The sequence below is a fragment of the Ambystoma mexicanum genome, chromosome 3p (genome assembly GCF_040938575.1).
Source record: "Ambystoma mexicanum isolate Mex_15411 chromosome 3p, UKY_AmexF1_1, whole genome shotgun sequence".
Lineage (NCBI taxonomy): Eukaryota > Metazoa > Chordata > Amphibia > Caudata > Ambystomatidae > Ambystoma > Ambystoma mexicanum.
In genome coordinates this window covers 617908397-617980485 of record NC_090925.1, presented here as the reverse complement: position 1 = coordinate 617980485, position 72089 = coordinate 617908397, and positions in this window count along the sequence as shown.

Here is a 72089-nt window from a genome sequence, read left to right as displayed (position 1 = left end):
AGCGAGAAGATGAGGAAAATAGAAGGACAAAGGAACGTAGAGATGAACAGATGAGGGAACTTGATAAGACTAGAAAGGAAGCGAAGAAGCAAAGAGAAATGGATGAGGAAGCGGAACGTAAACGCAGGCAAAGGGCGCGAGATTTAGAATATTTGCAACGGAAAGTGAAAAAACACAATCCTGTTGTAGACTGGGAAGACACAGAAGAGTTCTTCCCTGCAAGCGATGCGGTACGAGGTACAAGCGGGACAATTATTGATGATGACTTCGACACCAGAAGCATCGGGGAAGCGATTGATAAAATATATGATGAGATGGGACTAGAACGAATCTCCCATGAGGGAAGGGGAGATGAGCGCTTAGAGAGCACTCAGCTATATGACACTGAGGATGTCACCCAAAGTAGTGGGAGTAGGGGACGTTCCCTAGATAGACTAGAAGTTGAACAGAATGAAGTTGATGCAAGAAGCTGTGTAAACTGGGAGTATTCAGAGTCAGACTCCGATGGAGAAGCGGAGGAAGTGGCGTATGACGAAGGGAGGCGATGCGAAAAGCAGCACCTCGGGAACCGAGAGATACGATGGTCAGATGCAAGCGGGTCCATAGATAGGACACCGAAGTCTGCTGGACAGTCCAGCCGACATGAAGAGACACCCCACGGTCGGAGGGGGGCGTCGGTACCTGCCTATACAGATAGGCTAAGGGCATTGCCAGGAAGAAGGCAAGGCGGGAACGCCGCTGAGGAAAGAGACCGAGGAGGGATAGAGAAGGAAAAGAAGGATTGCGCATTCCAATTCCCACTGTTAGAAAAGGGGGTAGCAAGACCGCAGTATATTCCATGGCCACACATGGACCGAGAGAATCTTAAAAATAAGCTTCCAATGCTGACCTCGGGAGCCGGAAAGTGGATACATGAGCTAGAGAAAATGACGGGGGCGTCACTCTAGCCATAGGGGACATTAGGAGTCTTCTAATTGCTATACTTGGTGAAAGAGCAGACGACGTGTGGAAAAGGGCAGGATACCCCAGGGTAACCATAACTAACACCTCCCATGATGGAGCGCCATTTAACAACTGTAGGGCAGCAGTGTGGAAAGCGCTGCGTACGCTATATCCAGACACATCTGATATGGGAGCTATAATGACTCGAAAAATGAAGGAGTCAGAGGATCCTTTGCTTTATATCCAGAATTTTCAAGACGCGTGGGAGCTGGAAACGCATGAGTCTTGGACAAAATCTATCCCGCTATTCTACCATATATTGTGCCTAGGGTTGCCTGAACCAGTGCAGAAACAGCTCACAAAGATTGGTAGGAGTAGAAGCTAAACGATAGGCCGAAATCCAGTTGACAATTTCCCATTACTGTAGATTGTTGCAAGAAAAGAATCGGAAGAAAGAGGCAACACGTAAGGGAGAGGAGGCGAAACTAGTGCAAAGGTAGCTCTCAAAGTATGCTCTCGAGGGAGCCATGCTAAAAAGCCCAGCCGAATCAAGTGCACAACGTGCAACTAACCCGCCACAGACCAATCAGGGTAATGCGGAATATTACCTGAGAGGAAGGGGATTTGGAGGAAGAGGATGGCAGAACAATCAGGGAGGCTTTTTCAAAATGTTCAAGGTGGTATCCAGAGCGCACCAATGGGCAGTCCAACTATGCCAGATGGACAGATGGCCCGACCACCGCCAGTGTGCTGGCTATGTGGAGTGACAGGACATGTGGCGCGCATGTGCAGAAGCCAAGGCATGTGGCAGAACAACCAAGGGATGGGGACAGGCATGGTGAATCAACCTGCTACCCCACAACAGGGCAATGCACAAAACTATACCGTGCAGCAGCAGGCAGCTGGCTTGCAGCAAGGTGCACAGCAAGTGGTCCAACCACTGAACATGGGGAATGTACCACAAGGGCAACCCCAGCAGACCCCGCCGCAAGTGTCTCAGGGCATTAATTCAGGTGGGGGAAACCGACAGGTATACAATGGACCAAACCTGCATATGAAATAGGACGGCTCACAGGGAACTCTGATGTGTTCTATCCTATCAGTGACACCAGACCCTAACAGGGAACCTAGGGTACATGACACCATAGGGGGAAAGAATATTCCTTCTTAGTTGACATGGGTGCAATGCGCTCGTGCATACGAGAAGGCAAGATCTCCTTGTTCGGTGAGGCAATAGATACCCAGAGTTTTACTGGAGCTCATAGCAGAGTTCCCTTTACTGATGCACTCCCAGTCTCTGTGGGAGAGTGCGACATGAATGTACCTTTGTTGTATTCTCATCAGTCCTCAGTAAATATCATGGGTCGGGACTTGATGACAAAGTTGAATATGACCATCTCATTCACTGAGGATGGCATAGTGTGCTCCACCCCAGGAATGCATTATTAAAATGTGTACGAAATGATTAGAGCATACTCCGGACGTGCAGCCCTGAGAGCCATACCACTAGAACCAGAAGTGTTCTCATATGGCGTACGAGTGCTTATGGCGGGGTTGCCAGGCCTTGCAGACAAAACTATGAGAACTCTGGATGAGTTTCTATTCAGGCCAAGAATACCCATGCACGAAGAGGAGGGACAAATGTTTCCCTTAATGATACACTCTGCCGCAGTGCAAGGCAAAGTGGTATTGGTTGAGGTATATGATGATGAGGGCAGACCATGGTGTGCGATTGTCGCCATCGAAGAAGGGTATCGAGTGACTGACGTCACCGATGACGATCTGTTCGCAGAACACCCCGACCTAGAAGAGACGCGGTGGAAGTGAGTCTAATATTTTGGGTCAAAATGATCAGGTGGGAGGTACCGCAGAGGATGATGTTAGCTTTAGTACATCCAGAATACTTTGATAACGACATGGCCCTGGTGCCGGCCAAAGTATGGACTACAGCACCCTATGATGTAGGTCTCCTGAAGGGGGCCGGCGAAGAAAAAATTAAAATGAAACCAGGAGCAATTCTGCCACGGGCATGACAGTATCCCATGTCCAGAGAAGCGGATGAAGGGATTGCAAAGACAATCTCTGCCATGATGAGCAGGGCATCCTTGTGATGTCAGAATCGCCGTGCAACACAGTGATTTATCCTGTCAAGAAATCAAAGGGAGGGTCTTGGCGTTTAATCCAGGATTTACGAGCATTGAACGACATAGTCGAAGACGAATTCCCTCTAGTCCCTAATCCATCCACAATGTTGTGCAACATACCCACTGAGTCAAAATATTTCACGGTGATCGATTTGAAAAATGCATTTTTCTCGATTCCATTGCAACGTGACTCACAAGACCTGACGTCATTTACTTTCAGACAAATGCGCCTGAAAAGTATGAGGCTGCCACAGGGGTATTGCGAGTCTCCATCCATTTTCAAAAGAGTCCTGCAAATGGACCTAAGCAATATTGCAGTGGACAGTGTTGTTTTGCAGTATGTAGATGACATTCTAATCTGCAGCATCACTGAAGAGCAATGCCGACAGGACTCTGTCCAGCTATTGACTATACTGGCTGAGAAAGGATACAAAGTAGACAAGGACAAGCTGCAGTACTGCCAACAAGAGGTATTGTACATAGGGCAACTATTCTCACATGAGGGGAAAAAGGTAACCCCCGAAAGGGCCGAGGCTATCATGCACACGGCCATGCCGCGCAAAATAAAGCAAATGGAAAGCTTCTTAGGCTTGTGCAATTATGTCAGAGCATGGGTCTTTGACTACAGCTCATATACCAAGCCCTTGTTACAGGCCCTTAAAAAGGCAACAAGAGAAGAAATTGAATGGAATGAAGAAATGGAGAAGGGGTTTACAGAACTCAAGGGGGCAATTTGTAAGGCCCCAGTCCTCAGGATTCCTAATTATGCTGAGGAATTCTATCTGTTCTCTCATACCGATCCAATGGCAGTTTTATGACAGCAGTGCTCGCGCAGAAAACCTCATTGGGATATAAACCCCTAGCATATTACAGCGGGAGTCTGGACCCGGTCATGAAGGGCCACTTCCCATGCCAACAAAACCTAGCTGCTGCTGCGTTCACCATTGAGAAGGCGTCATCCATTGTGATGGGATGCTCCATGACATTATATGTTGAGCACTTGCTATTTGCCATACTAGAAAAGCCAAAGGGCACACTGACTTCGCAAAGGACATCAGCCTACGAGGTGATTATCTCTAATCCATCGATCAAAATAGTGCGATGCAAAACTGTGAACCCTGCTATGTTTATAGCCGAACAAGTCACAGAGGGAGAACCTGTGCATGACTGTGCAAATTATGAGGAATTCTATGACGAGATCCCCCGGGTAAAGGAAAGTGCCCTGGTAGGTCGAGAGATCGTCTTTATTGACGGGTCTTCTAGAATCGACCAAGAAGATGGGCAAAGGTATACAGGCGTGGCCGTGATCAAACACATGGCGAATGGAGAGTTCTGAGTACTTATCAGTGCGCGAATACCATCTCACTATTCGGCACATGTTGCAGAACTAGTGGCACTGATACTCGCCGTTGAGAACCATGCAGACCAGGAAGTGACAGTGTACAGTGACTCCGCCTATGTGACATCAACAGTACACACAGGATTAGCGTGCTGGAAGAGGAGGGGCTACCTCCGAGCAGACGGCACGCCAGTGCAACACGCAGCCTTATTGGACAGGCTGATAAAAGCACTACAGCTCCCAGTGGGCATAGCGGTCGTAAAATGCGCGGCTCATACCAAAGGGACAGATTTTGTGTCACGTGGAAATCATGAAGCGGACACGAAAGCCAAACATATGGCATCCAAAACTGAAACAATCATGGACTTGGAGGTGGCACGTACCCATGAACGAATGATGATAGCACGAGCCACTCCAGAAGCCTATAGCAATATGTGGCAGTCTCAATTGATGGAGCTCCAGGGGGAGGCACCTCAGGAAGAGAAAAATGTATGGAAGCGTCAAGGGTGTTCTTTAAATCACTCTGACGGATTGTGGCGGCAAGACAGCACTGGTAAACCAGTAATGCCTGTTACCCTTCTAAAAGTAGCGCTAGAACAGCTTCACTACCCCATTCATATGTCAAAAGAAAATCTTGCAGCAACGCTCGCGGAAGACTGGTTTATACCGAATTTAGCCGAGCATGTTGCATTCTTTATGGTAAACTGCATTGTCTGCCAGCAATTCACTTCTGGGCACACATTAAAAGTAGTGAGAGGAATCATCCCCAGACCAAATGGACCTTTCCAGCACCTACATATTGATTATGTTGATATGATTCAGGTGTGTAATGGGTACAGGTATCTACTTGTGGTGGTGTGTCCCTTCTCCAGATGGGTAGAAGCAGGCCCCTGTACACACCCTGATGCTGCCTCTGCTGCTAAATTCCTGGTGAGGGAGGTTTTCCCTAGATGGGGGTGTGCAAGGTAATGAGATCTGATAATGGGGCACATTTTGTAAATGCAGTATTTGAGCAGATTAGCTTGTTACTTGGTATAAAGCACAAATTCTCATCAGCATATCATCCAGAGAGAAACAGGATATGTGAACGGATCAACGGCTTGCTTAAGGAAAGGATAGCCAAGTTGAAGCTCACATTAAGAAAGGGATGGATGCACTGCCTACCGCTGGCATTGTATGCTCGTCGGAACCAGCCAGGCTCCGACCATCATTTAACGCCTCACGAAATAGTCACTGGGAGAAGGATGAGGACCCCTCTTACCCCCGGAGACAGAGCTAGATCTGATGCCCAGCCAACTAGGGAGGTTCTGGGAGAGGAGATGAAGGCCTATCTGCATTGTCTCACATACAGTTCCACTGCCGACGCAGCTCATAGCCTATGCGCACCTCTTGTCTTCCCTGGAGATCACGTCCTCGTGAAGAATTTCACAAGAAAAAGGTGGGACGAGCTGAGGTTTAATGGCCCGTTCATCGTAGAGGACTGCACCACGTCAGCTGTCAAGCTCAAAGTCAGAAGAGCCTGGATCTTCACGAATGATATAAAACTCTTCATAGGAGAGAGCACTCCTACTACATCTACTGCCGAGGAATCCACAGACAACGGGAAAGGACCGCAGCACGTGTAGACAAGATCTATGGCAAGGAAGAAGGATGCATGAGCAGACAAGTTACAAGAACGAAAAAAAAATAAAAGTGAGACTTTCAAAACAAGACAGTTCTTCAAACCAAGTGAAAGGTGACAAAAGGACAATTAAATGAACATTAAATGTAGCCAACAAAAGAATTTTTGTGAAAATCTTGTCCACGCTGAACCTTTACTCTAGGCATAAAAAAGACAATAAGAAGCACGCAAACACCCTGTGCAGCCAAAGGTGCAGGGTAAAAGAAGAAAATCGCATACTCATATCAACAGAAGCGCTAATCTTATGAACATTGAACGCCACACAAAGCATTTAAAGCCTAAGACTCTGATAAGAAGTAAAAGTAAGATCAAGACTTTGTTCATGGACATATGGTTCATCCCAGCAGAAGTCTCAAGTGGGATGTACTCACATATTTTCAGCTGGTAGTACTGTCCTATCCTTCACTTATAGGCAGAGAAGCCAGCGTTACTGAATTCATTCAAGACCCTGTAAACAAGAAAATAATCAGACAACTACTGACTGTCATAACAGACACTTTCATTACACTACCCGAACACAGCGGAAAAGACACAGATGCTTCCAACACAAGTAATCATTGACGAGATCACATATACTTTGTTCTTCTGCATCATCAAAGAATGTCCAGGACTTATCGGGAGAACTACAGATACATTGAGATTTATTAGAGATCCAAAAAACAATTACTTTCTCAACCAAGTGTGGTACAAGCTGAACCACGTGGTTGCAACTCACGCAGCAGGAAAGTGCAAAACTTGTTTGCATCAAAAGAAGGGACTGTGATTAGATCCCAGCAAACGCGGCAAATGTCCCTATGACCTGAGGATACACGGCTGGCACACAACGTTTTATTTCGATTAGTCACAGACTATCCGGAAATGGTGGAGAGACATGCAGATGTTGACGTCATCACCTTTCTTAGGAATCCGGCCAACACCCCACACATGGGCGCACTCCTCCAAGGCATCATGCTTCAGGTGGAGCTGTCCAATTTCCAGTGAGAATTCCTGAGGAGATTTCAGTGAGACTAGTCGACGAGGGACAGATCAAAAAAAAAAACAACTGATCACACTGCAAGAAAAGGCCTGTGACTTTAGAGCCAAAGAACCAGAACAAATGTCATTAACACCTGAAGACAGTCATTATGCTTTTCGTGTTTTCTTTCATCTCATTGAAAACTTTTCAGAACTAGTGGGCAGACCTCGCAATATTGATGTGCCTGCCTTTCTTAATGATCCAGCAAAGAATGCCCAACTGAACAGGCTCCTAAGAGCTATTGCATCACAACTCAGAAGCAACTATGGACATCCACATCTAAGAAGACCCTTAGAAGGGGGTGTTCCAAAATAACCTTTTTCATCATCCCCAACCGGGGACAAGGCAAGAAAACAAAAGAAACAGTTCTTCATGCTTCCAACATAGGACAGATCGAAATGAGCAGAAACAAGGATAACTACATCCGTTCTTATTTTTCTAGTTTTGTGTTTTCTATTTGTTCATCATTATTGCGCAGGAGAATAAATGTGTGAGAGAGAGACTGTTCATCAACTCGACCCCGAACGACCAAGCGAACTTCACTGCCGTGTTTACCTTTTTTAACCTTTTTCTTATTTTTTCCTACCTTTTCATATGTTCACTTTTATTTTTATTTTTTCAATATTTTATTTTGCATGATTTGTAGCGAATCCACCTTTTCATGGTGTTACTGCAAACATTGTCCTGCATATCCTCAGGGCGATGACGAGTTGAAAGAGTGCCCTGGGAATGCGGTTCCCACAACAAATGCAGGATGAATGTGATGTGCTGAAAACGGTAGTCTAACCTTTTCCCATAGTCTAGCAAAGGAACTGTACTCCATACTCAGAGACTATCATCATCACTCGCAAGAGGGGGGACATTGAACAGCACATGTCACTTTAGTATTTGCTGAACTTTGAACAACGAGATCAGAACAAAGAAATAAATAAATAGTGGACTATGGACTTGATTGAAATAGGGGCCCAAAACAGTAACTTGGTCGTGCCACCAGCAGAAGGGCACCCCCGGTTTCCCGGAAGGAGATGCTGTAAACTGTCCTTCAAGGCCATTATATGTATATGTATAATGATTATTGTAGTATTTTTGTCTCTAACTATCAGAACTGCATTTGTTATTGGTGCACGAAGCGTACCAATGTCTGTGCATCCACCAGGTAATGAACATCTGGGGCCAACAAGAGCACCCAGACCTTATATTGTCATCTCTGTTCCAAGAAAAACTGATGATAAAGCAAACGATTTACGGTTGAATGTAATTAGCAGTAACACGCATACACTTGAAGTAATGAATGGTGAGAAAGACTGGAGACAGGGTCAGCAAGGAATGAATGATAGCATAGCACTGTCCACGACACACACCCATACACTGAATGCACACGAACAAGGGCAAGTGTCAATGGCTACGAAACCGAAGGCCAAACCAATAACCTGTGGAACAGGCAGCTCCAGAAAGCAGGGAGCAAAATGAGAAACCAAATCGAAGTGAAATAGCAAAATCACTCAATAGAACAGAAATAGAAAGCAACAAAAGAACTCACTGAGAAAACACATGCGGTATTTGAGTATGTGTTTCCACTCATAATTAGAGCAAAGAAGCTACAGGAGGAGATGAGCAAGACAACCACCACAACTGTGATAGCGAACACGCCAGCTCCAACGCCAGAAGTAACTACCGAGCCTACGACACAGCCACGTGCTGGAAGGATGATAAATCACATGAGGTGGGAGGAGGTCTACATAAGAATGCAGGAGGGAAGGAAAAAGAAGCGCGAAACCTCCCCCTATTACTGCAGAGCAGGAAATTAAACATGCCCCTCCAAGGATAATGCCCGAGAGTCTGCCTGAACGAAAGAGCAGTACAGACGCATTCAGAGACATAGTGATAGCCAACCACAGAAAAATGTTAAGGATCAAGAGAAGTCCATATGAAACCGATAACGAGTTAAACGATTACTTGGACAGCACGGCCCATCTTGGAAACAACACATGGTACCAGCACATGAAGGAAGTGGGACGAAGAAAATCAGAAGGAGAATGTTTCGTCTGTGCACTCCTGCCGTACAGCATGGGCAAGTCCAAAATCTTTGTGGCTGTAGAAATAGATGTCCCCATAGCACACTGCATGTCACATGTGGCAATGTGTAACACCAGAGGAAAATTCATGGGGAGAGATGCCTCGTTGATATGGGCCAACGAAAAGGACTACCCTGATGAAGACAGATATGTCCAGGACATCAAAACAAGAAACAGGGCGCACACCAAGAATCATGTGATTAGATATGAAAACCCTGACGTCAAGGGATCAGGAATAAGGTGGGAAATAAATTCAAGGCTGAACGTCCAAGGGAAAACGGCAGAAGAAGCTCAAATATGGAAGAACTGAGGACAAATGCAGATCTGGGGATCAGTAGTCTCCCCAGACGGATGGGAAGAAGAGTAGTAATCTGCCGAGCTTGGATGGTCCTTGGAGCCTGCAAAGAAGCAATAGAGAACTCACAGAGACTATGCAGACCATTGTGGCCAAAATTGGTAAAGCTGTTGACATGGGTCGAAGACAGAGGAGGACCCTTGCATATAGTACCACTTGAAAACCTGAAACTATGCTTTAGAAGCAATGGCACAAGGAAAATGGGGGAGAATCAGAACTGTGAACGAATATATGAAGCCCCAGGGATGATGCAAGGAACCCCAGTCTTAATGGACCATTACTGGGCATGTGGATCCAAGGCATACATAAGGCTACCAAGGAACTGGGGAGGCATATGCACACTGGTGAACGTTCAGGTTCCAGCACTAGTAATTCCAAAACATTAACTGAATTTGGACAGTTTCCCGAAAGCGGATGCTCATCTGAGGAAAAGGAGGTCTGTGGGAATAATGTCAAGGATGAAGAGAGAGAATTACTTCTCCGCCAAATCAGAAGATGCATTTTACGCCATTCCCTACGAACACAGGCTGTTCAGCCTAACTGCTTCAGTATTTACAACAATACTCTTGCCGCATATCCAAGTTGGTGCAAACACAAAGTGGTTGCAGAGACCGAGATGGGAGTTACTGCAGACCATCAACACCACAATAAAAGGATTCAATGCAATCAAAGAAGAGCTGAGAGCAGTCAGACTGATGACCCTCCAGAACAGATATGTGCTTGACATGATCACCGCAATGGAAGGGGGTGTTTGCGCAAAAATTGGAGAATCTTGTTGCACATTTTCACCATCACACGACGAAGAAAATGGAACCCTCACAGAGGCCATAGACATGTTAACAACCCTGAAAAACCAGATGTCCGATGAGACAGATGAAGCGGACGATGACAGCTGGTTTGGGAACCTATTCTCATGGGTCCCGCAATGGATGGCAGATATATTGAAGTTCCTGGGAGCTTTGCTAGCAATGGTGCTGTTAGGAGTCTGTGTTATTAAGATAATCACCACACAGTGCCAGAAAACAGCAAAGAAGGCCATTGGGATGGAAATTATGGTTGATGTCGAGCCAGGCTGGAAGCCCAGAGACCTGACAGATGAGGAAATAAAGGACTTTGTGAAGACCAGAGAATTTGCACCAGAAGGAACAAAATTCACTTATCCCAAGAAACGAAGAAGGTACGAGGGTAAATGGATATACTGCAGTCCAAATGGACAATGCCAGTTGATGAACTGGAACAAAGATGAGCATGTGAGAACAGCAGGAAGCTTGAAAGGGGTGATAAAGATATGGACACCAAAATTGCATACTTTCACGCCTTCTTGTGTAAACCCAGGAGACGATGAGCAAGAAGCTGAGGAATCAAAGAAACTGAATATAAAGGAGGAAGCAGGAGTGGTCGATGAACCGACCGGAGGTGCAAGTGTAGAGGAGGTCCCAGATATGACCCCCAGCCCTGCCCCCTATTGCGAGTTGCCAGTAAGGTACTCGCCGTGGTACGTGACGTATGAGGAGCAAATGAACCAACAGAGAGCCGCACTGGGACTCTGCCCCTTGTACGTAAGGAGATCAATACCGGTTGAAGCAGCCATAACGCGACAACCCTGGGCAGCACAATACCCTATCAGATAGCCATCCCAGCCAAGGATACGGAATGAGGAATACCTGCACACAGTCCACGAGGAGACCCCTAAAGCCTTAATGGAAGGCCAATGAAAATAAACCAAGGGCCCGAGCAGCCCCGAGAACAAACAGACTTGGCTACTGAAAGCACAAATGCCAGTACTAGTAACTGCAAGGATAATGATAATGGATGCAGGGGAGAGACACTGTTAAAACGTAGGAGAATGGTGCCATAAAACAAGATGGAAGCAACCGCCCTGCTGAATATGTGTAAATAAGCTTGAAATGCAAGAGGCTAAGAAATCGATACTGCTTGCAATGCCTAGTAGAAGAGAGAGCGGCAAGCGCCAACCATATATCTACCTCAATGCTGCACAATGTACATGTGCGACTCCATTTTGTGAAAGCAGAAATGTACCCAGGCGGCCAAAGGCCTGACAGGCCGAGTTTAGAAACCCAGCAAAGACCAGAGAAGGAGCGGAATCAAAACTCAACAAAGAGAGGCTTATGCCGGGGAGATCGAGGTCAACCAGAGAAGGGGAGGTGAGCATGAGCTCACGAGACTCCAACTACAGAGAATACCAGCCCGCCCGTGAAGGTCAAGATAAGAGAGGCCCATGCAGGTGGCCGAGCGCACACAGAATTAAATATACAAAAGGTTGGAAACTGAAGCAGATTCACGGTGAACCAACACGTGACCAGACAGGCGCAAAGATGTACCACCGCCTGATGTCATCCAGAACCAGGGGTGCCATAACATTTCCTGATAAGAGACTACAGATCCGAGGCCATACTCAGCCAACTAACTGACACACAGCCCAAAACACTGATTGATGGAAGGGAGGAAGGGTGAATCTTGGGACACTAGGCACCTGGGTGTCTACTCTAAAGCTGCTAATTAAAATGGAGATTTATGTTTAGGGGTGTAACTTGCCCAATCACAAGGGACCATGTAATCTAGGGTCCTATAGACACTGTAACCAATGAGACGTCGTACTTGTAGTGACGTCAATCACGTGTGGTGTAGAGGGAAGGGCGTAGAGGCCCACCCGATAAGAGTTATCCAATCCACTTGCATTATTTCCATATACAGATATAGCACCTACACTTAAGTTACCTTTCCCAACCAATTGTATTGCATGATGATTTTTTGTAGAATTAGACGTCAATGATGACGGATTTTGCCCATAAAAGAGGCTGTTTGACTAATGTTCGAGGAAGTCGGGGTGAGGCAGATGTTCGTGATGCTGCTGATTTCCATCTGCTGATGTATGTATCATTAAACAGACTTCCCTTTGCCAAATTACTGAGTCCTGATTATTGAACCTTGCCGGAGTATGTGAATCCTGCACTCTGTCCTCGCATGGTGCAGCTATCTTGTATTACTAGTTTTCGAGGGTGAGTACTGACCAATGGGCCCGTCAGTAATTTCCTCTCCTCGTCAACACAAGGTCCAGTCCCAGACTCCAAATGGCATTTCATTTGGGAATTCCATTCCACGAGCCTGCAGGAAATCTACTAGCTCAAGGAATACTGTTTTAAATAAACATATTTTGTGCAGCCGGAATGAAACACTTACGTTCCTGGAAATATTCACAATTGATGATGGTGATGAGAAAGCTCCAGAATACATTTCATCGTCTGTCAAAAGTTTGTATATACGATTTGTTCTCTACAACTGAAATGTTGAGCTGCAACGTAAAACACAGTTTTTTCTTTGCTTAAAAACATACATGGATTAGCAGGAATATGTGTATGGTCAGTATGGGCCTGGAACTAAGAGGGGCCATCAATGCACTGACTCCAAATACAAAGTGTAGATTTGATATCGGGCAACCTCGCAACTCAGTCCCTGACATAAAGTCGAACCAGGGGCTTGAAGCGCTGATGCTTGGCAAAGAGCGTGGAGGAATACCGGCAGGCTAACCGCTAAGCAATGCCTGGAGGCATGGCGAGGCATAATAAGAGACTTTTAACGATGTGCCCATAATCAAATAACAGCTTTTTATCCTTTTGTTAGATGTGACTTGGATAAAAAGCTGTTATTTGATATATATATTGAAAAGGGAAGTGAGTATAACGCAGACCTTCTATGATATTAGCAGATTTGACCTAAAAATATTACACCTAAAATATTTGATCGATTTTTTTGGACCTTTTTATCAGTCATATTTAATTAAATATATATATATATGGGGGTGGGTAAGGGTATAAATTAAGTTGAGGGGAATTGGGGGGTGTTGTGGGGGTCTCCGCCCTGCATTTTAGACCGAAAAAAGGTCACATAAATTTGATCAAATGTGATTAGGTCAAATGTTTCAGGTCAAATAGACCCAAACCTTTTCTATACTAAAACCAGTGATATAGTAAATGGCGGTAACCTCAATGAAAGCTTTTTTAGTAAAGGCCGAACCATCTTACCATAGCCAGGAGTCTAGTTTAGGGTTGGTGGCTTTTTGGTCATCAGCCTGGCAAAGGGATGGCTTTCTTCAGAGGCGGTCCTTGGAGTAGCCAAAGTTCCAGCACCGGGTGCTGATCAATAAATCTCAGGATCCTTACAAGGTTTTCGCAGTCTCGGAAGGCTCAAGAGTACCCGCCAAACTCTTAGATGCCAAAACATTGCAGCCGTTTTGCTGCATTTTTTACAGCATTTTTACAGACCGGAGAAGAGGGACGAGGTTAGGGTATTTTTTTTTTTATTCCTAAGAGTAGTCGGGGTTAAGGTTTTGGTAGAGAGTAAGAGGGGTCCGGCCACCATAAAAATTAAGGGAAGAAGCCACGTTGAGTTTGCCGCCCATGAGTTGTAGCCGACTCGGCGCACGCTTCCGACAGTTGGGGATAGTGTGAGAGATACAAGTAGGCTGGGCACTCTGGCTTTTTTAGTGTCATCTTCCAAAGACGATGGTGCTTGTCCTTGTTAAGAGTTCCTAGCAGTAACAACAAAGGCAGACAGAGCTCACTACAAGCCTTGTAGCAAAAGCAACGGCTTTGCACTTCTGGGCAAGAATTGGGGTCTCACAGGCAGAGTTGGGTGAAGTTCTTTCTTCAAAAAGGGAGGAAGACAAAAGGCTTCTCACGTCTGACAAGCAGGTCCCTTCTGTAACCTTGTCAGAATGGCAGTGGCTGATTCTCCAACGAGAAGACTGCAATTCTAGTGCATCAGCTGCCACACGGGCAGCTAGGGTGGGCTTCTTTACATCAGTTGCAAGTTATTGGAGCTGTTCTCAATCCAAATTAGATATTGACACCTAGTATAGCCCATGTCCTCAGTGTCCACAGAAGCATTGCGAGCACCAGTGCCACGGTACTCTGGAGTAATGTAAAGTTCTCAGCCTGAATCAGGGGGTTATATTGCAAAGCTAAACAACATCATCCTGCTCTAAGCCAATCAAGTGAGGCGCATTCATTGAAAGGTTTACACGGTTGTAGGTTTTATGGTAAATAAAAAGGACAGAGGATGCTTTCCTTAGTTTCTGTAGACCATCTAGTCTGATGGGATTTGTGTGGAAACCTGGACACTTTGGAACAGGGAAATTTGAAGAGGCCTTTGCTATCAGGGGTGTGGCATCTTCCAGTAAACTCCACCCTCTACATTTCCTCTTTTGCATACATACATTGCCTGTCTGCAGCAGTAATCCTGTGTGAGGATTGCTGAGTGTCATGAGGTCAGAGTTTGTATCCTAGTCACTCTTGTGGTCAGCATTCCCAAAGGAGCAAGGTATCAACTTTTGAATTGAATTGAATTGAGTCTTCACGTTAGGATTTGGGCAATTTTATTTATAATAGTTCCTTAAAAAACAAAAAGGTTTTGGAAAGTCAATGTTGCTTCATCTTCAGGACAGCCTTTTATGACAAAACAACAAAAGTGTTTCCAAAACCTTTTTGTTTTTTAAGGAACTATTATAAATAGAATTGTCCAAATCCTAACGTGAAGACACAATATCCAAGGGAAGATTTGGGTATTTGACCACCCTTATGGTCCAGTACGTGGATACCCTTGAATTAAATTGAGCCATTGTTTAGGGATTTACAGGCTCAAATAAACTAAATTATTAATAACCAACTATACTTTTATTTATTACGTGGCACACTGGTCTGTAACTGACTGGCCACTGTCTTCAGGGAAATTGACACCCAAGAGAAATAAAATGATGAACTTTATCTTAGTGAGTCAAAAAGCGGCACAGATGTTGCACACCATTTTTCCAGTGCAGCTGGCCTTCACCAGCACATGTTGAAAATCAAGAAATAAGTGAGCACCAGCTGCAGACTACAACCTTTATTCATTTTTTCAAAGGTTTTGTGTGGATTTTCCAAATCTTGAATTGTGTACTGTAAGGAAGGCATGGTATCAAACAGTGAAGACAGACACAGGTGATCACAGTTCAAGGGTGTTTATTGAACTTCAAAGGGTTGGATGAATGCCTATCTAACCCTAAATCTAAGCATAGGAGCAAGCTACAACCATCAAAGTAAAAATAACGCAGTCCTAGTGCAGTCTTGTCAAAATAAAAAGGGCCTATACTAATAAACCTATTGCCAAACCTTACTTCTAAATACAAGTGCTTTGTTAAAATTATATATGCAAAAGAAAGAGTGTTCAGAAAATAATAGGTCAGAATGACTGAGTAAATGTGTTCCCTTGCCCACATTTTCTGCACAGGACAAGGTGGCACACTTGAGCTTCAAACAAACTCTGGCTTCTGTGGCTCGGAAATGTAGTTCAGGACATAAGTCAGGGCTTTCTGCAACAAAGTCTTTTCCCCCAAAAAAGTCTCTTGTTCGCAGGATGCCTGAACACATATAAAACAAAGTTCCTTCACTTCTTCAGGTTTTTTCCAAGTTCACAAGTTTAAGGGTTCACGGTTTTCGATGGGTCTCCCTCAGCCGTGCTCGAACCCCGAGTCTCCCTCAGCCGGGCTTGGACCCTCTCAAACAAAAGTTCCCAATAAGTCTCCCTCAACCGGGCTTGGACCTGTCCTTCACAATTGGTCTCCCTCGATCAGGCTCAGACCACGGATCTCCCTCGTTCGGGCTCAGACTGCTTAAACACAATGTTCAAAATTGGTCTCCCTCGTTCGGGCTCAACCCTTTATTCACACGTTTACAGATCTCCATCAGCCCGGCTCGGACCTCTTGTTCACAATTCCTTCTTCCTTAGATTATCAAAGACTTTCGACTGTGCAAGTTGTTTGCTTAACCTCTGCATGACCACTTTGAAGTATTTCACATTCATTCCTTTGACACTTCCATGCACCGTGTTTCTTTTGTTTTCGGAAACTCACTGGTTCGCCTTCATTCAGGGCATCACTAGCAGCTTGCTGCCTGCCTACTCCCGGTTTCCTGGACATACGTCTCCCTTCCCATGCCACAACCTCTCTCCAGCACTGAGTTGGAGTCTCGGCTCCACCTTCACTTTCGGTCTCTCAAGGCTTATTTCTGCACTCTGGCTTTCTGGGTCCTCTCTGTGCCCTCGACTTCTTCCCAAAAGCTCTTTGGGTTCTCAGACCCCTCTTTAATGTTCACACACACAGGTCTCCCTCAGCTGTGCTCGGACCCTTCTCAGTTTTCAAAAAGAAATGGTTTTGGACTTCTAGTCCCAGAATGGATTTCCTTGTATTTTCCCCCCACTTCACCAGCTACCCGAAAACAGCATTCTCATGGTTTGGGAACAACAGGAGCACAAGGGGGTGTTTGGCGGAGGTCAGGGTCCTCCCACCTGCCCCTCAAAGGCCTGGGCTCTCCAGTTTCGCCCAGGGGAGGAACTCTGATGTGGGTGCCACCAGGCAACCCCAGCTGCCCCTGATTTGGCTCCCTGGAAGCACAGCTCCCATTCCACATTGCAGCCTCCCTTGCACTCATAGGTCCAGTGTCTGGACAGTTCTTCCTCCCCCAAGCCTTCTAGGTTCTCTCCAGCTTGATTGGTCTCACTATGGCTTCTATGCACCCTCCAGCATCCCCAACTCGCTCAGAGTGTGTTCCTGTGATCTGCTTCTCAAACTAGTCGGGAGGTTTAATCAGTTTCAGGTGTGGGTGGTTGAAAAGGGAGGCCTGACTCTCCCTGTCCTCGTTAATGGGACAAGATGGATACTGCCCATAGAGATCCATGGTACACTGGTTCCTATGGGCAAAATTCATAGCTCTGTTACTCTTCTTCTTTGCCCCAGTGGTTTTCGAAATTGGGGAGGAGGAGACAGGGTAAGATTCACAATATCCCGATAGGGTTGGGAAAGAATAGGATGTTTGGTAAATAGGGAAAGGGGAATACTGCGTCTCACCCATGGGTATCACACTCCCAATTCCCAAGTTCCCTCCACCCAGTTGATCTTCCCACACTGGTCGACCCCCAGGGTCTGGATCCAAAGGCGATGGTCGTGCTGTGGCCACCTGAGCAGAGGATCCAGTTGAAAAAGAAGTGAGAATATCCTTGGGTTCTCACAGTACATACTTGTACAACTGGCATGATTCTTCTTTCGTGTAAACACTTATCTTGGTTTTCAGTGGACACCATCAGAGATGGACTCTCAATGCTTTATTATCTGTCCACATTATTTGATCATAATACAATAACCCTGTAAATTTGTCAATTTGTCAGCATGGGTTTAACTTTCCTACTGTGCTAGCTATGCTGTAGTAATCAACATCAGTAGGCATAATCATTTTTCAGGCTTAGGCTCTTTATTCTGTTTCTGTATGGCACATTAACTAATCTTAAACAGCATACTTGCCATCAACCTCGCTTTCCCTCTTCTTTTGACCATGGCACCATGCTTTAAGAGAAGACACCTTTACCTTCCTGAACAAATATATGGGCCACTCAGGCATCAGTTACCTATATATGTACGCTGCCGGGGTGTCAGTATTTACTCTTATTATATCTACTCCATTCCTATCCCTTGTCTTATCATGAACATTCAACTTTGACACGTCCAACTCTTGAACTCGATCATCTCTGAAGCTAGCTTGGCAGCCTAGTATTATTGTCCTGGATTTCACCTCTGTTAGTAAAACAAGTGAACCACTGGTATGTAGGCCTACACAGCCATCAGGTTTGAGTATATGCAAGTTTTCGAGCCCCTCAGGCACCCAACACTACACCCTTCATTACTTGTATGATAACCCGTGGCATGTCACAACACCTGTTTCCCCTGGTCACTCAATAGAACTTAGTCAATTTTTTTAGAGCAGCGTGTATTCATGCTAACAAAAAACACTCAACGTGACAATGCCCAATGTCTTGCTTACGCTCATCTTACTGCGTCTCCACTTGATCCTATCCCCTAGTCCCTTATTCTGCGTTTTCCCACACTTAATCCTCTTCATTACCTCTGTCCTTAATACTTTTGTGGCTACCGCTGATTTTCCTTCTGTTTTTAAGTATGCTGTTATCTTACATATCCTGATAATGTCTAGTCTTGATAAGACAGCTCCTGCTATCGCCCTGTATCACTCTTGCCCTATCTTTCTAAAATCTATATTCAGCGCTCTATCTATCTTGATCACAACTCTCTTCTTTCTCCACTTCAGTCTACTTTTTGTCCTCTACACTATACAGTGACAGCACTTCTCTCAGTCACAGATTCTATGCTCTCAGCCAGTCATGCTAAACATTCCTCTATTCTCATTCTTGATTTATTTGCGGCTTTCGACACTGTTGATCACTCTTTACTTCTATCTACTGTGTCGTCTCTGGGATTCTTTGTTTCAGTTCACCAATGGCTTCTCTTCCATCTCTCTGACCACTCCTTTTCCGTGTCCTCGGCTGGCAAACTGGTTGACACTGTCTAACTGCTTCACATTCTTCCCCAAGTCTCTGTACTCTGTCCTTTTCCATCTATACCTCCCCACTTGGTTCCATTGTTAAGTCGTTTGGCCTTCCTTGCCACTTCTATTTCTATGCTGACAACTCTCAAATAATATTTCCTTCTCTACTTTTTCTGATTCATTTAATTCTACTATTTTCGCATGTCTTGTGGCTATCCCATCCTGGATGCAGTCGTAGTCTTCACTTAAATGCATCCAAGACTGAAATATGTTTCTTCCCTGCTTCATCTATTTCTGCAATTTCTCTTCCTTCTATTTTCTTGCCTCCCTCCACTATTCTCCTCAATCAATCCACATGGAATCTAAGAGTAATCTTTGACTCATCTCTTTCTTTTCAAGACAATATTTCTCGCTCCTGTCTGTATCCTCTCTAGAATATTCAGAAAGATTGTCCTTTTCTTTCTTTCCTGGCATCAAAATTTCTCATCTACTCTCTCGTTCCATGACGACTTGACTATTGCGATGCCTTATTAATTGGTCTTCCCCACGATCGTCTTTCTCCCTTAAGATCGATCTTCAATTCTGCTGTGCGCACCCCTTTTTGTCTCTCTTCACATACGTCAATCTCTTCGTAGCTCCATTCTATCTCCTGGCTTACCTTTGATTCATGTCTACTTTTTCATTTCTTCTGCATGGTTTTTAAATGTCTTCATGGCCTGGCCCCTCCACACGTAACCTCTCTTTTCTCCAGATATGCCCTACACGTTCCTTACGTTCTGAAAGACTTCCCCCATGTGCCTCTTTCCGCTGTCAATCATTTTCATTATTAGCATTCAAATACTGGAATTATCTACCTCTCTATTCGGTCCTTAACATTGCTTTCTCTTCAGATCATTGATCATTATAATTTTTTACCCTAATTTGTACTGTTGTATTGTTAGTCACAGGTTTTGGCGTAAAGAACTGTACAACTTAATAAATCAAACTACAATCCTTGAGAGTCTACCCGCCCACTGTATATATAGCGACCGGTCTTTTGACATCTTTCACCTGTTCCTTTTCATTCTCATCCCTCCAGCAGACAAGGGGGTGGTCTTTCTGGGCTGGTGCAAAATGCACCACACACAGATAAGACCAGGTGCATTGAAACTACTGCTATGGTGAATCCGTGCATTGCAAGTGCACTGCTCCGTGTGGAAAAACGAACACATACATGCCAACCCTCCCTATTTAGGCGGGAGACTCCCGACTTTTTGTGAAAAAATATTGCTATTTTTCACGTTCTCCTGCCTAAAATACTTCTATTCCCAATGCATCCATATGGGAAAATGTGCAACTCACGATTTCTCTGATGAAATCTCTCGCCCAAGTGAGTTGGAATGTTGGCATGTATGCGAACATCAAGAAAATACAAATATGAATTTAAAAAATGCATGCATATGAAAAGTGATATTTTCTTCAGAGATGAAAGCAGCCTTGAAAAAATGCCCCAGCCGTCCCTAGCAACAAGCAAACCATCAAAGGAAAAAAAGTTCTGAAAAAAAGATCTACTTCGTAGAGCACCTGAATTATTTCAATGAAGATGAAAGCCTGGGGCGCTTTCTTCAGTTGAGGTCGTCAGGCGCACTTACAGGACCACATTCTGAACTGGATTCCACATTTACATTTAATTATCAGCTGCAGTGAGTCCGTGAAAAAGCTGCAAAGCAGGGTACGGGTGGAGGAGTGACTGTATCAGGGCACGTTTAGCGTGCGCGCTCTTTGCTTCTGTCCCTCTGGAGCATTCCACGTGACGCCTGGCAGGTTCCCAGCATTCCCGAGTCACAGTTATCCAGTCCTTCCTGGTGGGCGGCTATCTCTTGGGCAGGTGCCATGGCGCCAACCCGCGTTGCCAATATCTGGTGGAACGCAAGCTTTCTGGTTCTGCCTGCTAACATTCCTGTCCCCTTTCTACCTCTCGAGACGCGGCTTTGACTGAGTGCCCGCAGTTTTACAGTAGCCGGTGGGCTTGGACAATGGCTTTTCATTCATTAAGCATGTAAACGAGCAATCTGCAACCCCCACGAGTGGCAATGTCACTCTGGAGGAGTTAGGTCCTGCAAAGGTCAGGGCTGGCACAACAAGACAACATTGTGTGAGCATTAATCTTTCTATCTTTGTTGTATCATACAACAACATAATTACACATGCAAAGGACTGCATGCATTATTTGTGTGTGTACAATAGAGACCAGCCGAGATCCACTAACACATCTCAAGTTGTTCCATTTCATTCTGACACTTGCAGCCTCACATTTCTAATGACGAGGCAAACTACAAGTACCATAATGCAAAGAAACAAGCGACTCCAAACAATGCCATCGTTAGATCTCTTTGGTTATCATATTGCTGCAAGCACTATCATTTTAATGGCACTCTGCACCATGACCTGAAAATACTACAGGCAGCCCAAGCTGTCCAATGTTGTGGGTGGGCTGCTCGCCCCGACCAGACTTTCTTTTTTTCTTTGCATTTTAGTATCCATGGATCTGCATTTATAATGACATAAACTATGGATGCAAAAATGCAGGTAAACAAAAGCAGGATGTACCACTCAAGAATTACATGGTATGAGGGAAAACCTCCATACACAGAATATGCGCAATAATATAAAGTGGTCTTATCTAGCGCCATTCTGCCAATAAGTTGGCCTTTCTGGACATAGCTCTGTAAGAAACGGGGACAGGGTGTGTTAGTCGGTTAGTGTAACAGCAGATTGTGGAAACCTGTGGTGATGATAGATGGAGGCCGGAAGTACCCATCACCTGTGAGTCGATATGAAAATCTCTGTGGTTTTCACAGACCAGGGCAGTTTAGCCTTATAGACAGCCTCGGTTTGTGTAGTGCAGAATCCACAGAATGGCTGTTGCTAAAGGATGGATAGGGCCTGAGTCTAAGTGCACTCGACGTGGTTGGTTGCCCGAAGAGGTGTGGGAAGTGTAAGGTTGCAAGATTTTAGTAGTGAGGAGTTAGTTGACGGATGAGAGGGGAGCTTGAGAAGAGGGGGTGGGGACTTAAGAGTGTTTATCGCTTCCTGGCTCTTGGTTGTAGATTTCAGAGATTCAGATGCAGCGTCAAAAAGCAGAGGATACATAAGACAAATTGATTTCCCACGGATGGTAGTAAGAAGAGTTGCACAATTGCTTGTTGCAAAATAGCCCAAGTTTCTGGGGCACAGTTTTTAGTCGGTTGCTATTATCATTCATATCGCTCGTTTGAAAAGCCAAGTGTAGTGGCCTTGAATGAAACTCTGCGCAGGAGGAGTTCTAAAAGGGCTTTAATCTGTTAAGTAACACAGATGCAACTGGACCAATAAATGAACGTGTCCGTATATATACATTAAAGACTTGCGGGGGAACGCTGTGGAGAGGCACTGTCACTGGGGATGGCAGCGGTGAGCCTGAGTCAATGTAGCTCTCAACAGGAGAGCCGTGGCGAGCTTCCACTCTCCCTCGCGGTACCGCTGCACTCTCCCGCTTCATGCGCCCTGCGTGCTTGTAGTGAAGCGAGATCTCGCAAGGCTACGGCTCTACACCAAGTCTTGAGTTATTTCCTGAAAGTCAGGTTGTTCACTTCCAGGCATAGGTGTTTGGCTTAGGAGTTTCACTGTTTTGTGGCCAGAACAGTAGTAGCAAAGTGTCTTGACAAGTGTCCAGCCTCTGCTAGAGCTATGCATTTGAGGATTTGTAGGCCGAACGTACTGGAAAAGCAAAACTACAAGTCCCAGAATTCAAACTGCTGTAGGCTGAAAAAACAGGTCTGGATGGTGGTGTCAGGGATGTCATAGGGCCTCATTACGACCCTGGCGCTAATGGGTTAACGGCGCAGTAAAAGGCTGCGGCGCCGTTAACCCATTAGCGCCTGATTACCAGGTCCCTTTGCGGGACCCGACCTTAACGGCTGGTCTAGACCAGCTGTTAAAGTAGGGACCCGCTAATGGACCTTGGTGCTAAGTACGGTACCGCAATTTGCAGTACCGTACTTAGCGCCTTCCCCATTCCCATAGAGCCCTATGGGGCGAAAATGGGAATGGGGAAGGTCCATGGTTCAATGGGGAATTACCGCCCCGCCAACCTTGGAATGGGGTGGTAATTCCCCATTGAACCAATAGTGGACCCGTTACAACACCGGCACCAACCATGGTGCTAATAGCGCCATGGTTTAGCGCCGGTGTTTGTAATGAGGGCCATAGACACACTCTGTGTGACCTCCTCCACAGGTTCCAGCCCCAGGCCACCATCACACAGAACATCTGCTGCTGGTAGTCCTGTATTTATAATGGCAAAATATAACTTCAGTCTTGCATACGGAAGGAAAATAATGTCAGCCAAAAAGCTAAGGCTGGCAGAATGTCACTCTGTCTTAGGAAACCACAGGAGGAACTAGAGTTCAAGAGGGAGCAGTGTTTCATGACAAAAGTGGCCAGATTTTTGTCAACACTAAAAGCTTTTATTGCGTTCAAAATGTTTTCATTCAACAGTCACTTCATATGCAAACTTCTACTGTTCGACAAATGAATGCAAGAGGATCTTTGCTCCACGTTGCTGGTTAAGAAATCGCATCATAGTTACACCCTCATGGATAAGGGCTAAGAGACGCCCCAGCAGTGGTCTATCACCCAGTCGGCCAAGGGCTGCCTTCTGTTGTTCTCCCATGAGCAACGATAACTGTCTCCTGTATATGGCAGTCTGTGGAAAGTAAGGCAAAGTGACCCAATGTGTTTGTATTAGAAAGAAGGCCCCAAGTCTTCAGTGTCTCTGAATTTCATTGGCAGGTGTTATTATTAGTTGGCTTAATGTTAATCATTTTATTGACTTACGGGTATGAAACACCCTGTCACTCCTATTTGAGGATAGATCACGAGTTTGACTGTATTCTCAGAAAACAGTAATACCGTACCCGGCTGAGGTAATTTAAGAATCTGTTGCATTCCAATTGGACTCCATAGAGATCAGTTAATACTGCATGTTGTAATTACCACGTGCGGCCATTTTTCTGTGTCACAGTAGTTACCTCCACACAAAAGCTGGCGGAAATGAAGAGCTTGTAAAACATCTGGGGCCTCATTAGGACCCTGGCGGTAGCCGCCGGTAATTAATTGTTACCGGGTCCATGGAATGGGCAATTACCGGGTCATGCCGGGTCATGCCGACCTTGGCGGACCCGGTAATTGCCCCTTCCATGGACCCGGTAAAAATGAATCCCCATTCCCATGGGGATGATGCTAACAACGGGGCTGTTAACAACGGGCCCGTTGTTAGCATGCTTGTCCCCTCGCGGGACCCGCAAAGGACGTCTGGTAAAACCAGACATCCAGAGCGTGTCCCGCTAGGGGACCTCGGAATAGGGCGGTACGGGGTTAACGGCAACGGCACCTTTACCAGCGCCATTAACCCCTTACCGCCCACCTCGTAATAATCAAGCTCTAAGATTCAAACCTGTGAACTAGAACTCACACCCATTGCCACCCCACACCAAAAATCAACTGGCTTAGTTATTTTATTTGCCTTGCATGCTAAGGTACACGCAGTTGCATGCATTTGAGCACACCAGATGAACTAGTCTCAAAATAATACGCAAAAGTATTTTATTTCACCAGGTTTTTTCGACTGCCCAAATTACAGTGTATGGTATATATGTTATGTTATGTTAAAAGCATCATGGTGTGAGGAAACACAAATGGCCTGATTCACATAAGTGTTTTATAATGGCGCAATCCCATAGTAAAACAATGTGAATCAGGCCCAAAGTATCAAGGCCACCAGAGGGCTTTAAAAAAGCCAGGTTTTAGTAGCTGACGAAAACTCAGATGTTTCTCAACCCGTCTAAGGGGAGTAGGCAGCCCATTCCAAAGTTTAGCCACAGAGAGAAGGAGAAAGCACGCCCCCCAATTCTCAGATGACGAAACACAGGAATAGCCACAAGGAGAGCATCACCTGATCGAAGAGAGCGTCCTGGAACATAGGGCTTGAATTTGTCCTGCAAGTAATCTGCCACTTGGTGATAATAGGCTTTGTGCACCATGCACAAGGATTTAAACTCAATCCTTTTTGCCACTGGGAGCCAGAGCAGGGTACGGAGTATCAGACTAATATGGGCCCTGTAAGGAGTGGAAGTGACCACCCTAGCAGCCAAGTTCTGAAAACGTTGCAGCTGAAAGATCACACCCAATGGCTGGGCCAGGAACAGGGCATTACAGTAGTCAATACGACTAATGAACACTGCAGCAATGACCCAGGGCAAAGATGGATGGGAAGATAGGGTAATATCCTACGGTGTACCCGCAGTAGGAAGTGTCCTGACTTACATACAGCGTTAACCTGAGCATTCATGGATAGTGTCGAAGTGAGATGGACCCCCAAGTTCTTGGCTACCGTTACATGAGTGGGTAAGACCCCAAAAATAGGGAGCCAAAAAGAAGAAGACCAGAGAGAAGAGTCAGGAGGAGAACCCACCAGGATCTCTGTCTTGTCCCCATTTAATTTCAACCAATTGCTGCCCATCCAGCCCCTCACGGCTAACAGGCACTCATACGCCCCTCACGGCTAACAGGCACTCATACAGCCGGGAAAACATCCTAGCCCGGTCAAGATCTAACCGTACCAGGATCTGGGTGTCATCGGCATAGGAGTAGCACCGGAAGCCATGGGAGCAGATGAGATGAATCAATGGCTGAATATAGTTGTTAAATATAATTGGGGACAAGGCAGAGCCCTGGGGGACACCACAAGAAAGTGAACAAACAGAGGAAGGAAGGACGATAGACAAAGGGCTTGGCCCCTATCAGATAGAAAAGATGAAAACCATGCTAGGGCGTGCCCAGAGAGGCCTGCTGATGCCATGCAGGACACAAGGATGGAGTGGTCGACAGTGTCGAAGGCCGCCGATAGATATAACAGTATTAGCACACCCACTCCAGCCTGGTCAACCATCATGGTGAGATCGTGAACCACCGAAACCAGGACACACTCTGTCCCATGACCCGGGCGGAAGCCCGACTGAAAGGGGTCGAAAAATGAAGACTCCAAGAAAGAAAAAAGCAAAGGTGAAGGCAAAGGTGACACCAAAGATTCCAATAATTTCATCAGAAAAGGGAGGAGAGAAAAAGGCTTGTAGGTGTCCATTGGCGGTTTCTTAAAGAAGCAGAATAACAACTGCTTGCTTAAGATTGGTGGCAATAACGCCCAATTGGAGAGAGAAATGTACTGCTGCCGTACCCTCAGAGGTGATCATAGGCAGAATTTATTTTAGGACTTTTAACGGCACGCAGTCCGACGAGGCAGCTGACTTCAATGAAGTTGCTGCACAAGACACATCTTCTGCAGAAAATTCAGGGAAGTGAGACCAGAGAGTCGGCCGCCATAGTGCACGGCCAACTCGAGGCACTGAAGGCAATAAAATTGCGGATGTCTGTAATCTTAGTAGCAAAAAGTCACTCAACGAGTTACACAACTGTTGGCTGGTAGTCACCATCGATGAAAAACGAGTAGATGATGATAATTACTTAACGTTTGAAAATAAGTCTGTAGATTGGCAAAGTCTCGACTCCACTTTGAAGGTAAAAAAGACTTGTTTGGAAGCCTAGATGAATAGATGATACTTTCCTGCGAGTTGGCGATAGGCCAGCTTATCTTCAGAATTATAAGCAGATAGCAGTAGAGGGCACTGATTTGAACACATGCACAGCTGTTTCCCGTCCTTGCATTTGGTTTTGTAGTGTGGAGGGCGGCATAGATGTATTTTTGGTTTACCTGTGGTATTCGCCAGGGGTCTAACCTCTCGCCCTGGCTTTTCAACCAATACATGGCAACTCTCACCCACTGCATTGCCATTTTCTGCTCAAATTTCCAGTGCTACGCTGACGACACTCAACTCATTTTCAGGCTGCCCTCAGCCACCTCCTCTCCCTCTTTCATCTCTGATTGCCTAACTGCCATTCAAGATTGGTGTGCCACCAATGATCTTTGTCTGAATGCCAGCAAGATGGAGATCCTCCTCATTGGCACACCTTTACCATCCTTTCCCCTCACTCTCTGGCCGGCCTCCCTTGGCCCTCCTCCTAGCCCCAACAGCGAGGCTAAGAACCTCTGGGTTATCTTTGACTCCACATTTTCCTTTTCCGCCCACATCTCTGATGTCTCTAAAAAGTCAAACTTCCTACTGCACCTCCGCAGAGGTACTCTTCCTTTCCTCTCCTTCCCCCAGAAACTCATAGTCTCCCAAGCTCTGATTCTCTCTAGGTTAGACTATTGTAATAGCCTCTTTCTAAATCTACCTGCCTCTACTCTCCGCCCTCTGCAACTAATCCAGAACAAGACTGCGAGACTTGTCCTTGGCCTGAAGCCCTGGGACCGTATCCCTCCAGATCTGAAATCTCTCCATTGGCACCCAGTGGTTGCAAGGATTAAATTCAAAACCCTCTGCATTGTCCACAAGGCTGACTGGGGCCTGGGTCCAAAATACCTTCAGCTATACCTCCGCAAATACCTCCCCTCTCAAGCTCTTCGCTCCTCAACCTCTAACTTCCTCACGGTCAGTCATTTTTCAAAGAAACGAGATGGGGGTAGATCTCTGTCTTCTGCTGGGGCCTCCCTCTGGAACAGCCTCCCTGCCACTCTAAAACTTGAGGAGAACCATCTCCGGTTCCGGAAGCACCTCAAGACCTTCCTCTTTGCTTCTGCCTTCGCTCCCCCTATCCCCTGCTGATCTTTTCTCTTTTGGCACCATGCACCTGGCCATCCTTTGGGCCCAGGTACCTGCTCACCCTGCCACCCTCCAGCACTACCTCTGAGCCACCCCTTGCATGGGGGTTTGTATCTGTACCCATACAGTACCCCCCTTTTTTTCTTCCTGCACTTATCAGACCTACTCTGTCTGCAGCCTTAAAGCCAGCACTTGCCAATTGCTGCCTTTACTACCACTGTTTGTTGCCTTTATTATTTATTTATTATTATTTATCTGTTTCTCCTTTGCTCCGCACTCTCCACTTCTCCCCCTTCCATGCACTCCTCCCCCTCCCCCTCTCCCATGCACTTGCTTGTTCTCAGTGTCACTGGGCCTAGTAAGATCGTTGTTTTGTTCTCCCCTGTTCCCATCCCTTGCCTTGTAGCGCTCTGAAACACTTGTGTACGAGCGCGATAGAAATAAAATATCAATATCAATATCAATACCATGAAATGATCAAATTGAAACATTCGAAAGGAGAAATGACCGAATAATTAGTTTTTTCTAATAATGCGGGGGAGCCCCCGGCACCCGCTCCTCGCCCCCCTACCTTAACTAATACCCTTACCACACCCCACACCTATATTTTATTTAAAACGATCACACTTTCAAAAAAAAGAGGTAAAAAAATATGATCATTTCTTCTTCGGTCATTTATACGGATACCGTATTTGTAGTAGCCTTACTTTCCTGGATCTGCTAAACATGTTTTGCAGCTTTCTTTTAAGGCATATCTTACTTAATGTGATAACATGGTTCTCTAGAGATTTTTTATAAATTGTCAAATTGATTTACTACATAGTTTAGGGCTTTCAGGTAACTTTATTGAACAGAACTAGTTCAACTATACACAACACATAAGTATGTTGGTCTAAAACAAAAGAAGGGAGCAGATGAGAGATGATCTACTACCTACAATGGAAACTGTACAACCAATAACACTGGAATCAAAGCTCTTTAAGACTCATCCAGCAGCGCCCTGTAAGCATTATAGGACCCTAAAGCGGCCCTGTATGGGCTGTAGGCTCTACCAGGGCTGCTCCACCACAGCTTCACAGGCCCAAGACTTTACCCTTTTTTCAGGGGTGTCCTGGTAGTGCTACAGACACCACGGGTGTGGACGACCCCCAAAAGTACACTTCACTGCTACAGGATCTCATCACAAGACTGCCTGCCGCTGATGTGGGGTTCAAGTAGTTTGAGCTCCCTCCAGAAGTGCACAGTCATATTCTAGCAGTGTGATTCCCCCAGGGACCCAGTTAGTTCGGTGAACTATAGCAGGGCGGGATTCCTCCAATGCCGCCCTGTCAGTGGTACATTACCGGAACAGTATCTGGCTAGTCAGTGGATGTCAGCAGGAGTTATCTGTTCCAGCAGCACTCCAGGACAACAGCAGTGTAGCCTTTCCTGAGAATTACACTGTGCATGAATTTAGGACTAGATGTGTACCATCTTCCACAAGTACTTTTTGAGCAGTGCTACCACTAACACACATCACCGCAACACCTTCGCAGTCCTTGCATATATTGGTCCCTTTCCACCCCCTAGCATTTCAAAAGTGTCTGCTCCATAAGGGTGCAGAAGCAGATGGGCTTCTAGGGAAAACGGGTGATATCTACCAGGCCAAAGGAACAGGGATGTTGGGGAAATGTCCCCAAATTCCATAGAGTCCAGTCCATCTTTAGATTCCTGAATACTTTGCCCTTCATCCACTCCGACTCAAATGGCTGCAGTGGATGCATTTTTTTAATTGTATTTTATTGTTGATTTGTATTGCGCCAAAATACAAAAGACTTCACTTCAGGGTGTTAAGTCAAGTGTCCACATCCTGGTACTACGCTAAAGAAAGCATGATTTCTCTATCACCCTATCGTCCAGGCTCACAGTGGCTAAGAGCATCTCTTAAAGGTTTTAAAGAGCTCATGCACAAGGGAACCTATATGCTTTGCTGGGCCACTGGTCCAAATTAGGCAATATCCTATTTATTGAGGGATACAAGATACTATTGATAGGATCAAGATCCTTTTCTGCAGGCTGCTTATGATATGAAGCGGGCTTGTATAGTGCACTTCTTCCATTTCTGGGGGCTCTGCAGTGCATGGATCTTCGTGAAAATAGTGTTGGTGGGGTTGTTAGTGGAATAATCGATGCTTGCAGGTCGTTTTTCGGTCAGTGGGCAGAGGGAAATGTCTCTGAAATTTGGTGGAAAAAAACACAATTTTCAGACATTTAACTCTCGGCAACCCACTGAAACACGCCGCCAACAACACATGTCCTACCATCCTGCATTCGCACAGGTGTCCCGACAAAAACAGTACCTCACATGTGTGGGTGCACCTACCTGGGCGCAAAGGGAAAAGGCTAACCCACTGTTAACCCAAAGCCTTTCGGTAGAGCAAATTTTGCTCATGTGGACAACATACAGATTTGGACATAGGGTGTCGAAGCCACCAAGGAAAACAGGGAACCCCATGCATTTCATAAAGAGGACACCCGTGGGAATCCACAGAGGTCTGACTTGCGCGAATCGCCCCAGAATGTATTACCCACAATCCCCGGCAAAGTCTGAAATTTGGTGAAAAAACTACAATTTTCAGACATTTCCCTCTTGCCACCCACCGAAACACACCACCAACACCACACGTCCTACCTTCCCGCGTTCCCACAGGTGTCCCGATGTAAATGGTACCTCACATGTGTGGGTGCACCTACCTGGGCGCAAAGGGAAAAGGCTAAACAACTGGTAACCACCAAAGGGTTTGGAGAGACAACCTACAGATTTGGGCCTAGGGTGTCGAAGCCACGAAGGAAAACAGGGTACCCCATGCATTTCCGAAAAGAAGACACCCGTGGGGATCCACAGAGGTCTGACTTGATTGAATCGCCCCAGAATTTATTACCCACAATCCCAGACAAAGTGAAAATTGTGTTTTTTCCACTAAATTTCAGATTTTGTCAGGGATTATGGGTCATAAATTATGGGGCGATTCGTGCAAGTCAGACCTCTGTGGATTCCCACGGGTGCCTTCTTTTTGGAAATGCATGGGTTTCCCCATTTTCCTTCGTGGCTTTGACACCCTAGGCCCAAATCTGTAGATTGTCCACATGAGCAAAATTCCTGAAAATCTGCTGTGCGAAAAGACTTAGGGTTACCAGTGTTTTAGGCTTTTCCCTTTGCATCCAGGTAGCTGCACCCACACATGTGAGGTACCGTTTTCATCGGGAGACCTGTGGGAACGTGGGAAGGTAGGCCATGTGTTGTTGGCTGGGTGTTACGGTGGGTGACCAGAGTGAAATGTGCGGAAATTGTGTTTTATTTCTGTCATTTTCCCGATTTCCCCCCAAACTATGGAATCTTTCCCTACATAGTTGTTGCCTGACCTGTGCAAATCACCCCTTCCTAAACTTGGAATATTGTCTACTTTTCAGAAATGTATGCCTTTCTGGCTTCCCATTCAGCTTTCCTACCCTTCTGTTCCATTTCGTTCACGCATGTCCTATTGGACAGAAAACGCCAAAATCGCTTACCTCTCACAAAACGGCTGATTAGCATATCAAAATATGTTATTTTGGTTTCCACTCAATCTGTTCTTGAATGCCTGGAAAATGGCGAATCAAGCAGAGCAAACCATTTGTTCCTAGCTCTTATAAGGAAAACACCACAGGTTTCTTTGTAAAACATTTTATTGGCATTTTCTGAAAAAAAAACAAATGTTCTCCTTTTTGGTAATTTTCTCTCACCCCCCTACAGCAAACTAGGATTCCTGGGTGGCGTTACGACCGCCTACATGTGGGAAAAAAGGGGCCAACTTTGGCCGAGATATCTTATGTAACAAAGAAGTTACAAGGAATTGAATGGCGACATACCGAAATCACCAAAAAAGGCCTTGGCACTTGGGGGAATTACCCATGGCAATTAAGGGGTTAAGATGGTAAAGCCCCAGAGGAGATATAATTTGTAAGGTAGTTCAGTTAGTTAATTCTCCAAATGCAGATTGTGCATAGGAATATGTAACACCTGTGTTCAGCACCTGGCTTAATCGTCTGGTGGGATAATAGGCAGAGTGAATGCATTCAGCTTCCGATGCAACACAGCATTTTCCAGGTGAATTGGTTCAGAAAAAATGGTGAAAAACACTATTACTGTCGCTTTTTCTAATTGCCCAGCTTTTCGTGCATTTTCTGGGTGGAGTTCGGGAGCCGAGTGGACACACCAGGACCCCCTGTATTTCCCGCTCCACCAGACAAATGCAGCCTGGATTCTCATGCTGGAAATAAGGACAGGGATTCCACTGGGATCTCCTTGTAAATGAAACCTGGTAAAAGCGGGCGTAGTCCAGAGGAAGACATTGTCAATTCCGCCAGCAATCGCTAATTTCGTGAGGTATTTACACTCTTCCAAAGTGGAAAAGCAATGTGATTTCACCTGCCTTTTACGCTAAAATCTTCCATTTTGTGGCGGAAAAGTAAAAATGTGCGCCAATGGAAGTGGTCCACTCCATGCAGTTTACTTTGCACCTTGATGCTTGGGGGTTTTGCATGATGCTACACATGTAATAAATAAATAAATACATTTAACATGACCCCAGATAAATGCCAATTCGTGATCAGAGTGAGTGAGCATGGCATGTCGCTGGTAAGAGGGTGTCCTGTGCTTGAGTGCGTTGACAAATGCCCTTAATTGCCATCTCGCGTTAAGCAGGTGCTGAAACCCATCAGTGTGGATTGCACAATAATAAGTCGACAGAGGTATTTCAAATGGCCAGTTTCATTCTTTGGGTGACATTGTCGAAGGGGGAGAATGTTGGCCAGGATGTGTCACTTTCTCTGCGGAGTGAATTGTGCCCACCCCGAGGAAGAAGTGTGAAAAACCACAAGGGCACTGTGCCCTGCTCTTTCTGTGTGTGTCTTCCCCACAAGCCGACAGATGCCGACTCAAACATGGGTAAGTCTCAGGTCGAAAGCCTGTACCCTAGTTGATGTGGCAAAGGATTCCAGACTTCTGAGGCTGATAACAATAGTAGCATTGAGTTACAAGCCACCTGACAGGTATGTGTGATAAAGTTGCAAAGCAGAGCTGTTAGTGGGCTAAAGCAGGAGGCAATGTCTGCCCACCCTCAAAGGGTACGTACAACCAAAAGTAATAGGCCCCTCCCCCATCATGGCTTTAGGGGCCAGGCTCCAAAAGAGGGCAAGAATGCCCTCCAATCACCCATGCCCACGAGTAGGGTACCCCTCCTGCTCCAGGAACCCTGTTGAGCAACCTCTGTGCTTTTCCAAGTGATACTAACATTATTCAAAGCCAGAAGTCTAAAAGGTAATCACTTAATTGCAGCTGGAAATTAGCTCCTGGCGTGATCAAAATGTCTTAACCAAGTGTGACATCATCCCCTTCCTTTATAAGCAATATGTGTGCTCTCGCGTTTCTTCATCCACTGAATTACTGTTAGAAACAAAGGCAAGAGTTTTGTCTCTTGTGTAAGCTTTAGGAAGGCAGTTGCCAGCCTCTGGCATAATATGCCTATGTTCTTCCAATATTGGCTAGCTGTTGCCTTCTTATGGCCAGGTAGAACCATCATGGCAGTGACTGGCAAATGCCTTTCCTCTGCAGACAGAAAAGCAAAAATAAGAGGACAATTCAAGACACGGAACAAATAGAAGTTAAGACAGACTGCAGCTGCCTTTGCTGTGTTAGGGAGAATATGTTGAGTGCTCAAGCAAGGAGGTATGTATTAAGCAAGCAAGCAGTGAGACAACAGGGCAGAGGACCCATGCTCTGCCGCCCTAGTAACATATGAGAGAATCAAATAGATCAGGCTTTGCAGCAAATGTTAAACGAGAAAGGAACAGAGTCCAGCTCTGCATTCAGAATAACAAAGGCAAAGAAAGGCTATGAAGCCAGCATGAGATGTAATAAGAGAGACCAGACTCATTGTGAGAGGCTGGCCTCGCATAGCGGGCTGCCCCTGTGGCCACCCCCTGGGTCCACATACACTACACCCCACCTACTAGGCATTCCCCGGGTCCGACACATCCGGCCGCGGACCTGGGGAGTGCTTATAAGGGGGTGGGCTTGTGATCGCTCATTCTCCTTGTTTGCTGTACCCTCCTCCCCCCCGGAGGACAGTCAAAGCAGCAACATCACACACCTGGTCCCTCTACTCCCATAACAGGGCTTACTCAGAGGTACAAACATGATTTTCTCTTTCTTTGAAACCCCCATCTTTCCATTCCAAGAGACACACACGCCTCCTTGCCCCACACAAAAAAGTAGCAACTTGCAGTTGATACAAAAGGCTTCAACTCCTTTATTTGACAGGAGTCCATTTACAGGTGATCTGCCTCTTAACGAGCTTGCATCCTAGCTGTGGCCTACTGGAAGTAATTGTTATTTCCCCTCTCTTACCATGAGCTCATAGTCAGATGAAAAATCCAGAAATGCAACATACACAGACATGTTCTTTGCTGCTGCATCCTTTAATTTTCTTCAGTTTTCTTTTCTTCTTGTTTTATACAGTGATATTTGTAATTTAATACGTACTGCTATTTTAATTCTAATTTTGTCAAAAGTCGAGTTCTTTGACTAAAACACAAATAAACAAATAAATAAATAAAGCAAAGTCCCAAAGATGTCCCCTGTCCCCCCCCCCCCAGATTTTATGTGTCTCCTATGCCCCTGCTGTAAAGGAATGCAGAGGACTGACAATATCAAGAAGGAAAAGGGATGCGCTCTGGATACTGACAGGAGGGTAGTCGGCAGAGTAATGAATCGCCATAGTTCAAGGATACTTGGTTTCAGCACAAAGGGAGAAATAGGTCGTAAAATGTCACTAGGGGCAATCGGAGAAGGACTGGGGGACAGAACCAAAATGTGCCTTATGCTTGTAGAAGTTCTTGGAGCTTGACAGTGTAGAGTCGGTTTCAGTGTGCTTTGCAACTTCTGCAACAGAGTTCAAGACGGGAGACAGCTGCGGGTATCAGGCAGCAGGCATGTTGGCGAGCGAGGCTGGACGGACGGCAGAAGGTTGGCCTACACGGTGGCTCTGGATCAGGCATCATTGTCTCAGCCCTGGTTGGCAGGTCTGAAGCACTGGTCGAGGTGTCTCGGACGACATTAGTGACTACAGCGTGACAGCAGTCAGCAGTGCAGTCGGTTGCAGCTCGAGGGGCTCAACTGGCTCGAAAATGTACTTCAAGGCGGACGCTGGTTGATGCTTGTCGAAGCACTCCTCCTATCTTCTTCACTGGGCTTGTGTCGTCCTTTAAGTCAGACGTGCCAAAGCTGAGGAGAGTGTTGCAGGCACCGGCCATGTCCTTGGTTTGGTTCACAGACTTTCTGGCATTTCCCACCTAGGAAATCTGCGTCTCATCAACTTTAAACTGCCTCATGCCAGAAAGATATAAAAAATGCACCAAACTAAGTAAATACCTTTGCTGGCGAATTCTAAGGATATAATATATTTCCTAAGAAAACAACATGTTGATTTCCTAATTGTGCTAAATAATAAACTATTTGCAAGCATTCACAAACAAAGTACATGCTAAAGTTCTTTTTTTTAAAAACGGACAAATCACTTTAAAAAACTATAAACGCCTGATTCTGAAAACGTTCTCTTTGCGCAAGTAAAAGGCACACCAGAAATGACAGATACGCAGTTACAAAAATGCGCCGGTCAGAGATGCACGCATGCATTGAAAAAGAGCAAAATAGGGCAAAAGATGACCAAAGTAGGCAGGCAGGAGGAGCACACCATGCGAGAGACACAAATTAGACACACGTGTAAGGAGCAATCATGCAAGTGCCGTAGACATGAGAAAACCACCCAGCTGGAATTGGAATGAAATGAAAAATGGCAAATTCATAAAAAGACAGAAACTGATTTGTCCTTTGCAAATGAACATAGCTCTTGCTTTTATTCCAAAGTGGATTAATCGTGGATTGATTGTCACGCCCAAAACCCGAAAAGCCCACGCTGGAGGATCTAGCTTCCCCACCCTGGCAGCCACCCATTGGAATGCACTTCCCTTTCACCTAAGAATGATAGACTCTCATCAAGCCTTTCGGAAAGCCAGCAAAATTAAACTCTTTATCTAGAGACTTATTCTCTTCAGGCAGGCTGTATACCTAACCACTGTTTATATGCTTCTGCCTGTAACCTTGTTTTTCCCTGTATCGCACACTGTCTTTGCCTTCTGTAACTAATAGACATCTGTAACCTTAATCAAAAGTTCGTACATATTCCTGTAACAGCGCCTTGATGCCCACAGGCTGCAAGTGCGCTTAACAAATGCAAATAAATAAAATAAATTAAGTGGTCTCAAAAATAGAGCACGTGGGTTATATGTGAGGAATTCGACCATCTGCACAGGAAGTGTGCGCTCGCCTGGGATTTTTTAAAATTTTGTAAGGAAATTGAATGATGCGATATCACCCTCTGGAAAATGTGCAAGGCTAATCCGCAGATATTTTCTTATGCTCGCTGAACAACAAACACATAGTCATGTGTACTCTGGGTGGACATAGTCCTCCTGTCATGTTAATCATCTTTCACCTGGAATGTGACAGCCATGGGTACATCAAAGCATCTCAAGAAGGGAGAAGGCAAAACCTTTCTTCTGTCATGGCTAGCCTCATTAACCGAAAAAGGCTCCATGGATCTGCCCTATCCTTTGTTTGCCCTGCTGGTGGTGGCGCATACTGGTGAGAGTTAATTGAAGCAGGCCTGCAAGAGGCCTGGTCGCAGTGCTGACAAAGGGGACAGGAAACCCAACACCTTTATGATATGAATCTGTGTCAATCTGAAGTCAGCTCCTGCCCCTTTGAATCAAGGGCAGTGATATTTCATGTCTGGGACAACTGTTTGCAGCAGGCAACCCCCACTTTGGGATCACCTTTCAGAGGGTAGAAGTATGTGATTTGATGGAGACAGAATGTCTGTTTTCGCCACCACTTCAAGGGAGACCTGCGCTTTAATCAGGTACCACAGAGAGCTCAATTAAGCAGAGAGACCCTTTGATCCACAACAGACAGGAAGATGGGTGGGGCTTATTAGTACATGTTTTCACCCCTCGTAATTGGTTATTTATAACGCGCTTGATGCCCAAACGTTGCTAAGCGTGGACCCTGGGATCGAACCTGTGTGGCTCTGTGTCATCTGGCTTCCAAGACGAGCGTGTTGCCCCAGTGCAATACTTTACCTTGTTCTGTTGCAAAGCACTCTAGTTATAGCCTCACGCATAACAGAAGATTATTGGTGGAGATCCAGGAGTGATTCATTAAGGTAGGCTTAGCTTTAATAGAGGGCTGATCTCCTCTCTTAGCAGATCATCTGAAGACTTTGCAAGGAGTAAGAAGAAGGACTCATTTGTACCCTGGCTGAAGATACAGTCTGCCTTACGGCTTCCGCCAGTGAAGAAAGAGTAGGAAGCAAGATCCCTCCCCTAAACGTCTCAGAGGGAACAGAGGGAGATGCTGAATCTAGAGAACCCTCCAAGCAGCTCCAGAACCGGTACCCAGCCAGCACACAGCGTGCCCTGCTAGGCTCTGCAAGCAAGCTTCCTAGGTGGGAAGTGCCAGAGAGTCTCTGAACCAAACCACGGACAAGGCCGGTGCCTGCAACACTCTCCTCAGCTTTGGGCCGTCTGCCTTAAAGGAGATCACAAGCCCAGTGAAGAAGGTAGGAGGAGCACACCAGCAAGTATCAACAAGCGTCCACTTTTAAGGACATTTTCCATGCAGTCGGGCCCCTCGAGTTGCTCATGCCATCTGAGACACCTCGACCAGTGCTTCAGACCCACCAACCAGCACTGAGACAACTCAACTATTCCTACCCAGAGCCACCATGTAGGCCAGCCTGCAGCCATTCATCCAGCCTCAATCGACAAACTGCCTGCCGCCTGATACACACAGCTGTCTCCCACCTTGAACTCTCATGCAGAGCAACAAGAACTTCTAAAAGCACAAGGTAAATTGGGGGTCATGACGGCCCTGGCGGTAGGTGGTTTACGGGACCGGTAGAGCTGCCGGCCCCGTTAACCCACTACCGCCTCATTAGACCCGCTAAGGACGCCTGGTAAAACTCGCGAGCAGACACGGATGCAAACAACGGGCACGTCATTAACGGGCCAGTTGTTTGCATCCTCCCCATTCCCATTGAGCCCTATGGGGGCTCAAATATGAATGGGGATGTACTGGGTACAGGTTCCTTGAATGGGGAAATACTGGGCCCTCCAAGGTTGTAATGGCCCGGTATTTCCCCATTCAGGGAACCCGGACCCGGTACCCGGTACCCGGTATGGGGGTAGCCATGCTGCAAATAGCGGCATGGCTACCTCCATAGTCGTAATGAGGCCCATTGTCTTTCTGTCCCCCTGGTCCCTAGTGACATTTACAACCCATTGCTCCCTTGGTGCTGAAACCAAATAACCGAACAGTTATGACTGACTACTTTACTGACTACCCTTCTGTCAGTTTCCAGAGGGCATCCCTTTCCTTCGTGAAACTGTCTGTCCTCTGGTTTCCTTTACAGGGTGGGTTGTATTTTGTAGTGTGCCAGAACCATCTATTGTAATAATAATAAATTAAATATTTGCATACAAGCTTGACTGGACAGTCCCTTTTATCATTGGGTAATAATTGTATTTTCGCTGTGTTGCAACTAACCCACGATCCACAACCTTGCAGAGATAAGCCTGCCGTTCCGTCCATGTTACCAAAATTGGACATAGAGGGTTATATTTGACATGTGTTTCCAATCTGTTCGGATCCCTGCTGGTGTACTAGAGGCGTGGGGCTGATTGATGGTTTGGAAACCAATATTCATCATTCGACCACTGGTGCCCACGAAGTTAATTCATCACAACATACTCAAAGGCAACACTTTGCAAAACAGCAACAAGACACAGAAAATGATTATGCAAACCAACTTTCAATCATATCCTAAAAGTGATAAAACTACAAAACAAGGCAAACTGCAGCATTCGTTCACCCTTGCACAACTGAAAAGAAGATGATCATAATCACATAATCGGACAATGCAAAATGTTAAAACCAAATGGCATGACTTGTGCATAGTCGACCACTATGCAGGCCCAACGATTGTGGAATATTCGGGGGAAGCTACCAAATGGCGGTGTCATTGCTGCCTCTGCAGCATGAGGTCAGACATCTTGGTCACTGAAACAGAAAGAGTCCCTGACGAGGCCGGAGTATGCTTCCTTGAACACTGCCTATTCCATCCCTCTGGGCCATGCTCTCCCTTGTCCTCCCCATTGCCAGGACAAGCCCAGGGCACTGCTGTATGCCAATTCCAAATTCAGAGCAGAATCTGAATCAAAGATGGTGGCTTGGCACACATTTTTCTGCCTGGCTTCAGCCAACCACTTTTTTTGTTTACAGGTTGGGTTCCTTCAGATATCACTAATTGGCTTTTGCCCACTTCTGGACAGACTTAAAAGAAACCTCTGGATACATTTGTACAAAATTACCCAAACCATGTTTTTGGGACCAGATAACCGTTCCAGACAAATACTCTTTTGGGACACTTTCTTGAAATGGCCACTTTTTTGAGATCTTTGATGCATACATTCACGTCAATGGAAATGATGCATGCCAGAAAATTGTGAAAATCCTATCATGTGAACTCGAGATTTAAAATGCTCTGAATGTATCTATATTTCGGACCAGTCCAATAAAGCTGAAAAAACATGAAAACACGCGGCTATGCATAACGTAAGAACCAACGCGCATGCGCGCCTACCACTAATTGGAGATAGTACCTAAATCCAACTAAGATATCCAACTAAGATATACTAATACAGAATAAGGGGACGGGACGCACATGTGTAGGCACAAACCAGAGATATAACACACAACTTGGGTAAGTGCAGAACATGTGGCAAACACCCATCACACACACGAATGTGGAGTAGGGTCATTTTTCACTGTATTCTCGCCATTTCTCTTTCTTTTCCATGCAATACAGAGGTCATTTCTGAGCAGTGGACTCTAAGCCCTCCTAATGATTTCTACATGTACCCAAAATCATGAGACAGCTCCTCGCACGCTAGCCACAGGACACAAACAGATTCATTCTTCAACGTTGGGGCTAAAGGTTGGTGGCCAGTAACTACAATGAGGAAGATGCTTACAAGGGCTGTCTCTTGCCAACCCAGGGCCATTCACATCCAACCTTAATTTCTCAAATTGCCATATTCTGTCTGATGTCAGGGACTCTCAGAATGTCCGTATGGGAACATATAGCATAGCGGTCAACCTCTTTTCTGTGGATCCAACCCTTCCTTTTGCCTGGCTTTGTCAGTAGCAGGCACGCTAAGCTATGTATGTTATGTTAAAGGGTTTTTATACTGTGCACTATCACCACCTGCTTGGTCCTCTTGCGCTCTGGTCGGAACTGTCAAGCAAGAGGGTAAGGTATTGGGGGTAAGTTAGTAGGACTGAACGGGAAAAAGGAGCAAGAGAGCTGTGATGTGCTGTTGGTAGCTTAGCTTCAGTTCGGTTTACACCGTTCGCTGAACGTAGGTGTGAATTTTTAGTCGGTTGCCGTCATGTGCTGTTGTGCAAGGCTATGTGTGGTTTGTTTCGTTGTTGCGGTGTTGTGAAGTGCCTGCAGTTTGTTGTGCTGTAGAGGTATGGTTGGGTTTAGTTTAGAGTTTGAGAGGTGTATGCAGAGGGATGAGTTTTTTTGTGTGATTAGTTAGCGGTAATACTTTATCGTACCCCCTCAGTTTTGGCCAGCTGTGGTCCATATCCCTGCCAATGTCATACATTGTGGTGTGCTACAATTCCCAGTCCTATTTTCTGTGCAGAGATGTGGGTCGTTAACAGGGCTATTTGGTGGTGATACCTTCTCCACCCCCGTGTTTAAACTAACGGGTTTCTACATCACTTTATCCCCTGGCACATCCCGTGTGCAGCAGCCATCGCCTCTCCAAGGGCCCCTTGAGGAGGGGCACCTTTTTCACGTGCCCTTGAGCTTCCTGGGCCACATTGTCAATCTATTCGGTCACCATTGTTTCCCCTTTAATTCTAATGCCCTCTTGTCTGTGGTTCATTTAGGTCAGTCCCATCTCTTTCCTTTGTTTCCGGTAGCTTTCTCTATGGGAACGGGTGCACCTGGTTATCCCTCCTATTTGGAGGCCTCTCTACTTCCCTGAACTTCGCTTGTGGTCTGGCCTAGTCCCATGTCTTTTCATTTGTGCACTCATTCTAGGGGGTGTGGGTGTTGCTTATTCTTTTCAAGTCTTCCACATAGCGCAAGCTCCTCGATTTACCACATGTAAGTCCTGTTACAGTGTTAGGCATCTCTTTGGGACCAGGATTTGCACACATTGGGCCGGCCTGGATAGCAGGGACAAACAGGGGGACAAGGCCAGAAATCTATGGGCTGCATATGCCCTTGAGTCACTGGTTTGAAGCAGAGCGTCATGCCTACCCTCCCACGCCAAAAAAATAAGGGACTCAGATGTACAAACATACCTGGCACCAACACCCAAGCAGCCTATCTCGGCCAAGGCAATGGAGGAAAATTTGAGACTGGGCACGCAGTTATTGGCTGAGGCTACGTCACTGACCCCAGAGTTTGGCCCGCTCCCTAAATTCACTGCAGCAGTACATCAGGGGCTCCCTACCCTCCGAAATAGCATGGCTCAGGAAGGAAATGTTAGACTCCGCCGGGGAATTTAGAAAGGAGATAGTAGCGCTAGGGGATAGTTGACCACGGCTAGTCTAACTGCTCTTGAGATGGACCTAAAAAGGGTGCAGTGATCAGTGACGGCCCTACAAGACAGCAAATCTTTAAGAATGAAGTGCAACAATCTGGATAACCGAGCGAAGAGAGACAACCTGTGCATTAAATTCCACTGAGAGGGAGCAAAGGAGGCATGGAGGAATGCATACAGCAGCTCTTCGCACAGGTCACGAGCAGCTGCCCCCTCTGTGCTATAAGAATTGATAGGGCACATAGGGTTGGCCCTAAGAGAAATGAAGATGGCCGCCCATCCAGAAACAGTGTGGTGAAGCTCCATGATTACAAGGTGAAGGAGCCTATCGCAGGAGAAGCAAGAAAGTCCAATGGTATTCAGTTCCAAGAATCTAAGATCCAAATCTACCAGGATGTTTCCCAACCTACTTTGGTGAAAAGACGCTCACTGTGGCCAGTCACATAAGTGCTACAGCACCAGACATTAGGTACTGTTAGGAAAGATTTCTCTTTACAGCACCTTTCCTTCCATTTCTCTGGACCCCCAAACGTTTTGCTTTTATTTTTGATTCTAACCTGCTCTTCTTGCAGTGCAGTGAAGCCTTAAGCTTCACTACACTGGCTTTTGCTCATATGTCATGGGGAAACTGACATTTCCTTCAGGCTGTCAGCACTGGGACCCACTGTTTCCCTTAGTCTTGTTACTTTGTCGCCACTTTTGGTGACTGTTATGTTGAACAGAGGGCAAACACGAGCATCAAATATGCTTCCAGGTGCAAACACCATACTAATTATACACATTATAACTGCAAGTAGAAGTTTACCTTGAAGAAATGATGTGTCAGGGCAGGAGTATTGACAGGAAGCAAGCTCCGAAGCTTGGTTGCCAGCAGTGAGAATGTTCTCCCTTACGGCCTCCCCATTTTTCTGCTTTCTGAGATTGGGCGGCTTAAAGGGCAAGGCAAAAGATTAACACAAAGTGCGCCTAGGAGAGGATGCGAGACCGTATGAAAAGTCTGTGCACGACGCACAAAGGTTGCAGTGCTAGCAGAATATGTTCTCTGCATTTTAGCCGTGACGTAAGTCATGCTGATGCAATTTGTGGCCTTTGAAGTCGATGAACCAAAACATGCTACTGGAGTAATCAATTATGGACATAACTGTGGACACAATGGCATGTAACCTCTTGTGGGTGTGATTCTCTGAAGCAGCCGCAGTTGGTTACGCAGCAATGTGGGGAACCATAGAAAGGGTAGCACTGGTTGGAATGGACATGGGCTGTAGCCCGCCGGAACACCCTGTGAGGCTCGAGCTAAACTACATAGTGCAATGCTTTATGCTGCCCCAAGCAAAGTGTCATCGGCATAGATTCCCTTACACTGGTGACAGATTTGAGGTTTCTCGAGCCAAATGGCATCCACTGATAGCAATAGCCCTTGCAAACCACCATGATCTCAGCCTTGAATGCATCCATCTTCAGAGCTCTCAAGTTTCCCATGGCCACACGTGAGAAGGCCATCTAAGCCTGTTTTTGCTTGGAATTCCTGGACCTAGTTTTTGTAGCTTCCAAATGGGAAAGAATAAACTACAAGTCCCAGAATCCAAACCGAATAAAAACACGACTGGGTTGTCTTCTCCAGAGCTGTAAATCGAAAAAAAGGTTACTCGGTGAACGCACCTCCCTTTGTGCAGGGGGCGGGTGTTGCTATGTCGGCGGGGCTGAGGGTAGGAGCCCCAGCCCAAGCCGAGCAGCTCCCTATCTCTGCAAGGAACCCAATCCTGGCGATTTGCATAAAAGCGAAGAGCATTTTTGGAGAATAAGAATGACCACATTGTACATTTGAAATGTGTCTGTGATAGTGATTCAGAATGAAACCCTTCTGATCAAGTAATGCAATTCTGCTCCCTCTCTGCTCTTTCCATTTGTCTCAATACTCAACATAACAGAAAGAACTCTGTAATTAAAAGGCAGACATATAACAGCTTATTCACAAGATGTGAGGCGTGGGCTATTACTGCATGGCACTCATGGGAAGTTAAACATTTAGACGCGCATGTTTTATGAAGCCTGCGTTTGGACGAGAGCTCCCGAGCCCTGGCTCCGGAGCCGATTTTGGGGACTGCTGGGATAGCCTAACCCTGGGGATTTGGACCTAAGTACAGACCAGCTCCAGCAAGACAAGCTTTGCCAGAGCGCAACTCCGACTTGCTCCAGCACCATTTGCTACCCTGGTCTTCTCAAGCATGGCCATGAGAAACTTGAGGCCTCTGCATCTTGAGCATCGATTGCCAAAGACAATACGTAAACTTGGCCTGGGCGCTATGTGACGAAAAACTTGGAACTGTTGTCATTGTTCTAAAAATGAGCGCTGAAAGAGTGCAGCAAGCTCAGCAGCGGCTGCAAAACAATAACTGAAAAATGGACAGTGCCCGGGTGACCTCAAATGCTGTTAATGCAAAGCCTGATGTAAATGGGGTGATGGGATCAGCATACTCCCTGCCAGTAAAGAAGGCGGAAACCCTTGCAAAACAAAAGTGGTGATGGCTGGAAGGTTTAGAATCAATCTTAACTTCTGTCATCGCTCTGGGCAACCCTACAGACTATCGTTCTTCAACTGCCAAGCCATTACTGAAAGGGGAAAGAACAAATGCATATCAGTTTTGGTCCCACCCCAAAAGGGGATTCCAGCCTGAACTGCTTCATCACATCCCTTCTGCACGAGGCCACAAGATATGTTTCAGCCTCATTGGGCCTCATCAGTGAGGAGACGCTTGGGTTTCTAGGTCCAGCTGGCATGGCACCCACGTCTGCGCATATCTGTCCCGCTCGGGGTGACTTCGGCAAAACAAAAGAGGTGATGGTTGGAAGGTTTAGAATTCATCGTAATCTCTGGCAAGGCCCTGCGCAACCCTCCAGACCATTGTTCTTCAGCTACCAAGCCATTACAGAAAGGGGAAAGACTATTTGCAAATCAGGCTTGGTCCCACTCCAAAAGGGGCAGTCCAGCCCAAACTGCTAGGTCTCATCCCTCTGCACGAGACCGCACGGTTGCCCAGGGTGATGACAGAGGTTAAGATTAATTCTAAACCTTCCAGCCGTCAGCTCTTTTGTTGTGACCAAGTCACCCTGATTGGGGCGGGTAAGTCCAGACGTTAGTCCAGAGCCTGCTGGGCTTAGAGACCTAAGCTACATCTCAGTAATGACACCCAATCAGGACAAAGCACGTCTGGCGATGCTTGTTACCTCGTACAGAAGGGTTGTGACCCAACATGTCGGTTGGACTGCTTCTTTTGGGGAGGGACCAAACCTGATTTGCATATGTCTTCTCCCTTTCTGTAATGGCTCAGCAGGCTGAAGAGCGATGGTCTGGAGGGTTGCCCAAAGCAACACCAGAGGTTGAGATCAATTCTAAACCTTCCAGCCATCACCTCCTTTTTTGTGGGGGGGGGTGGCACCCATGCATACAGATGCAAGTATTGCACTGCAGAACGTCCGTAGCAGTGATGGTCGTGAAACCTAGAACCCCATACGTGCTCTGTCAATTTATCAGCACGGCCTAGATTAATGGCTTTTACCTGCTGTGCCCTTTTTTGGCCTGTCTGACATGCCCCTACCCGAGTTCAGAGATTTCTCTTTACGCCAGGCCCTCAGTGGCAGGTATGGCTGCAAGGGAAGGAACGGTCGGCCTACATCTCTCGGCACAACACAAACCCGTCCCTCTTTTCCCACGCTGCACTCGATGAACGCTGCACCCTCGTAAATAAAAAGTCGAAATTGTGGTCATTCCAGTTCTTCTGGCCCTGGGGGCTATGCTTAGCAAATGTGCAAACATCTCTACTGATGATGGCGTCTGACTCCTTGGTGTTTCCGTTGAGTGACTGACACCTTGAACATGCAGTTCTGGGACAAAATATGAACTTAGCATACCTCAAAGAAAGAACTTGACTTTTGCAACTTCCGCCTCATAACTCCACCTGCGCCTGTCAGAGGAAGACACAGCATCCGTTTTTGGGTCTAGCTGAAGAGAGGTTTAGCTCTCTCATGCAGCTAATGCATATCTGGCATCAGTAAAAGGGGCAACTTTACTGAAACTGGTAGAATGCGTTGTTTGTTGAGTCAATGAAACGCCAGTCATGACTTAGGTCTATTGGCTGTTGTTCATTTTTCTATTGGTGATTCATAGCATAAAGAGCTTTGATTGGCATTTGTGAAAAAGTAACTTTTTAGGATGCCGCTGCGACATAGGCTGCTAATTTGAGTGGAGGCTATGAACTGTCACTGTTGGTGTTCATGGGACCACCCCAGGAACACAGACAAAACATGACTGAGAGAGTGCTCCTTCCACCCATCCACTCCCATGCATGGGAAGGAGGCTGCAGGTCCTGGCCAGGGCCAGGGAAGCTATTCCTTGCACTCAGCAGTGTCTGTGCGCGCGGTGGTTGCTCATCGCCTCCTCTTTCTCCACTACAACAATGGTGAAGGCAGGGTCGAAATTCCTGAGGGTGCTGTCAGGAGAATAAGGGGGTCCGTGGAAAGGTTCTACTTTGTGCAGGGGTCAACTCTCCCAGGCCCCCTCCCCTCCACTCCCCGGTTCAACCTGAGGCTGTCCAGATCCCATGCAACACTGCACCAGTCACCAGTGATGAGGGCTCGCTGCTTGGCTTCAGCTGCAGCTGCTCCCCCTGCACTGCAACCTGGCCAAGCGCCAGCCCAGCCCCCACTCTGACACCAAACCAAATCCTGCTCCACTGCCCCACCCTGTACCAGCAGGTCAGTCGGCCCAGGCAGGACCATCTGCCCAAGCCAGTCTTCTAAAAGCACCACACACCTTGGTGTCTGGGGCCTGCTTGGCTGCCTGAAAGGGGGATTGGTTGTTTGGGAGTGTATTTAAATGACTGATGTTGTGTGTTTGTGACAGGCCTCAAAATGTATACTCACCAATTGCTAGTGACCATCGTCTCTTTGGCGAGTGATAAATGCTGTGCTCTGTGTATGTGGATAATTAAGGGGGCGAGTGAATTTTTGTGCTTGGCTAGTAGATTGTCATTCGAAATTTTGACCCCTGTTTGTGGGAATCGGACAACGTGCATGCGTTACTGAATGCCCAAAGCCGCCGCTCTGGGGTGAGGCCTCTGAATTTCTCAACTGATTTTGCCTGCCTGGTCTGAATATCAGACAGAGCCTCCTTGCTATATCTGTCTCAAATATAAATCTCTTGTCAGAAACACTATTCAATTGTTGAGAAGGCCTTGTTGACAATGCAAAAGCTGCTCTCTGAATGCAGGCACATGCCGTTGTGCACATGGCTTCCTTTAGCAAATGTAGGAGAGCATGGAACTTTTCAGATAATGTGACAGGCAGGGGTGTTGCTAGGTCTGGAAAAGATCCGTGGCTACGCTAGTGTCGGGACTGCTGGGACTCGGGGCTAGCTAGCCTTTTGGTTGTAGCCTCTGAGCTTCTATCCGGGGCTATAGCCCATTTAGCCCCGCTCCCCCAGCAACGCCTCTGGCGACAGGTGCCTGGTAGGATTAGTACACAAACCCGTTGGGCGTATTTCGTTGTCCTGTGTGATTGTGTTAGGCTCTATAACGCAGAATGCAGTAAAAACACTGGGGGGAACCTATGCTTGGCTGGGGAAGACGTCCCCTAAGATATGCCTGCAGGTAACATGTCAATCTTGTCCCAGAACAAGTTTTTTGGCTGTCAGACTCTTTTCACACTGAAGTGAGTGGAGGATGGGCCCAGGCCCAGCCAGACTGTACTGCCTCCAAAAGCCACTGCTCTTGTCAAGAACCGTGCATATATAATGGCAGAACCCTGGCTTACTATCAGTACAGATGCAATTACCCAATTACATATTGCTGAGCTGTAAATGGTGTCAGAGCTTGTACACATATAATTAAATACTCTAAAGGCTTTTCACGGTTACTATTTATTTTGCTTGTTTAAAGAAGATTTAACCTCTTAAGCAGGAGCTATCGCTGGAGAACATGGAGTGGGTACATAGCTGGAAATCTGACTTCTAGACGAGGTGCCGACTATATTTACTTTATGATTTAAAAGCATTCTCGGCAGCATATGGACCTATTGAAAAACCCAGGCTGGGGAAATCCCTAGTTTTTGATTTTGGCAGGTGAGACCCTATTGAGGTCTATGTAGGGGCTTTGAGTCCGATGCGGATGACACCTGCCGCGTGCGGGTGAGTTGTGACGTATGGAACGCTTCTTTATACACATTTACACATACAGTAGGTATGTTTGAATGGCTCTGGGTGGATTAAGAGTCCTGTTAGCTACTGATCTCAAGCTAACTAGCCTTTTCTATGCCACAAGCAGGAGCTAAGTAGCTCTCGGTGATTATAATGCCTGCAAAGAAGGGGATAGAAAGCTTACTTGATCACTTTAGAAGTTTAGGATCGATCAGAAGTACCACCTCTGCGGTATTAGAAATGCAGGCGAGGACCCCACTACATCCGTTAGCTTATCCTCACACATCCCGAGAGAGTGGGCAACACGCTTCCCTACTCTATCAGAACAAGAAACTCACGAGGGACCCGCATGCAGAAGTCCAGACATGTCTTCATCGAGGGCACCTCTGGATTCGCATGTCTAGATAAGCAGATATGAAAGGATCTGGAATATATCACCACTTGTACATGATGTTCCCCATGATCAGTGTCCACATCCCATTTGTGGTGGAAAGGGCTAGAGGCAGTGAGAGGCACCTCTGCTGAAACCCATATAGAAGTCAATATCAGTGCAATCAGGCATGTGCCTGCTTTCTTGTGAACCCCCTGAGCACAGCTCAGGAGGAGACCAGCCAGGCATGCTCCCAGCAGGCAGACTCAGCCAGACTTCCCACAATGGACTGGATCTTATGTGCATAACGACCAGAGGGGCAATGCCAACTAGAATATGAAGGGTTTTCTGCCGTTAATGTCGTAACTAGTGCCCTAAGACGCATAACATTCCTACTGGTACTGAGAATACAAGATTTGGTTTAACTCCCAGGGCACCCACCACAGAAGAGGTGCAAGGTGTCACCCAAGATGAACAGGCAAAATAGTAATGGAGCAACTCTCCAACTAGTCGTGTGCTGGGTGCGGATACCAGGTCTGGTACTCCTCGTCTCGAAGGGCCTGTGCTCTCTTCATGGGGATCTCCTTCAGAGCCGGTGATGGAGTTCAGCATTAGGTACTGTCTACTATGGTACTTGTTCATCTTGAGCTGTTGGGAGTGAATAGTGCACTCATCAGTTGCCATTCACCTCTTAACCTCCAACCAAACTACTATCCTAGTACCACTGATATTGACGAGGACATCCACCTCCTCCAATAGCTGGTCATCACATTTAATTCTTGTGACTTTGAGAAGGAGGCCTAACCTTTGAACTGCTATAATTCATAGCCAGTCAAGTAATCTATAGGAGGCCGCAAAATATGAACTCACCACTGGTCATTGGAGAGTGACAATTGACTCTTGAGGAGTGAGAAATGATGTGCATGGTGAGAACTGAGGGGGCAAATTACTTTTCATGCCTCACTATTAGTTTATAACTTGAAATGTTTACCCCTGACCTTCGTTCCCCACCCTACTAGTTTCTCTGCATTTCGATCAGATGTAGTAAGTTTGTAAACAACCTTTGAAAGGGCTTCGGAGAGAGCCAGTGATGAAGCCATTTTAAAGTACCAATGATTTTACTTTGCTTCCCTCAGTGCCTTTTCATGGTTCTATAATAGCTATGTCATCTTTAAACCATAAACGCGATGTCCGTACCACAATTTGTTCTTTAGGTCCGCTGAGGTCTCATTTAAGGATGCTTTATGGTCAGTATTTTTTACAGTCTAAATACAAGTTCTGTGTCACCTCTGTTGTTGTTCAATAAGGCATTGGTTACATAAGTATTGTCCCCTCCGAGCCTGGCAGCGAGGCGAAATGTGTGTACGTGTTTGTCGTCTATCTTATATGAGTCCATTTTCTACAACTCGCCTATGAGCAAGCTTGCTTAGCATCTATAGTGAGTGGTCTCCCCATTGCATCCAAAAGAATGGGCTGGTTTCTTTTTCATTCTCAAAGTGACTCTCTGAGGGGCTGGGAAGTCAACGTAAGACCCGTTTCCTTAGTACAATCTTCTTTCCATGATGCACTTGTCAATATGCTTCTGCTTTTAGTTTTTTTGCATGGTCATAGATGAGCAGGATGGAACACATTACTTACCTGTAACTACTGTTCTCCAGAATGGTCTGGCATGGATTCACATGCTCATGAATATTCCCTGTTGTCAGGCTGAGAATCCTCTGTAAAATAAAAATAAAAACATTTCACTTTCACTTACAAACTGTATTTATCCTTTAAACCAGTTACTGTCCTCTGGGTCATACTGCCCCCATCCAATGACAGCCCTCCCTCTAAGCCCCTCCTCTGGCAGCCATCTTCAGATTTGGTAAGCATGCAAAGTGGCAATATGACCAAGAAGAACAGCAGAAGGGTTGGAGGGAGGGTCAGCATGTGAATCCATGCCAGTCCCATGCTGGAGAACAATAGTTACAGGTAAGTAACTTGTTCCTTCTCCAGCATGGGGTCTGGCATGGATTCACATGCTCATGAATAAAGATTACATAGCAGTACATTACACAACCACGGGAGGTGGCAAGGCTCAACAGAAGCAATTGACTCTTACCTCTGGAACAGACTCACCTCAAGCAAACAGGTTGCATAGCACTGCTTGACTGACTCTGGACTCCTCCCTGGAATCCCTGTCAATGCAGTAGAATCTCGTAAATGTGTGCGTGGACCTCCACGTAGCAGCGCTGCAGATTTCCAGCAGGGGCACACCAGACTGGAACGCTGTCAACGCAGCAATCTCTCTGGTGAAGTGGGCTCTTAGATGGAGGGGCAGCGGTCGGTTCACCAACCGATGACAATGCATGATGCAGCCAGAGAGCCACCTTGAAATGGAAGTCTTGGACAAGGCCATCCCATGGTTCACAGGACCAAAGTTCACAAACAGTTGTAAAGTCTTCCGAAAACCCTTTGTGTGGGTCAATTAGAACTTCAAGGCACAAGAAACGTCCAGCGAGTGGAAGGCCCTTTCAGCTGGTGATGAAGGATTCAGGAAAAAAAAGAGTAACACCAAAGGCTCGTTGAGGTGGAGCTCCGACAGAACCTTCGGCATGAAAGAGGGGTGCATCCACAGCACCACCCTCGAATTGTAAAAAGTCAGGTATGGTTGCTTGCAGGATGGAGCCTGGATCTCACCCAACCTCCTGGCAAACGTGATGGCCACAAGGAAAGCCGAGAGGGGCCTGATGCATCGGCTCAAAGGGGGGACCCCATTACGCTCGTCAGAACAACGTTGAGTTCCCATGCCGGGGCAGGAGCCTTCACCGGCGGGAGAGATTGAAAAGACCTTTGAGGAACTCTTTGATGAGTCGGTGAGACCACAGCAAAGCACCTTGATAGAAGAGTGTTCCAGGCCGACCTTGGCCAAGAAGAGCAAGTATGGAAGAATTAGCAGGGCCGTGAACCTCAGCGGGGCAATCTTCTGCGACCAGCACCACACAGCAAAACACTTCCACTTGTGACTGTAGCACTTCAAAGTCGATGATGCCCTGGCCTTGTCGAGGACGTCTCTGCAGTCCGCAGGCAATTCGTATCCACCAAACTCTAGGGCTGCAGGAGCCAAGCCCTCAGGTTCAGCGATCCTGGGTCCTGATACAGGATTGTGCCTCCTTCTCTGGTGAGAAATCCAGAACTACCAGCAGCTTGACTGGGGGTGACGCTGACAGACTGAGATGATCCAGATACCAAATCTGCCTCAGTCATCCTGGGGCGATGAGTATAATCCTGCATTGGCACTGCCTCAGCGTGTTGATGACTCATAGCAGGAGAGGCAATGGAGGACATGCGTACAGGAACAGGCCTTCCCACAGGAAAGAGAATGCGTCCCCCATGCTCCTTGGTTGGTGGAATCTGCTGGCAGATTTCTGGCATTTGGAGTTTGCCGCCGTTGCAAACAGGTCCATCTGGGGCCTGCCCCATTTGACAAAGATGTGGTCCACCTCATCCTGCCGAAGTTCCAACATGTGGCAAGAGCGCAACTCCATGCTGAGGTAGTCTGCAATGGTGTTCTTGACTCCCGCTAGGTGAAGAGGAACGAGGAACATCTACTGTCCGACAGCCCAGCACCACAAGTCCTGCACTTCCTTGGCGAGCACTGGGGATCGAGTGCCCTCTGTTTCCTGATGTAGAACATTGTGGTAGTGTTGTCTGTGAAGATCCTCACCTCCTTGCCTTTCAGAGACGGAAGAAACGACTTGAGGGCCCAGAACACTGCCCGTAGCTCGAGGATGTTGATATGGTGATCCTTCTCCTCTGGCAGCCACAGGCTTCTGGCGTGCAGACGTTTGGCGTGGGCTCCCCAGCCTTCGAGGGAAGCGTCCGTGGTGACCGTCTCCTGGTCTGGAGGGTTTTGAAATCCTGTGCCCCGGGCGATGTTGGATCAGACGCCCTATCGCCCGATGGAACTCCTCGTCGAGAGGGATCTTGTCTGCGATGCTTCCAGACACTTGTATCGAGCGAGCATACAGGAAGTTCTGAGGAGGTCACATCTGTACCTTGGAGAGTTGTATGAGGCAGATGCAGGATAACATGATGCTGAGCAATAACTTGATGGTTCACACCGTTGCGGTCTTCATCGACAACAGCTGCTGCGCCTTCCCTTGAAAGGCCACTATCCTTTCCTCCGAGGGCGACGGCAGGCAGGACAGTGTTTTGAGTCTGGCTCCTAGGAACAGCGCCTTCTGCGATGGTGTCAAGCAGGACTTTGGATAGTTGATTGAGAATCCCAGATCCGTCAGTAGCTGGAAGGTCGCCTCTGTGTGTACGACGGCCAACTCTCGCGAGTGGGCCCAGATGCGCCAGTCATTGAGGTACGGGTATACGTGTATACCCCATAGATGTAGATGGGCCGCCACCGGTGCCAGGCACTTTGTGAACACTCTGGGGGCCGACTTCAATCCGAGGTAGGGCCTTGAACTGGTAGCGCTGACTCTGCACTACAAAATGCAGAAACATTCAATGTGCCCTGTGAATGGGGACATAGGCGTCCTCCAGGTCCAACGTCATCAAGAAGTCTCCTTCCTCCAATTGGTTGAGCATGTGCTGCAATGTGACCATCCTGAACTTTTGGGAATTTAAGTATTTGTTGAGACATGGCAGGTCTAGGATGGGTCTCCAGCCCCCTATCTTCTTTCTAACCAGAAAGTATCTGGAGTAGATTACGGAGCCCCAGAGTCGTTGGAGAACTAACTCTACCAACCCTTCCCTCAGCATTGCATGTACCTCCTCCAGGAGCTGAGGACTGTGCTGCTCCTGATGGGTAACCGGAGGGATCCGTGGACACCTGCGCTGGAACTCGAAGGTGTATTCCTGAGTGAGAGTGTCCAGCACCCATCTGTCAATGCTGATCTTTTTCCACTCGCTGACGAAAATCGTCAGCCGGCTGCCAACTGAGGTGCACGTGTGGGGGCCCGACATCCTACCCGGTTTGGACATGTTTCAGAGCCGGCGTCCTGACCTGCGGGCGCCAGCGACGCTGTCCTCCACTACCATAGGTTTGGAAATGGCCCCTGTAGGCTTCTTGGGTCGTGGACCTGGAAAGCTGGAGGTAAGAAGAGGAGAAACCTTTGGAGGATCTGCTCGACTTTCCCCTGGAGGAGCGAAAAGAGGAGTGCTGCTGCTGAAGAGTGCCAAAGGAATGGGCCGTCTCCGTATCTGCCATGATGGCCTGGAGGGACTTGTTGACGACCTTCTGAAACAAGTTCTTTCAGTTGAAGGGCATGTCCAACACCTTCGCCTGGACTTCTTGCCGGATATTTGCGGCCTTCATCCAGCCTTGTCAATGAAGGCAGACACCGTTCCCCAACTGCCGGAACCCCATGTCAGCGACATCCAACGCCACTATAATGGCATGATCAGACACAACTTCCACCTCTTCAAAAAGAGCGATAGCCTCCATCCTCTTATCGTCTGGGAGGAACTCCAGAATAGGGCCCAGCTTGTACCACAACTCCCTGTCGTACCTGGCTAGGATCGCCTGTGCGTTGGCTGCCTTGATCGTGGACGCTGTGGTGTAAATCACCTTAATTCCCATGGCGTCCAGCTTCTTCCGCTCACTGTATGGAGGGACCGAAGACAACGTGGACCGTTTAGCCAACCGTTTAATCGCAGCAAATCCGGTGATGGTTGTGCCACTTGGGTGCAGAGTCTGATACTTCTTCTCCAGCCTATCCTGTTTGGCTGGAGCCATACAAGGGTTCTTCATGAGGGCCAGGCCCTCATCCCACACGCCATCCAGAAGGGGCACCGTCATGATTGTCTTCCTCCTGGACTCGCGCCTCTAGTACAAGAAACCCGCCTTCCTGGTTTCTTCGGCACAAGCTGAAAAAGCTTGGAGGCTCTGACGATCATGTAAAGGAATGACCCCACCTCGTCTGATATCATCATCATCATCGTCCGTGGTTGTGGCCATGTCTGTTCCTGTACCCATGTCTGGGTCTGCTGGGGAGGTGGGGTCCAACGCAGGTGTGGAGGCTGAAATTGGGACATCAGATGACGCTTCCTTTTCTTAGTTGGAGGCTTAACATGGGCCTGGGGAACCAATGGGGAACCTCTTCTGGATCTCCGACAACAAGGTGTGAAGGGTCGACAGACTGTCCAGAGACAAATCCCTCGGCTGAGCTAGCAGGATCGGAAAACTAGGCCCACGCCGTTGTCTCCTTGATTCGTCCATCTTCATTTTGGGGAATTTACCTCTTTGTGTATGGTTAGATACGGGTATCTTCTCTGATAGCGTCTTCCTTGCACAAAGGATGATAGCATTCCAAAGGGTTAACTGCAACCCCAAGGATTCAGCTGCTGACCATAGTGAAAGCCTCAGGGCACCCCCACAGTGCTAAATCCACCTCTACCTTTTCCATCAGATGGTTCATGTTGTTTTCTGCAATTCTAGCCAGGCCCGTGTTTAATTGTATCCCCAAATATGTCCTATTCCTCTGAATCCAGAATGTGATGAAGCAGATGAATACGTCATTACTACCTTCTGCTCGGACCCCACCCCACTACCGCAAAGGCGAGAAATGTTACAAACTGAGACAGCCATAATACCCCAAAAGTTTAGGGGCAGGTGACAACATGATTTGAACTGAGCACCATGAAACAATATGTTTAACCATAGTGAACCTACATGTAATCTGCCATAAATAATTAGTTAGAATGAGAAACACAAGTAAGGACTAAAAGTAGTTTGTAGAGTGCACAATAAGTGTGCAGTTTAAATAGTGCAACCTAGTAGAAAAGGACAGGAGGTTCCTGTGTACCAAGAAAGGGACTCACTACACTGATAGGGCAGTTGAATTACAGGTATATACAATGCTAAATACAGATGCTGGGACTTAAGCATATGGCAGACATATTAGACGAGCAGACATAGCTATATGTCGCCAATAAGGAAACAGTGAAACAGGAGTGCAGCCATTTTCCTAACGCAGAGGCCGCAGCAAGTCTTACAATTAGGAACGCCTCAGAACTCAAGATGCTGAATTTACATAAGCACATGTATTCTATAAACTAGTGCAGAGCCCAGACAGTAGCTCACGGCCAGAGCCAAGGTCAGGAACAAGGATGGGAGTAATAAATGAACAGAAAAGCAGGCACGAGATAACCGTTCTCAGGACGGGAAGTGGTAGACTCCCAATTTAATCCATTTTAATAAATGCACAAATAACCATTGCGGTCCAGGTGCATGAGATCAGTGAGCCAAAAGACTTTATAGAAAGTAACTGAATAGGATCCCAAGTGGCCACAAAGAACACATGTACGTTAGAATTAGCTAAAACCTCAATAAATAGAAGGAAATCCACTCTCAAACACAGTACCCTAACATGTGATCTACATATGGAAAACACTGGTTATTCATTATGAGCCAAACATAGATGAGACACTTGCAGAACTTCCTCAGTATTCACACAGACACCAGATGGCACATGAGGAGGAGTACAAAAGGATAGGGAAGGTCTCATCGCCTTGAGATGATAAGGAGTTTTCTTTAATTGGAAGTATGGCAGATCATGGAATTCTTTTCCCCCACCTATGTCCTGCTCATATCTTGATGCCTTGTCAAGGTGTCCAACGATGGTAAGCTAGATGCCAACCAATGAGAAGTCCCTTTGCCACGCCGCCTATGATAGATAATGTTGGCCAATTATCTGTCCCAATAATGATGTATTAGAAATAGTATCAGTAGTGGCATGGGTCCAGGCAGAGCCATCAGATTGGTGTCAACCAATAGAGTAATTAACCCCTATGCATCCTATATGTAGTTTGAGCCATTAACCAACCCCAATGCTCTGCAGGTTTTGTAAATTGATAGTGTAATTTGACGTCATTGTTGATGCAGGGCCTCATTATGAGTGTGCCGGTCCGGAAACAACGGTGCTGGTAAGCCTACCGGCACCGTTGTTTCCGGACTGGCACACTACGACTCTGTGGGCAGATGCCGTCCGCCCGCCATGGTCAGACCTGGCGGGCGGAACGGCACCCGCCCTCATAGTTTCACAGAAGCACCGGCACTATTATAAACGGTGCTGGTTCTTCCGTGGTCCCCATTCCCATGGAGTCCTTTCGGGTGTCCTGTCGGACTCCATGGGAATGGGGACTTACAGAATTACCGGCGCCTGACTTTGCAGCCAGGAAGTCAGGCGCTAGTAATTTTTTTTCGGGTCTGGAGGCAAGCCGCTGATATCACCGGCAGGCTTATCACCAGACTCAAAATGAGGCCCGTAGTTTTGTTACATAAGGTGCTTGCAATTGTTGAAAATGATGAGAGCTATGAGAATTGAATGCTTGTATGCTGTCCCGGGTTCTGTGGTGGTTACCCTGGGAGTTAAACCAAATCTTGTATTCTCACTACCAGTAGGCATGTAGGCATTATGCTTCTTAGGGCACTAGTTACTACAGTAAGGGCAGAAAACTCTTTCAGAAAACCCTTCATATTCTAGTTGACGTTGCCACTCTGGTCGTTAAGCAGATAAGATCCAGTCTCTTGTGGGAAGTATGTTGTCTGTCTGAGTTCTTGGATTCTTCGATTTTTTTGCTTGAATAAAGCTGGGTTTTGGCGTGCACCTGTGTCCTCCATCATTAAATATTATTTTAATTGTGTGACCCTGGGCACACCTTGACAAGGTACATTTTTCTTATTCTGCATCATCTTCGGGGTGACGTTAGTCAGTGGTAAAACCTTATTCTTGACTTTGCTAACTGTTATCAGGAGAACAGAGAGGATCTGAGGCCCATGGATAGGAGTTCTTTGATGAATCCATCTGGGCCTGCTAACGTGAACACCCCAGGGATGGACATTTCTAGGAGATCTGCAGCTCCTACTAAAAAGCTCCCAGCTTTTTCCCAGTGGGACATATTGGTAAAGGGATGTTATTGCTGCAACTCAAAACAGCAAAACCTCACAAATGTACCAATTCTGATTCCTAAAGCAAAAATAACTCGGCCATCACCATCATAAAAGAATAAGAACTCAGAAATCACTACACACCTGGCCTGCAGCGATGCCAGGTGTGCTGTGCCTGGGCGGCATCGTCTTCGGATATGCTCCAGGAAGCTGCGCGCAGTCTGGCGTGCCCGCTAATCATGACCGCGCAGTGCCCTGAGGAATTGCCTTTGGCTATGCCCTATGCTATGCCCTATGCCCTTCCCAGCCAACGCTAGTGGCCACTGGGTTGTGGATATATTTTTAAAGTGCATGGTTTTAGACCGTATCCTGGGCTTCTCCAGCTAGGTGGAGCGTTCCCTTCGGACATGCCGTGGCACAATGGCCACTGGCGAAGGCCAGTGTCCACTTTGCATGGCTTGGGGGGCTCAGGGCATGGCCAGAGATCATTCCCCGGGAAAAGTGGGATCTGGTGATAGACGCAGAAGTGTTTCATCCAGACACAGATATCCCCAATAGGTTTCTTGGCTTTTTTTACCCGATTAAAGCACACCGCTCAGCGAATTGAATGCACGCTTTTGTAAGCACACTTTTGGGACCAGGTTCCTGTAGACTGCACATTTTTTAAGGAAATCCATTCAGCAGCTTGGGCTGGAGGTGAGAACACTCCTTTGACTATGAGAAGTTAATAGATAATGTTGCCCCCATAGCACCTACAGTTGTAATCTGTGCGCACGCGCGCATTCACGTGTACACCCACACAAGCACACGCAGTCTCTCTCTCTCTCTCTACACATGGCCTGAAATTACACAGACATGTGCATACGAAAGCGCTCGCGTTTCGTACATGAGAAGACTAGTGCAGGTCCAAACATTTCAAAAACTGGGCCAGTTAAACTCAAAATACCCATGCGTATCCCATTCCCCGCAAGTGCAGTGGCCGCATGCTCACAAGAATAGACACCATCGCCAACAAGAATACGCACGGAGCAAACCTAAGTCCCGACCATGCGTGTGAAATACTATGGAACATTGCAGGCAAGAGCAACCAGCAGGGAAGCAACACTCGGACACACATGCATGCAACATGCACAGACAGCATGCATGACCAATACGCACAGACGGCATCACTTCCGGAATGAACGTAAGAATGGGTCACCCCAGGAAGCAATACTGACAACATCGAATACGACCCTTGCACATGCAACACGCTTACGCACAAATAAAAGGCAATGTGCACGAGCATTATCTTCAATATAATAATGGAACACTATATTAAAAAAGGCCCTTTTAAAAAGCACTTGAGGTTAATACCTACAAAAAGATGAAATCTACAAACAATCGGAATTGCAACGTTAAGGTGAAAACACTCAGTCCACCGCTGGGTGTGGCCGTGTGACTGCATGGAACAAGCTCTCAACAGAATTGGTGTAGGTCAGCATGGCAAGCGGATGAGTAGAGGTAGGACAAGGGCTGGTACAGGATCAATGGGTTGGGTCTAGAACGGGCACGAAATTGACAGACGGGGACTCATCACCCTGTCATCACATTGTCTATGATCATCGTCTGCAAAATTGGCGTCTACTGCTGCAATGTGCTTCTTTAAAGCAGGGGAGGCTGCCATAGCAACCCTGCCATTGAAAAATGCTATTGCGCCTGCATCACAGCGCAAGAGACGCCACAATAGCTGTAGGTGTACAACAGCAGGCATGGTTTCAGGGGTTCGTCGCTATTGGTCGTTGATAGGCTAGACCAAGGCCAGGAACATTCGCCTCTGAGACCTCCTCCGTCCGCTATGCCAGTAATCGCGCCCAAAGAACGCTACAGTTTATACACTCAGTTTCCCTTTTTGTTCAATTAGCATAGCAGTGGCACTTGGCATAGCAACTATGCCCCATACCTTTGTGCCACTCCATCCACCACTAAAGATAAAGCAAGTACACTTACTGTACCTTACCATTGTGCCAACATTTGATTGACAAATCTGTCTATTCAAGGTAAGTACAGTCGAAGAGGGTTATTGGCAAACCAGGAGACGTTATCACTGACTGATGCCTCAAAAGCCCCATGGGGCAGGGTAACTCCAGGCCTCGATGGCCAGATCCACCTCGAATTTTCGGGATACTCCTCATTAATATTCATGAGATAAATTTGCATAGAGTGATTCTAATTGTATGGCCATTTTTTCATGAATATTCATGAGGCATATCCTGGGCCGCAGGCCTAGAGTTAGACAACTCTGCCACAGGGAATCGGCCTGCCTCAGCGACTGACTCTACCCATCTCCTACCTTATCAACACTACTGCACATTTGCCAAATCTTCTAATTTCTCTTCCTCGTACCCATGCAGCATTAAAATGAGTGCATAACAAACAACCCAGAATGAATTAAAAAATAAAAGAAAGCGCAGCAGCATCAATAAGATGGCGAGAGGCCGAGCGCAGGGAAAGAAAGAAGCAAGCCAAAGAAAATACATAATTTCTCTCAAAATGGCAAGGAACCGGACGCAAGGTCAGGGAACAGCAGACATGTCTCCACCGAGGACAGATGGTTTGCATCACGCAAAGTTCGCCAATATTTCCCTCATAGTCACAAACAAAAGAGCCCGCCACAGAGCCAGGTCACTCGGCTTGAGGACTTAGTAGCAAACTGGGCCCAAAGCACTTATCCGGCACAGTTATTCTGACGATGTCATTGAGTGGCACTGCCAACAGTTCCAACATTAGCATAACCCTGGGTCTTTTCCAGACCTAGCAACACCCCTGTGCACAGCGCAATATGCTGCAAACAGGAGAAATGGCGTAACAGGGAATGGAGAGGGGCGTGAGTAGGCACGTAGTCAGGGATGTAACTTTAGTGTCACCAGGGGCCACAACTGCGAACCCTTGGGGCCACTGTCCTAACCCCTAGGGACTTCCCTGCGACCCCAAACTTAAAGAAAAAAAAAGGTCCTCACCCATCAGGGAGAATACTTGGCCAGGGTGGCACTCAGCAGGGGTTGGAGCTGACCGTGACATGTGACACATGTCACATGCTACGTTCAGCTCCAACCCCTTCGCCCTCGTCTTCCTTGCGGCACACACACAGGAACCAGGTAGCTCTTGCAGCTTCCTGGTTCCTGTTTGTGAGCAGCACGAAGAAGCTGAGGGGGCCTGGAAGGACGAACCGAAGCTGCAAGAAAAAGTAGGGCAGCTTTTTCTGTTGTAATATCATGTGTGTTTTGCATGCGTGAAGTGCGTGTCAGACGTATGTTTGTGACTGGAGGGTGAATGAGAGGTGGTGTGATGTGATGTGTGTTTTTGAATGTTCCGGGTGAGTGAGTGTGTGCCTGTGTAGAGAATGCAAGGAGTGGATGTAAGAGGAAGTGTGAGTGACTGGTGGGTGAATGAGAATGTATGTGATGTGTGTTTTTGAATGTTCTTGGTGGGTGTGTGCCTGTGTAGAGAATGCAATGAGTGGATGCAAGAGAAAGTGTGAGTGACTGGTGGGTGGGTGAATGAGAAGTGATGTGATGTGTGTTTTTGAATGTTCTGGGTGGGTGTGTGCCTGTGTAGAGAATGCAATGAGTGGATGCAAGAGAAAGTGTGAGTGACTGGTGGGTGGGTGAATGAGAAGTGATGTGATGTGTGTTTTTGAATGTTCTGGGTGGGTGTGTGCCTGTGTAGAGAATGTAATAAGTGGATGTAAGAGAAGGTGTGAGTGACTGGTGGGTGAATGAGAAGTGATGTGATGTGATGTGTGTTTTTGAATGTTCTGGGTGGGTGGGTGTGTCCCTGTGCGCAGAGAATGTAATGAGTGTATGTAAGAGAAAGTGTGAGTGACTGGTGGGTGAGTGAATGAGAAGTGATGTGATGTGTGTTTTTGAGTTTTGTGGGTGGGTGTGTGCCTGTGTAGAGGATGCAATGAGTGGATATAAGAGAAGATCCCAGAGACTGGTGGGTAAATGAGGAGTGATGTGATGTGTGTTATTGTGTGTGTCGGGTGGGTGGGTGGGTGGGTGGCTGGGTGTTTTCCTGTGTAGAGAATGTAATGAGTGGATGTAAGAGAAGGTGTGAGTGACTGGTGGGTGAATGAGAAGTGATGTAATATTTGTTATTGTGTGTTTCGGGTGGGTGGGTGGGTGGGTGTGTGCCTGTGTAGAGAATGTAATAAGTGGATGTAAGAGAAGGTGTGAGTGACTGGTGGGTGAATGAGAAGTGATGTGATGTGTGTTTTTGAATGTTCCGGGTGGGTGGGTGTGTGCCTGTGCGCAGAGAATGTAATGAGTGTATGTAAGAGAAAGTGTGAGTGACTGGTGGGTGGGTGAATGAGAAGTGATGTGATGTGTGTTTTTGAGTTTTGTGGGTGGGTGTGTGCCTGTGTAGAGGATGCAATGAGTGGATATACGAGAAGATCCCAGAGACTGGTGGGTAAATGAAGAGTGATGTGATGTGTGTTATTGTGTGTTTCGGGTGGGTTGTTTGGGTGGGTGGGTGTTTTCCTGTGTTGAGAATGTAATGAGTGGATGTAAGAGAAGGTGTGAGTGACTGGTGGGTGAATGAGAAGTGATGTGATGTTTGTCATTGTGTGTTTCGGGTGGGTGGGTGTGTGCCTGTGCAGAGAATGCAACGGGTGTATGTAATATAAGGTGAGAGTGCCTGGTGGGTGAATGAGCATACATGCTTGAATGTTCTGGGTGGGGTTTGGTGTATGCCTGTGTGATGAATGCAGTGTGAGTGAATGCGAGACGAGATCTATGGGTGAGTGACCGGTTGGTGAAAGGGGATGCATGTGCATGTAAGGCCCTGGGAGACTGGGGATCACTGGAGCAATTTTGCCACATCCTTTATTGACTTTGCATGTTCTACTGGTATTTTTGGGCAATGGCAAGTTCATGCGTGCCCTTCCCTGGCTAGACTGGTATTTTGGTGCAGTCAGTCTAGCCATTGCTTACTGTGGCATGACATTTATTACTCGGCATCTTTAAAAAAGCAAGCATGATAAGCAGTGTTACCTCGCTGAACTTATGCTTGGGTGTAGCGGCCTGTATATTCTTCACTGTAGCATGACTTTTTATTAACTGAGCATCTATGATGAATCAAGCAAGATAAGTGTTCTTATGGGTCTAGACTGGCATTCATTGGAACCAGTTTGGACAGATTTTGATATTGTGACATGTCACTTGTAATGGCCAAACCAACAGGAGTGTGTACTTATATAGGAGTGCTGACATATATTGGCAGACAGTTTTGTGCCAGTGGCAGTAATGATACTATAGAAAAACCTCTTAAAGGCAACACAAGTATGGTCTAATATGGGAATACTAGCATATGCTGGTGGAGCCAGCATGGAAATGTATGGACAAAGCAAACATAAATATGTTTTTTATACTGGCATGCATTGGAGGGACCAGTATGATAATGCATTGGGAAATGCCCTGTACACTTATGGTGACTTGCATCTTTTGTGCTTTTTTCATGATTTAACCTACAACCAACAAAACCAATTGCTGGCCTTTTACCCACATTTTCCCAGAAAGGGTGTTGTGTAATGCACCATTTTAGCCCATTAGTCACAACATTTACTCTAGGGAGGGAGAATAATCCCCTGGGACTCCAACCAACCCATTTTCGTTAGTTCGGGCTCCCTCGCTATGCTCAGTCACAATCACATACTTGTGGCAAATATCCTGCAAAAAAATAACTCACCACCAACCACTGGTGGCTGGTATATTTGTGGACCAGGCACCGCCCCCTTCCCTCTATGTTACGTTAAAGATTTAAGCTTTGATTAAAAAACATATTTACTTCTTTCACTTGCATGGACATTGGGTACACGTTGTGTATCAGACCGGTCCGGCTTGGGGTGTGGCGTACCCTGTGCTTTGTTAAGGAGCTTGGGGGACCTCCACAGCATAGCTTGCAGGGAAGCTGCCAAAGTTTGTGCTACGCCATTGGGCACCACTGGGTCTGACAAAGAGGTAGTGTGCAGTGCGCGCCTTGAAGTCTGCCAGTGAGTCCCCAGGCGAGAAGCAACTTGTGGCTGTTTTCAATGTTAAATAATTGTGTGGTGCTATGAATTTATGTGTGCAACAATGATATTACATTAATCGGTATTTTATTTTTTAAGTGCTCTGGCACCCAGTATACGCTTAGATAATAAAAACTACGGGGGGTCTTGGGTATATTGAAAGAACCTTTCCCAGGTATTATGCTCCAGCAAAGATAACATTATCAGGTGCACTCCCCTCTGTGCACGCAGACCACTCTAATCGGTTTCTTCTATCGTAGTGGTAGCTGACTCATAGATACATTTATAACCAGGGAATTTTATTTATACTAAATCCTGGCAATTATCTGATTTTCAGGCATTGCGCGTGCAGCATTTTTCTCCTGGTTAAACAGCAGCGCACGCCTCCCCAGGTCAGAGCTGTTTTGGCTTGTTGAACACAGCAATGCCACAGATAACACGTACTTCTGTGCCCATTGATCTATAGATGTTTCATACACTTTTGGGTTACCCTGTTACAAATACTGCATTATGTATGCTTTGTCACCCCGAGTGGGACGGGTATGCCCAGACGTGGGTCCCGTGCCTGCTGGGCCTAGAGACCCAAGCTACTCCTCACTGATGAGCCCCAATAAGGGCGAAACATGTTTGAGGATGCTTGTGGTCTCGTGCAGAAGGGATGTGACCTAGCAGTTCGGGCTGGACTGCCCTATTTGGGGTGGGGCCATGCCTGATTTGCATATGGTCTTTCCTCTTCTGTAATGGCTTGGCAGGCGAAGAACGATGGTCTGGAGGGTTGCCCCGAGCAATGCCAGTGGTTAAGATTCAGTCTAAACCTTCCAGCCATCATCCCTTTGTTTTTGCGCTGTTTTACACATAGACCACACATTGAATCTGGCAAATGGCATTCCCCAAATGTGTAATTGTGGACACATCCTGCCTCCCTCTGTGCCTCGGTTCTTATATCTGGCTGAAATGAGAGCACCTGGAAAGACGCGTGCTAGATGCATCTAAAAGATCGGAAGGCCGTTTTCCGTCACTTCCTGTGATGTCACTTGGGGGTGGGGTCAAATTATATCACTTCCTGGGATGTCATCAGGGGGGGCCAAGGTTCATGTGATGTCACTTCTGCTACCCCAGGCATTTTGGTGAAATGACGTCCCTGAATGTAGTTAAAAGGTTGTGCTATCACTCCTATTCCCCAAAACACTTGGACAATAGCTAAATGCAGTATTCAAGGCTATATAAGAAAGCGCTGCCTTCCTGGGAGGGCACAACTGGAGCATCCTACTCAGCTCTGGCAGCTTCGTCTGGAGCATTGTATCCAGTGTGAGAGGTTGCCCCTTGAGTTGGGAGGCTTGTTCCACTGACTAGACCGTTTTTATTACTTCCAGTCTTGACTAGACGCTGGCAGTTCACTTGCAGGGCCCACTTTATGTCTCTGATTCAGCTCAACGTGGTCTTATGCATGTGACATTTTGATCCTGCAGCTTATATATTAAAATATATGTCCTAAAATTGCAAAACAGTGTTTGTAAGAATTCGCAGTGCATCCGTGGTGCCTATCAAAGAGAACTATATGAAACGATGTTCTTATAGGCTATCATTTGGCTGCAGTGACTGCATGTTAAACGCAACCCTCGTACAATTTGAACTTGTGTTTGGAAACTGGATGTATTAAACGAAGAGACTTCCCCATGGAAAATCCACACTTATTGACTGACCAAAGGTCCCTGTTATGACAATTGTTGAATACAATTCCTCAGCTAGAGCTAGAAAGGAATTTGCGGCTAATTAAGAAAACCTTTTCTTCTGCCAACCGGTGAAACCAAAGGGCACTTGTGTTTGGCAGTGTTTAGCGAGAAATACACAACCCAGAAGAGAAGTGTTCAAACATGTCGCACACACTCCAGTAAATCATGGATGAACATGTCAACTTGTTTTAGTCAGGTTTGTGAAAAGATGTGGGTTCTTCGCTGAAGTACCAGGCAGGAGACCACAGATAAGTTGTTAAGTATGTGTATTGTGTCCAGTTCTACACATACACGTCCAAGTGTAGATTGCACAGACACTGACCCATCCACATACTAAGCCAGCTTCCACCAGCTGCCACTGATAGAACACATGCGCTTAACCCGCACACATCATTCCATACCAAACATTCCATGCACCACCATTAAGATGACCTAATGTACAGTCCACCACATTACTACATCTCTCCCTGCGTTAGCATCAATACAGAGACATTGATGAGCACAACAGCACTAAGGGTCCTGTAAAACGGATATCAGATAATATTATCCCCATCAATAATATTGCCATATATATGGTCGTAGGGTAAGGCCATAGGCAATATTATAAGCAGGGAAACTTTATGGGGTTATTGGGGGTTTCGGGGAGGTCCCCTGCTCCATTCAAAAAATTATGGCAGTTGCAGGGTATCCCCCGCAGGTTCCATGGCTTAATATTGCAGCAAGAATATGCCGATATTCTTGTATGGTGATATTTTTGCGGGGATATTAACACATGGAACCGTAAAACACCCACAAGAAACACCAAACTACCACCTCCCCCTCCATTAGCACCCGTACAGGACCCATACATACAGACCACCTCCCCACCTCTGCTACAAAGCCACACAGACCAGTAAACAATAAACACTCAAAATGGTGCGCCCCAAATAAAATGTCCATACCAAACAACTTTAATGATGCCTATGAAACCAGCAAAGCCAAAGAAATTGCTAGATGGATAAAACCTTAATAGCCATTAAACGGATGTTAAAATGATTACCACACTGGACCGACTATAAGCAGACAAAGCCACCAACAATGCGGAGAGATTAAAAAGAGTGAACCAGATGGCAAAATACCCTGCACCTCACGTGGCCACCACAAAAACTGCCAGATGAATAACACTGTAGTAGCCAATACAGAGATGTTCAGATTATTACAACATCGAACCCACTATAAACAGACACAGCCACCAACAATGGGTAAAGATTAAACAAGATTGAAACACATGGCAAAACACCATGCACCTTACATGGCCACCAACTGTAACCGACAGTCAACCATGCACCTCACATGGCAGACAACTAACCAACAGTTGAAACTCTTGACAATACCATGCACCTCACATGGCAGATACCGTCTTGACAACCATACCAAGTCTCCTGTCATGTGCCTCAGATGGCAGATACCAACTGTAGCCAACAGTTAACAATACATCACACACCAAACTCCCCGACTGTAACCACCAGTCAACGATGCACCGCACATGGCTACCGACTGTAACCAACAGTCAACCATGCACCTCACATGGCAACCCACACCATGCCAGCCTCCTTGACTGTAAATAACAATCAACCATGCACCTGAAATGGCAACCCACATCATGGACCTCGCATGGCAGACAGAAACTGTAAATAACAGTTAACAATACAACATACACCAGCCTCCCCGACTGTAAACAACAGTCAACGATGCACCTCAAATGGCCACCGACTGTAACCAACAGTCAACCATGAACCTCACATGGCAACCCACACCATGCGTCCCTCATGGCAGATAACAACTGTAACCAACAGTTGACAAAACACCACACACCAGCCTCCTCGACTGTAAATAACAATCAACCATGCACCTGAAATGGCAACCCACATCATGTGCCTCGCATGGCAGACAGAAACTGTAAATAACAGTTAACAATACAACATACACCAGCCTCCCCGACTGTAAACAACAGTCAGCGATGCACCTCAAATGGCCCCCGCCTGTAACCAACAGTCAACCATGCACCTCACATGGCAACCCACACCATGCGCCTCTCATGGCAGATAACAACTGTAACCAACAGCTGACCATACACAACACACCAGCCTCCCTGACTGTAAACAACAGTCAACCCAAAACCATGCACCTCATATGACAACCCACATCATGCACCTCACATGGCAGACAGCACCTGTAAATAACAGTTAACAACACAACATACACCAGCCTCCCCGACTGTAAACAATAGTCAACCATGCACCACACATGGCCCCAGAACCCACAGTTTGACCAATGGGCTTTAACCGAGATGTAATACACATTAAGTAATGTCCCCCGAGCCAGCCAGCACTCTGAGAACACTCTGCACACCCAAACCATCTAACAGCCCGGCGCCACCCAACTGATACCAAACAGCGACTGGAAAACAGCATGCCAAAACTCAATTGACAATAGATGAAATCCGCACCCTCAAATCCCAAAATATTTCCAGTGAACCTCCCCACTCCTTTAAGTCCCCAAAGTTCCAAGCAGACCTCCCCGCTACCTCATGTCCAAGATGAGTGTAACCTGAACCCACTTGACCCCAAACTATACATTGTAAATAACACATTACCCATGTGAGAATACACAATCTCGGGATCCTAACACTACCTACAACCTAAAGATGAGGCCACACCATGTACACAGAAAAAGAGTTGGAGACCCTTCACAGTTGTGCTAGGTACTAAAAAAAATTAGAGGAGAGTATATTCTCTCTAATGTTCAGTCGGAAACCTGTTTTTTAGCAATGTAACTAGTGTGTTTATTTGTGTAGCTGACATGTGTTTTGACCCTCAGGGGTCTTTTTCAAGACGATTCGAGTCGCCTGGATTGGTGCGAGTCCTAAGTTGAGTACGGGGGAACTGAACGAAGGGCAGCCACCAGGAACCTCCGACTAGAGCCCTATCAGGCCTTCATTTAGCTCACTCTGTGGATTACCCACTGTACAAGTAAATGGGGCTCCTCCCCCGAATGTAACACAAATGAGGCCACAACACAAAACACAAACAGCATCATAACGACAACGGCCTCCCCCACACACAGCAACCTAATCTATTCCTCCTCAGGGATGCGCAAGTTCCCAATCTTCTGATAGAAACCCCAAAAATCAGTATCCAGTTCCTTCATGTTGACAACAAACCTCTTTCAGGGGGGACACACGTAGCCACCATCCAATCCCTTTGCAATGTAGACAACACACTCCTGGGAAATGTCCACTTGTAGCTCCACGTCCTCTCTGTGCTCAGTTTTGCTTTCGGCCATTTGCCCTTCTGACTCCCCTACATTGGAAGGCTCTTCCTTATTCTCTTTGTTCTGTTTCTGTCTATTCTGCATGTATTATCCGGTGATACTCTTAGAACTTGGGGTCCAAAGAGAGACGACTGATCAGAGAGAAGAGCCCAGCTCAGAAATATCAGAGGATAATGTACATCCATTAAAAGGAGTGTGAATTCATGGACTAATCGCCCATCAGGATTGAGTTCAAAACAGGAAATGAAGTCAAAATGACCTGGAACTGGCAGAGGGAAGTACATACGGGGAGAGCAAGTGCAGAGCTGAAGTCCATATTGGTTGTGGATGTCAGGAATAGGCCAGAGATAGGGTGAGCCTGGTGGTCCTTGTGAGCTGTTGCATGCTGGTACTGTGGCATGTGTTTAGTTTGTTTTATCTAACAGCTTGGCACAGTTGGCATTATACAGTTCCTTATTGCGAGGCTATCTTAGCAGGGCAACTGTTATCAACCGCTGGGCATTAAAAATCCCTGGTTAGGCCTTTCGTGACTCAGGGACAGGAATAAGGCATTTATCCAGAGGATGCCCGGGAGCAGGAGAATATGTGGACATTGAATCAAATGAGGGGCCAATTGAGTTTTACATCTGGAACTTTCAATGCTAGACCAGGCCCACAGTAGCCTCTCCTGGCTGGATCTCCAACAAGTCCATTTCAGATTGAACAGCATCTCTGGATGCCGCGTGCCACATTTTGCATAGGAAACCCCTCCCTTCATACCCTAAATGCACATGCACCTGGCCTCACACTACAGATTCACCCATGATTGACCCATGTGCAACTTAGCAAGATCTCATAAGATCTACAGGCAATTAGGGCGAGCTGCAGCAAAATTATATTTGCCGAAACAAAAATGATTGGCTTCATGTCTTTGGGAAGCATAGTCAGTTCTAAGCTGTATGCTGCTGCTTCACTGGCTATGCAGGTGTCTGATGTATTTTACACAGATATATAATACATCATGCCATCGCATAACGCATGGCACAGTTAAGGTTAAGACAAATTGTCTATGGAGTCTCAGAAAATAACTTTTCTTAATAACTCTTGTGTCCTTCCATTAAAGAACCTGAAAATATTCCTCAGTGCAATTTCGAGGCAGACCCGACTGCATGGAACCTTTCAGAATAACTCATGGGCAGCTTCATATTTAACACACATTTTGTTTTGAGCATTCTGAGAACATTTTAGCATTTGGTTTGTTCTCATAGCGAAACAAATGTTGGCCTGCATTTCTTAAAATGTGCTGCTTCTATATGCAAGAATGCTGGTATGCCCCTAGATATTATTATATTAAGGAATTGATGCAGCACATTTCTTTTTGAAAGTCGAGCTCCCCAATTATGAGAAATATGTATCTATATATCACTGTGAGGAACCAGGAATGAGACACAGACACAGGAGACTCATGGTGATTGGCATAAACCTTTATTTAAATAATAAAAGGGGGTTGAAAAAAATGCCTCACTGTCCCTAATCTAAGAGGTATTTTCCTACCTCAACCAAAGCTAAGGCACTGTCCTGTGTAAGATGTCAAAAGCAAAAATGCCCTGTGTCCGAAATCCTACCCTAGCCCTATCATTCTAAAAGTAACTGTAAGGTGCTAAAGGTATTTTGTCTTTGGCTCTAAAAGTGCACAAATGTTCAAGTTCAAAAAAAGGTATGAATCCAACAAAAGTTCCAGCGGAATATCTACACAGTTCCAGGGAATGATTCCCTTCGCCGGGTTCTTCTTCATCAAAACGCAAGTTCAAAAGAATAACCAAGTTCTTTATAAGCCAATAGGATAACTTCCTCCTCTTTGTGTAGCAATCCACTCCTGGGAAATTACTCCCTTCCCCAGGTCTTTTCCACGTTTAATGCAACTCAAAATCCGGAGGGCATGAGTCTTCCTTTGGATTCTCTTTTCCTCTCTCAATGTAACTCAAAATTGTAAGCCACAAATCTTCCTTGGGACCCCCTTTTCAAGATACCACGGTTTGGATGTGGGTTTCTGACTGGCAGAATACCTGGTATACTCTCATGCCAGGTTCTCTTTCACATTCAACGCATCTCAAAATCCTGAGGGCATGAATCTTCCTTGGGTTTCTCTTTTGTCGTTCATTCTGCACACTTGATTACACTTGGCTTTGCCTGGTATACTCTACTGCCAGGACTTTGTCACAGTTCCAAAATGCACGTTCCTCCCTTTGGTTTGCCATAGGAGGAATTATTCTCTTCTCCTGGTTCACTTCCAGTCTTACACAGCCTGGTTCACTAGCCTGCCAGGCTTTCTCACTTCTTATTCTCTCTTTCTATTAACCACATCTTTATGTCTTTCCAGATTAGCGCCAGTGCCCTTTTTATAACAAAGTTCGTACTTGGCTGCCCTTTGCCGTCTAACAAGCGGGTTCTTGACCCTTCGTCATCACTGTTCGTTCTTCAATCTTGACACAACATTCAACCCTAAGCGCTGCGGTTCCCATCTCCCTTCGTATGGGCTCAACGTGCGGCTCAGGTACTCCTGGCATCTACCCTTCCTCCTCCCCTGTTTGACCAGGCATAGATCTAAAAGTCAGAACTGACTGAGGTTATTTTTTATATGTATATTGAACATATAGGGCATCACCATACATTAAAGAGTGTCTCTCTCTTTCTCTCTCAGCGGTGTCCATTTAAAACTTCCCAGGACTGTTCAATAGCTTCCAAAAACTAGACCGCTGCGTTGGTTTGACATTTCTGGCCCTCTTCATTACTCATCCAACTTCTTCGTCTCAGTACTTACAAAGGATATGTATTGAACGATACTGGGACTCATTATGAGTGTGCCAGTCCGGTAACAATGGCGCTGGTAACCCTACTGGCACCGTTGTTACCAGACCGGCACACTACGGGTCTGCCTGCCATAGTCGCTGTGCACGGCAGGTCTGACCCTGCCGGGCACAGCAACCACGGTAAGCAGACCGTAACAGAAGCACCGACACCATTATTAATGGTGCCGGTGCTTCCGTGGTCCCCATTCCCATTTGAGTCCTCTGGGACTCAAATGGGAATGGGGATTAACTATTCTTCAGTGCCTGACTTCCAGGAACACTGCGGTTGTAATCCCCCGGTGTTTCTCTCAAGCCAGGCACTGGAGAAATTCGAAAGTCCGGCGGCAACTTGCCGGTTTTACTGGCTCGGTTACTGCCGGACTTATAATGAGGCCCACTGTCAGCAGACTTGACAAGCTGTTGAAGGGGATTACTACAATATGCCATCATGGCATGAGGAATGGAGGGAGTATCCCTAAAAGGGAAATGGGAATACCATGTCTCATCTGATGTTGCCTGTCCTCCCCCTTGATGGTCACCTCCCCTCATACGATCCTCCCTCGCATTTGTAATGAATCCGATGTGATTATCCCAAAGACCCTGGCCTGGGACCCTTCTCATGTGTCCAGGAAAGGCAGGCGCATTCCGATCCTGACCCTGGGGGTGGTGTTCTGCAGGAGGATCACATGGCAGGGGACTTGGGACAGGATAATTGGGAGAGCACGCTAACTTATTTCCCTGATGACCCCACAGTTTTGATGGCCTATTGTTAAAAGGAGGACTTTAAAATAAAAAGAAGAAACATTAGGGTCTTCAAGTCCCATAATTCCCTATGTAAAGGGACGAGGACAAGGGGCTTGGAGGCACAGAACTGAAATATGAAGTCTAGTGTTTCTAATTGCCCACACCTGAGTGGGACTTTTGATTATTTAAAGCCCCTCCAGGTGCAGACCATTAGAAATCATGGTGGAAGCTGTGGCAGAAGTAGTTGGAGAAGCAGCGAGCAGCCGTTTATTCAGCAAGAGCAGAGAAATGAAGACGCCGGGCCACTGTTGTTTGTATAGCGGATTATGGTGCCGAGAGAGTTGCAGGATTGAGAAACTCAAACTGCAGGGATTGCGCAGTGCGAAGCATGGTGAAAGGCTGCCTGTAGAAGAAAGAAGCTTTCCGTTCCTTGTTCTCACCTCCGGTGGCTGGCGAGCATTGGAGAATGCCAGGAGCGAAGCGGGCTCCTTTCATGAGAGACGCTGGACTCGGAAACTTAACCATAGCTGTCAAAGGATC